The sequence below is a fragment of the Macrobrachium nipponense genome, chromosome 7 (genome assembly GCF_015104395.2).
Source record: "Macrobrachium nipponense isolate FS-2020 chromosome 7, ASM1510439v2, whole genome shotgun sequence".
NCBI lineage: Eukaryota > Metazoa > Arthropoda > Malacostraca > Decapoda > Palaemonidae > Macrobrachium > Macrobrachium nipponense.
The window spans coordinates 18,723,987-18,786,486 of NC_061109.1; the positions used below are offsets into that span (position 1 = coordinate 18,723,987).

Here is a 62,500-nt window from a genome sequence, read left to right on the forward strand (position 1 = left end):
GGTGGACTGCCTTTGGTATGTAGTACAGTGAGAGGTATTAATTTCGTCTACTTTGTTGTGTTATAGGCCTAACAAAGGCACTGAAATTCTGTAGGACGAGTTAGCAATTAGGGGACAGTATTATATATGATATAGAATTGCACATGATTAAAAACGGCTTAGGAAAATAGAAAAATAAAAAGAACGCCCATTTTAAGAGTTTTACTGAGTGTACAAACGGTCTGGTTTCTTTTCTCCCATCGTGTCATCCAGCCCCTCTGTAAGCCGACTCTGTTACGTCTTATGTTATCTGTGGCGCTTTCTCTTATCTTTCACTTTTGTTTCTAGATACTTGTACTGTATCTCATTTATCTTTTGGACCTCTCTCTTTCTTACTGTCCAATAACACTAACTCTTTCAGTTCAGTCTTGACTCTTCAATGAGCTAAAAGTACCCAGGTGCTTGTCTTTAGTATGTAGTATAGCCTAGAAATCAAGTGTTTAATTGAAAGTGCTCCTCGGGAGAGTAAATATCCAAATAAAACTCGAGTATAAGGAGATTCTTTTTTTAAAGAGTAAAGTAAACCTCAATGGAGAGGAAGGGTTTCTCTTCAACTTGAAGAGGCGACTATTACGAAACGATCAATAGCTTTGTTGCCAAGGTTGCTGTGAAGCGATCTCCCAGGTTAGTTACGAAGGAGCGTATATTTGATGCCCTTTCTTTATGGTTTACCTTTGCCTCATCATCAAGTTGAATCATCTCGTGATTTACTCATTGTTTATCCGAGAGACTATTTTCTATTATTATTTTTTAATTCCATTTTGACGTTAAATCAGTATCATGCAATTACCAGTTACATTTTATAACTGGTACGCTTTTGTGTGTGTGTGTTTTTCGACACATTTTTTACAACGTTATCGATATGATTAATTTGCACAGACTAACAAGTTATTTATTTATTCAAGAAGAATGGCAAGCATCACTGACGAGTAAGAGTGGAGGTCCCCATGGAGTTAACTACTAAGTAGTACTCAAACTGACTTACATAATCAGGTATTATGTCAGTGCAATTACAGGGTGTTTCGAAATAAGAGCAGCCCCCCTCAACAGCATAAACTAAAATTGAAATGGACAAAAACAAAAGTAATTCAGAACAGGTATTTATTTAAGTTTCTCTCTGAATATTCAATATTATGTGTGTGGCCTCCATCTGCATTCTTGAGGGGTATGATTTCAGCAAATCGCAAAAAAGCTGAAACTCAAACTCCATTTCCTTGAGCACTTCGGTCACCTCTCTTCGCAGGTCGTCGAGGCTTGGTATACCATCATAGTTCCCTGTGCGCGCATCAACACGATCTTTTAAGATACTACCAATGTTTTCACACACATTAAGGTCAGGGGAGCTACCTGGAAATTCACTTGACGAGAAGAAATCGATACCACCGTATCGAAGCAGCTCCTGTGTCTGAAGAGCCTTGAAACATGGTGCCTTATCATGCAAAAAATGTGACTTCTTCAACAGGTAACACTTTTTCAGGATCTTTGAGGAAAGGAAATACTCCACCAGTAAGCACAGTTTCTCTGAAGCATTCGCCATTCCATGACTGTCCCTTTTCTTTGATGATCCACATTAACCGTTTGGCTGTGAAATCGAGAAATATTCCCAAACATTCAAGAAATTTCACAACTTGGCGATATCATCCAACTTTACAGCCCAAATGATGTCATTTTTCATGATTTTGCTTCCTGATGTGTCACATGGAGAAAGTCAGCTTCATCCCAATCTTTAAGAAATGAACCACAAAACCATGCACGGTCTTCTCTCTGTTGCTGAGTGATGTTGGGTTTGCTGATAACAAGAAATGGCTTGATACCAGATTATTTCAGCTCACGATATACAGCACTATAACTTCTCTTCTTTCCCCTTTTTGTGTCTAGTTCAAGCCCCAATTTACGTATAGACTTTCTTGGTCTACCTACTGCCTCAGCTATAATGTTTTTTGACTCCTGAGAAAGGACTTCAGGCCTTCCAAGATTCCCACTCTTTTCGCGATGACAGTCATATGGATTTCTGTTCCAGTTTCTTTTAACAAAGAATTCATCTCTTTTAATGCATTCAGCTACCCAGGAACGTGAAATGAAGGATGCACCAGCATCCCTGGCCTCTCTGAAGGTTATAGCCCGGATTCGGTCAATCCATCTGATTTCCTCAGAGTCGTGAGCCATGGCTGTATCTAGCTCCATCACTGTCTGAAAATACAAGAAATGTAAAATGGAAAATAGCTTAATAGAAACGTAAGATCATGTACTTAGAGATAGGTTATAGCAGAAAACTTCATAACTTTCCATTTGTTCTGTGGAGGGGGGGCCGGCTCTAATTTCGAAACACCCGGTATATTTATATATATATATTATATATATATATATATATATATAATATATATATATATGTATATATATATATATAATATATATATATATATAGCATACTGCGCATACATATATATAGATATATTAATATATCTACATACGCATACATATAAATAAATATACAAGTGTGTATGTGTATATATGTATGTGCACGTGCACGTTGTATACTCCATACATTCTGTATAAATCATACATAACCACACACACACAAGAAATTCCCTGATATGAATGAAAGAAATAAGGAAGAGGCAAAGGTATCTTCTGCCCAGACTTGAGAGGATCAATTTGTAGGTCAATCAACCGAAGTTTTAGGTCAGATGGGGATCTGTCAACACTTCCTGAGAAGTGAAGCGACGCCTAAAAGAAAGGCTACCATAAAAAATTGGCGGTTGAGGGCCGGTCGTAGTACTACGCTGTAGTAGATGCTGTTTTCTTGTGCGCGTTTTTCGATAGTTTTTTATTTATTCAAGCGTTTTTTGTGCATGTTCATTTGTATGTTGGTTTGTCCGTTGGTTTTGGTTATTTGTCTGATTAATTATGCTTTGATTTTTTCTAATAATTTTTATTATTATTAATGTCTCATAGTTGTCTGACCGTCTGATTTTGAAATAATATGATTTCTTTGGTTCTGACAATGTAAATTCTGTTGACCTATTATTATTATTATTATTATTATTATTATTATTATATTATTATTATTATTATTATTATTATTATTCTGTTAAAGAGAATGGGAGAATTAAGCGAGTTTATTTTATAAAGTTTTTTTTTATTTTATAAAATGAACTCACTTATTTCTGCCATTCTCTTTAGCAGTATTTGCCTAGAAGAGGGTCTTTTACCAAAATATTATTATTATTTTATTATTATTATTATTATTATTATTATTATTATTATTATTGTTATTGTTATTATTGATAATGTGTAAGTGTGCTTATTGCAAAGTTTTTAAAGTCTTCATGAATACCACTGCTCTTTAATCTTGTCTAGTATTCCCTCTTTATACATTTTCAAGAATATGCAAACTTTCCTGTCATGCTATATTAGTTCATCTCAGGCGCCATCTCTCCGCTAACACAACATGTCTCTCAAGATTCAGTTTTCTGAAAATCCTCATTTATCCGAATATTTTTAGTTCATTTGGGAAGGCGGCTACAGGCGTTTTCCTGCTTATTCTCGGCTAGTTTTTAGAGGTGAGGGTGCGAGCCCAGGCTCTTCGCAATCTTGATTAGCGACCTGCTGTAGTCAGCTAATTAGCTACCGGGCACGAAATTCGCGAGCGTGTCATCTTGGTATCGTTTCGTACAGGGCCGGTTGTAAGCCTATTGGATCCATTTGCTCTAGCTGGGCCTCTCGCCAGAGTTACTGTTAGAAGCTTCTTCTGTCTTCCAAGAGGAATAAACCGCTACCGAAAACATGATATGAAGAGTGAGGAAGTATTTTTCCTCGCATTATTATGCATACTGTATTACCAGAAAATGTTCACTTGGAAAATCATGGTTATATTAGAAAACTTTTTTATTGGGAGGGGGGGGGGGGGGGGGGGGGCCTGGTTAAAACAAGCATACTACACGAAATATAAACATACATCTATTTTCAATTTTCTAATGATGTGCCCCGCAATTCCTAGCACAGACCCTGGTTACATACACAAATATATATTGTGATGAAGTGCCAAGTATCTGGGTACTACACTTACCATTCATTAACTGATACCTCACAAAAGCCAGACACCTAAACCCTCATCACAGGCATTAAACGACTGAATACTCTAAAGGCAACAGTGAACCCTTAACAACTTACCAGTATTGCAGAAAATCAGACTAAGTTCAACAAAACAGGTGTGAGGTAATCTTGTAAGTAATTAAATTAATCAAAGGGCATCACTCCATCAACAACTTTAAAAGTCTAAGTATTTCCCTGATTTCAGAAGTCTAAGTACTTTCCTGGTTCTAAGTCACTTTAAGTAAATGAAGGAAAACAGATCAGTTACCACTCTATGTTTCTACCTAACATCAATATAATCAAATGCAAATATACTGGTGTAAGATAAAGAAAACACTTATAAAAATTCTAAATACAAAAATTTATTATTAAAATCAAAATTTTTAAGTGAAATTCACAATATCAGGGAAAATTACTGTTACTTGAAAACAAAGTAAAGTTTAATTAATTCTTGAATCAAATTAAGTAAAATTAAATCAAAATTAATTTATCACAAAATTCGAGAAAATTAATTCAATCAAAATTCAAAAGTGTTAGGCAATAATTGAAAATTTGAAATTAATTCACAAGTACTAAACAATAATAAAACTTGAAAAGAATTCTAAGTAAATACAAATTAATTCACAAGTCTTAAATTTAATTAAATGTGCAATGATTAAGCAATGAAAATAACTAAGTCAATTAAATTGTGAATGCAAATGAAAATACAGAAAAATGTGGACAATATCAAAAGTATCAAAAAGTATTAATCACACAGAATATAAAATAAAAAGGCACACTTCAATAAAAAAATAAACAAACGCACAAAAATGAAACAAAAACAAAACACAAAAATTTGCAATGTGCAAAAACGTAAATAGTTTCTCTCAAACCACTGTAACCATCAGTTATTTAGTTTTTACCAAACCATCATAACCATCTGTTATTAGTTATTAGTTATTAGTTGTTACCTAACCACTGTTCCTATCAGTTATTAGTTGCGACTAATAAAAATATAACACACTTTACCTTTTTGGTATTCCAATTTCGTTCTCTCTTGCTGCAGCTTGCTTCACACTTTCACAGAACCAGGCGCCGTTACAACAACAATGTTTGTTCAGATTCCACAAAAAATCACTAAACAACACTAAATAAACTCTAAGAAATATTAAATATGAAATTTACAAATTACGAGTGACCATTCAAATAATTACGAAATCGTCACGTTACTTTTAAAATCAAAAGTGCTATGCGATGGAGAGAGAGGGAGAGAGAGAGAGAGAGATGTGATCGCTTTGAGAATCTACGCCCGAATGAAAAACTTCTCTCTTGCAGAAGCTGGATTGGGATGACACAAAATGTTTTTGGCAATAATGCTTCCAGAAGCTTCGAAATCTTACGCAACTTTACATACAAAATGTGTAATCTGCATGTGGCTTTGATCAAAGACAAACGCGTACAAGACGATTCTGCTCAACAGACACGTACCCGATCGAAACGTAGGTTGAGCAATAATTAAGACCGACATGTTTTGATAACAACGCGAAGACTTGAGCCCTCTTAATCTCGGGGAGATGAAAAGTTACTGAAACAATTATAGCTTTGAACGGACATAGAAAATCTCTCTCTTTCCACATTCTACGTTATATATATATATTCTTTTCCATTATGTTATGCAAAATCTGAACACACATTTAAAACATCCTATCTCTAAGCTATCTAGGAATCTGAAAAAATGTTCCCAAAATTCTACATAATACTTCAAAGAGGGGAAATATGCATTTTGACAGTAGCAATATATAATAATATAGAAATAGGAGTTCTTTCTGTTATGATAACGGAAAACAGTCATCATTTGCCTTGTAACTTTATCTTCTCTCTATTTATTTCTTCCTTGTAATTAATTAAACAAAGGCGACAATCCATTATCACTACTATAACAGTAATATGAAAGGTGTGGATCTCCTCTGACGTCAGTTTCTAGCAGAGATGCTCATTCAAACGAGGTAACTTGATGTGAGATAATGAACATTGCGATTTCCATTTAGAATTTATCTCTTGTCCCGTCAAGTTGTAACCACTTTCGTTCCTTTTACTGTACCTCCTTTCATATTCTCTCTCTTCCATTTTACCTTCCAACCTCGCCTAACAATTGATTCATAGGTTTCCCTCCTGTTGCACCCTTCAGACCTTTTAGGCGCCACAGTGGCGTGATCAGTATGGTTTTGGCACACCACCTTGGTGGCTGCGAGTTCGATTCTCGGGCATTCCATTGAGGAGTGAGAGATGTGTATTTCTGGTGATAGAAGTTCACTCTCGACGTGGTTCGGAAGTCACGTAAAGCCGTTGGTCCCGTTGTTGAATAACCACTGGTTCCATGCAACGGAAAAACACCATACACACAAACAAACAAACCTTTTACTGTCAATTTCCGTTTCAGCGCTGAAAGGCCTCATAGGTCCCAGTGCTTGGCCTTTGGCCTAAATTCTATATTCAGTTCAATTCTCTTGTCCCGTGTTTTGTATCAGCATCGTAATTTGGTCACAGGTTGTTAGTCTATAGTCTGTTCTTCCCTGCTGCCGCGCACTGCTTTTGAATTCCGACCTGAGTTTTGAGTTTTCATGTATTGATAGTACAGTGATATTTTGTGAGTAATCTCTTTGCTTATTTATGCTGCACATTCAAACTTCTTTGAATAGGCCCCCAGTACCTTCAGTGCATATAACTTCTAGATCTTTGTACTTCATTACCTCTATTTTCTGGATATCTTTATCTTGCTTTGTAGACATTGCAACTCACTCAGTTCACTGCTTCGAGCGCTGAATGGGCGGAAGTGCCCCAGTGTCTGTCTGGACAGCTTAAATTTCACAAGTCAAACCAAAGCCATGGAGCTGGGCACCGTGAGAGGCCACGTTTCTTTCTTTAGATTGCTCCATTTTGCATCATTCTGGATTGCTGTATATTTCCTAATTCTGGATTGCTTCAGATTTCCCAGTTCTGGATTGCTGTATATACCACAGTTCTGGATTGCTGCAGATTTCCCAGTTTTGGATTGCTGTAGATTTCATAATGATATATTGCTACAGATTTCGTAATTCTGGATTACTGCAGATTTCCCAGTCCTGGTTTGCTGCAGTTTTCATAAATCTGGATTGCTGATTTATTAGGCTGTTCAAGATACTTGACACTCACTAGTTTGTTGTTGCCTTCCTTGTGCGGTCAGGTTTCTTGGGTATGGACATATGCTTGCAATCTAATATTCCTCTCTTCATTCTCTTGAGAGAGAGAGAGAGAGAGAGAGAGAGGGGGGGGGGGGACGGTTAGATAGACAGTGACAAAGGAATCCCCGATTGTGCAAGTGCCTGTCAGTCATTATCTCACTTTTTTGTACAGTGACGAGACGTCGAATATTCCAAACAAATTCCTACATCGGAAGGCCACAAGGGTCATTTTTCCTATGGATATTAAAGCCATGAGTAAATAAGGTCTCGAGGTATTTAGAAGGCTTCGTGGGCCACCCACCCCTACCCCACACCATCCCTTCCCTCATCCTCCCCACCCTCCTACTGTGACAATCCCCCTTCCCCTCCACCTTCCTCACTAAGTATGTCGAAGCTGTTTGCATGGGCGCCCCTATCCTCCATCCCTCCCAGGGCTTCTATCCACCGCTGGCCCATTCCAGCCCTCGTTTCCAGCACGTCTTTTCCAGGATCGTTAATGTTAGTTATGTCCATTATTTCCTTCATTTCTGCCGGCATCCCACAAAAGCTCACTCTACCTTTAGTAAACTACGGCAGTTCCTGGGGATTAAAGTTCGAATCCCGTTCAGTAGCCTTTTCAGCGGAGGATTCCTGTACTACGTGGAAGTGACAGAAGAGCCCTTCAGGTGTCGTTGTTTAGTGTCTGTTCAAACATTTGTCCGTGACGTGAGTGGATACTGTCTGCTTCTTTTCTGTGTTTTTCTGCTGACTGAGCAATTCCCTTCTTCAAGGGGGCGACTAGGCACCATCTCCTCCTCTTGCTTTAGAAATGTTGTTTGTGGCATCGTGTTGACGTCTTCTTCCTCGGCGATACTTCCTCCTCCTCCTCCTCCGCCTCCTCCACATGTATAGCTCCCCTCCTCCTCCCTTCCTCCACCTCCCTCTTCTCCTCCTCCACCCTGTGTGTGTCTCACGTCACGTGTGTGTATGTGGGTCTCCCATTCTCCATTCTCTCGTCGGCACAGTCATATACACCTTAGCCTTAACAGAGGCACCAGTGACCCAGTGAGAGTGAGAGAGGAAGAGAATGAGATAAAGGGAAAGAGGAAGAGAGACAAGGAGGAGAGAGGAGAGGAAGAGAGAGAAAGAGAGAGAGAGATAGGGCAATATTTCGCTCGTTTCCCCCGTCAGTGACATTTAGTAGTGTATACGAAGCCAGTCATTTCTCGCTTGTTGTTTGGTTTTACTTTGTATTATATAATAATAAAAAGTTTTGGAAAAATTATCAGAACATTTCGGTGAATTAAAGGAAATATAACATTCGACTTTTACCGCGAATGGTTGAATTTGGAGTCTGAGGTGTGAATATTGTGTGTGCGCATTTGTTTCATAGTGTCAAGAAGAGCGAGTTGAGGGATTTAACAAGTCAATGTAAGTAACTTTTAACTTGTGTGTACACCGGCAGTGACGTATACTTTGTGAAATTGTTGTTATTCGAAGAGTTGTTTGAATTTTCTCCAAAGTTTCTTCTTCTACTTCTTCTTCTTCTTCTTCTTCTTCTTCTTCTTCTTCTTATTATTATTATTATTATTATTATTATCATCATCATTATTATTATTATTATTATTATTATTATTATATTATTATTATTATTATTATTATTATTATTAATCAAGAGTTGAAACCTATTCATATCGAACAAGTCCACCAAAGGGGCCAATGACTTGAAATTGAAGGCTCCAAAGAATACGGTGTTCATTAGGAGGAAGTAAGAGGAGGTAAACGGAAATACAGAAAGGGATCTCACTTATTAAAAAAGAAAGAATAAATAAATGAATAAATAAAAATTTATTAATTATGCATTAAAACCAGATCCTTCACTTTCATGTGGTTTCGCTTAAAGGTGATACTTGATAGTAATGTGAATTATGACGTCGTTGCTCCTTGTCTCAACCATTTATCGCGGTATTGACTATTCTCTATCTGAAACCAGATATGATGTCGTATACCGAGTTTTCTGTTAATTAAATATGTCAGCGTAGCGTCCAACCCGCTATTTCAGCGAGGAAATACCGCCAGCCTAGACCATATCTCTTATTTCGGAAAGTGGGAATGTGGTGAACATGTTTGTTTTTGTTTTTTTTTCTGGTGCAATTTGAAATAACAAATGTCAAGACAGTTGGTGTTTGTCCGAGGTTGTGTTTTCTTGAGTGCTTATTCTTTTAAGTGTATTTCCCGTTACCTTCCGTTACTTCTTTCTGGTGAACACCTCAGTATTCTTTGGAAGCTTAAATTTCAAAGCAGTGGTCCCTGTAGTGGGCTTATTCCATATGAATAGGGTTGATCTTCTAAACAATAATAATCATAATAATTCAACCGATAGCATAATCTAATCTTGTTTACTTCACGTTTCCCCCCTTCTTCTTCTTCTTCTTTCCAGAGTGCTGAAAGAATGGTGACCTCAAGTTCGCCGAAGTTGACGTGCGAGAAAATCTCAGGAATATGTTGCCTCATATCCCTCACGAGGCCAAAATAATGAAGTGACTCAAATGAACGCTCCCTCCAGTCTGTGGAAGAAAATTCATCATGAAGGGCTTTAGATGATTCCAAGTGGATTGAAAAAACAAAATGGACTGAAAGATACTGTGAACTGCATCTAATGTACTTTACCCGGTCACATATTCCCGAACTGTAACCTTGCACCGCACCTGCCCTGAAAAAGCGGGACGCCATATCACTCATAGAATCTTCTTGAAATAATCTCATTATGTCTCCCACACCCAAATTACTTTTTAGGCACTTCTCCGAACTTACCTAACCTAACCTAACCTTGGGCTTGGCTAAAAAAACCAGGGCTAATGCAATAGTAGCATACATTTCGGGAATTTGCATCCGGGTCTGGGTCTATTCATTCTACTGACTTACACCAGTTCCCTCTGTCGGCTATTCTCTAGCACAAACCTCTTAATTGAGTCTTAGTTTCGTTTCGTTTATTGCACACACGATAAGTAGATATCCAAGTACAAAGTTCCTTCTGGGAATAAGGGCTTTTATTAAGATTTACGAGGCTATATCTGTCCCTCTCGCTGGAATGTTCCTTTCCCTTGTCCAGAGATTCATCAGAGGGTAAAGTTTCTGGTCAAAAGTTACTCAAGAAGATTAATACTTCGAGGAGATAGTCCCAGTGTTGTATTGTGAAACGTGAATCCTGTGGTGTACCTTCATAAGGTATAGCAGCTCTATTTTCATTTGTTAAGCCATTAACAGAAATAAACCAGATTTCTTAAACAGCACAGTTAAAAACAGCAAGAAGTATAGAAGCACATCTGTGGAAAATCGAGTCTAAGACATCTCTTGCGATAAGGAAGGGGCGAGGAAGCCGTTATCCACAGTAGCCTGGTTACTGGGCCCAAAGAACCATCACCGCTTGCACACACCATCCCCCTAATCTGATCACGTTCACCATGGACCACTGGAACAGCAACAACGCGACGATGAAGCTGGAATTGAAACGCAGTGACCACAGTGACATCATGGAGGACCCAGAGGAAGCGTCCTACGAAAACGGCAACGGGTTGCCCATGTCTGCCGTCACTCCGGAGACTCAGGCCAGAAGGGACGCCTTCAAGAAGCTCAGGAAGTCAAACACTGCCACTCATTCGCAGGTGAGAACCTCAGTCTTGAAGCTGTCCTCAGGTATCTGTTGGAGATCCTCTCTCTCTCTCTCTCTCTCTCTCTCTCTCTCTCTCTCTCTCTCTCACACACACACACACTCATACTCATATTTTTCCTCGGCTGTCATTTCCCATAGTTGATGAGGTGGCTCCAAAACGTGGAATCCAGGTTTACATATCTGTTAATATGATGATTACATTCACACCGACACGTGATTTAGACGTCCAGCATTACCACAGGGCAAATGAAACACGGCCGGGGTACTGTCCCTTTAGCGCATAGTATATAGTCAGTTTCTACCACTGTGTATCAGATATCTGAAAATGGTTTAAGTAGAAAGTCGAAACTTGTCAGGATTTACACCTGGTGTCTCATGTTCCCTGTGGCAATGTTGGACCTGGTTTTATGCATTTGAAATGCTTGTGTAGCTAAATTTTGAGCCTAGCGCTTCAGGGTCCTTTAACCCGGATCAAACAGATATGAAACTTGAATGAAACTTTGTAAGTTGAAGTTTTATGCATTAATCTAATGCCAGTCCGAAAGCAAAAACGAAAACAAGAGAGTAGAACAAAGCAGCAGAGGTTTCACCCCACAAACTCCTGTACTTGTACCTATCACGTACATTCATATTTAAACCACCCAGCACAACCATCCTTTTTTCGTTTGCCACACACCCCAAACAAATTCACTCGACCAAAAACTTTCTCTTTACTACTGTAACTACCGTTTACAGTTTTTTTTTTTTCTACCGCTATTCTCAGTTGTACTGACATTCCGCAGGCAACTGCACCTGATTTTTGTTACTTGTCCACAAAAGACATATTTCAACCCCATCCATGACCTTAGATTGCTCAGTCGCGCATCTTTGTCCTCCAAATCCTAAACATTCCCACCCTCAAGTACCCGCATACTCTTCCCCTTCTCCATATGACCCTATCATGGAATTATATACATATGCGTACACTCAATTATATATAATACAGATATACAAACACTCACATGTATGTGTGTATATATATAGCCTGTGTGTGTGTCTATGCTTCTTGGTGTAGGTCAAGCAACCGCATCCCACCATTACTGGCTGAAAATCGGAAGTGTGACACCTACTGAAACCAATTCGCCCTCAGAGGAAACAGCCGTCTGATGAAAATATACATAAACACATATGTGTTTGTTTATTCACCTATAAACTCGTAACACAACCTTAAATGCATTGTGCATTTCGCAAGGCTATGAAATGAGTGCATCATAGTCATATTTTCTCTTCCATTCGTTTTTGTATTTTTTTCTTCGGTAATTAACGTTGGGGCAAGAAGGCACCGGGGCAAGACAGCTTTAACTCGAATTTCGATGATAAAAATAACGCGAAATCATTTTTTTCAATTAAGATCTTATTGGAAATACGTTCCCGCCGGAATATTTTTTTTCAAATTTTTTTATTTATTTATTTTTTTTTTTTACAGATTTTGATGACAAACTTGGTTCACTTTCCCAGACGGGTCCATTTCCCCCAAAATTTTGTGTATTCTGTTTTGGCTGTGTGACAACCGAAGGAACCTTTTTTTATTTTCTTGTTTCTTTATTTCTTAGCGCTTTTTTAACGATGGTGTGCGTCTCCTCTCAAACATGGCGGCAATAATTTTATCTGGGTTAATTTTGCCAGCTCTCAATCTGACACGAATGGCATCATCTTGCTCTGTATTTCCTTTCTGAAGAATTTTCTGTTATGGTATTCATACACAAAGAGATAAGTATTACAAGTATAGTACACTTTTGTATAGCTGGATAATGTACCTGATCTATCTGAGGCCTCTGGATAAAGGCTTTCTGTGGATTTCGTTTGGAATCGCAATCCATTTCGATTAAAACCTTTGACTACTGTAATAGGTAATACCAGTGGTAAAATTGACTTCATTACGTGCTGACTCCAGAATGCATAACCTACACTGCGATACAGAATAAGATTTGAACAATAAGCAAATGTTTTTTATAGCTGACAAACGGAAGTGATTTGATCATGCAAAAGGTTTGCTTTAACAAGTGAGAAGCCAAGGAAATTTTAAGTGTTCTCTCGGCGCCTAATTAGTTTTTTGAGTCCCGTATGTACCACCGAACGTGACGAAGTTATTTGACATTGGGCAGTTAATTAGTGCAAAATTAATTTTGCATTAATTTTGTGATTAACATTTTTCTTAAAGCATTACTAGTACTAATCCTTGTTTTTTTTTTTTTATTACAGAATTTCAGAAAAGGTGCTGTAGTTGTCTGTGGAGGTTATTAAGTCTAAATTACATTGTTTTCTTTTATGATTTTCATAATTCAGTTGTTTCTCCTTCACAAAATTTAAGGTTAGGTCAGTTGCGCAGTCTCCCACCCCTCTTGCTCCACCAAAGCTACGCCCACATACTTAAAGTCAGATGTATTCTTCTTTTTTTCCAGAAAAAACTACACCCACATATACTTGTTTTCCTTCCAAAAAAGCTACGCCCACATACTCAAAGCCTAAAGTATTATTTTTTCCCCTTCCAAAAAAGCTACGCCCGCTTACTCAAAGCTCCCCCACTTATTTTCTCCCTCCCTTCCAGAAATCCATGGACTTCGACGACCTCCTCCCCCACGTCGGAGAGTTCGGTCGGTACCAGAAGCTGCTGATCTTCCTGATATGCCTCCCGGCCTGCATTCCCTGCGGCTTCCACGCCTTCAACCAGCTCTTCATGAGCCCCGTTCCCCCGCACTGGTGCAGGGTGCCCGAATTGGAGGACAGCGGACTTACTCTGGAAGAAATCAGGAACCTCTCGATTCCTTTCGTAAGCCTGGGCTGGAAAAGATCATTCCTATTGTTGCGAAGCTTCTGTAGGTGTCAGGGCGATTGTTGGTTGGAATTCAGGAGTTGTATTACACGAGCTGCAAAGAAAGAACCTCGCGGATGTCAATTCAAGAGTTGTTCGCATGAGTTTTAAAGAAAGAACCTCATTATATTTCATGAACTATAAAGATAGGACCTTATGAATGTCTTGTAAATGGGTTTGATCTTGTGGGGTTAGGAATACCTCGTCGAGTCCGTTCCGTTCTCATGTTATCATTTTGACAGAGCAACGAACGTTTGCATCTAGTCTTCTCTCTCTTCTATCCTTCATTCTCACCACCTTAGCTATGACCCACAAGAGTCATATAATAACTAGGTGCATAATACAATGCTTAGGTCAACAGAGGCACTCTAGATTTTTAGGAAACGCCCTCAGCGATCCTTCCTCTCGTCGTTCGAGAGCCGGAGACGGATTCCGCCCAACCGTGATCTAGACGCATGACGAGTTTGGTTGATCTTATGCCAGCACATGGCTCTTGCCCTAAGGCCTGTAAGGGCGGCAAGATACGGAAGGAAGTAGGAAACAAGGCAGGGACTTAAGGGTTCTGCCCAACCAGCAGAGACGGCAAAGTTAAAGATAACTCTTAGCATTTTACCCTAGACCAATGGCCAGCATCAACTTAATATTTTACCTTAGACCAAAAGCCAGGACCTAGAAGTGTTTGTGGAGGTCAGCGCGAGTAGATTCAAGGCTTACAGTGTATAACCTGTAATATTCGAGTTCATTTATTAAATCTTAGCCTAAGGTCAGCGATCAAATTCAGCAAATTCGTCTTGCACGATGATAAAGTAATTTTGCACCAGTTACATTGCATAATCAAAATAGTTATATATTTTACCAGCTTCTTGCTTTTTCCCTCTTTCGTTTATTCTTCGAAAATGAGAATAGGTTACATGAGAAAGTCATACAAGTTATTGAATTTATCAATAACCTCTTCTTTTATTGTCGTTTTCGTATATTTTTGTTTACAACCAATTCTGTACAGACATTCGTCCGCCGTCCTTTCTTTCCAAATATCAACCTTCTCATGTTTAGCTTGATGTCCGTTTTATTTGTCAAGTTCCAACTAACGCATGAGAACTGTGGCATCTTGAGTACCTACTTGATAAACGTATCTGCAGGTGCAGACAGGTGGCAGAGTACCTGGCACCTGTGCAACATAATCAATACTTATGCTGCTGGAAATGCAACCGCACAAGAGCACTTGAAGAGCTGCTTGGTGCCAATCCCTGAGCCACACTAGTGGAATCTAATCGCCTGTCTGTACATTTTTTTTTTTTTTATTGCGCGGTTCTTTGGGTATGGTTACCCAGTACCCTTACGGCACCCAGACGCGGCGGAAATATTGAGAAAATAGTGGATATCATCCCCGAATGAAATGATAGACTTGTCTTTTATATAAGGAATGATTGAAAGATCGGAGAAAACAGGAGACATAGAAATCCATATGTGCAGTAGAAAGAAACAGTCTCCTAACTGTCAATCCGAAAAATACCGTTTTTCCACAGGGTAACTGAAGAGTGGCCAGATGGGTATTACTTATCACTCGAATTCCACCACTGATATAAAATTGTGACTGCTTTTTGATAAGATTTTTTCCGTCATATACATTTTTTTTTTCGAATTGTGCTAAATTTCCCCTTCTTTGGTGTATGGAAAATACGGATAATTGTGACAGAGGTTAACAGTCCATTTCTGAATAGCATTCCCCTCGGGTGATAAGTCTTTATGTTGACTTAAAAGTAGGTTATAAGTTTCTTTCCAGACTTCCTGGAACCTTTCATCGTCCATTATTATGTATTTTAAACCTTGATACTTGAACATTGTATTTATAGTGTTTCCAGATGCTATAAGAATTCAGATCTCTCATCTGAGGAGCTTCCTTTCAGTAATTGCTCTCCTAAGTGATGTTGCTAGCTTATTGTGACTGATAGAATCTCTCTCTCTCTCTCTCTCTCTCTCTCAGGTACCCTCACAGTCTGATATTGTCTGCAGTATCTCCCTCTCTCTCTCTCTCTCTCTCTCTCACACACACACACACACACACGCGCGCGTGCGCGCAGCATTTAAGTAAAGAAAGGCAGAGTTTGGAAAGCGACGACTAGAAGTGATTTTCTGACGTCGAGAGCTTGAAAATGCCCAGGAAACTAATCAGTTGCCGTTAAGGGAGAAAAACTGTCTTTATCGTGAAATGTTCTGACATAATGGTTAGAGAACTCGAGAATTCGCATTTATTTTCTTTTATATTTAAGGTTTTTGCTATTGTTATTTTTGGGGCATTTGTGCGTTGGTGGGTGTCCTTTTCAACAGTGTGGGATGCGACGAAATTATTCCAAGAAAGTTTTGTTCAATTCGTCATGAAAAGCTGTCAGGCATCTGTAGATGCAAATAATGTTTCTCTCTCTCTCTCTCTCTCTCTCTCTCTCTCTCTCTCTCTCTCTCTCTCAAATTCCTTTAGCACATTTGCCCATTAAATCAAAAATTTTTACCAAAACACTAAATGTCACAAACCTAAAAACTCTCTCTCTCTCTCTCTCTCTCTCTCTCTCTCTCTCTCTCTCTCTCAACACAAGAATGCCTTTAGTTATTGTAAGTTTTACGCACGCATCCTCATCCGGCATTGCAGATCGGTGGGGGCTTCAGCCAATGCAGCCAGTATCTAGTCCGGAATTATTCGGGCATCGTGGAACCAGATCCTTCGTGGCCGATCGTCCCCTGCAGGAAGGGGTGGGTCTTTGACACTTCGGAGATATTCTCGTCCATCGTCATAGATGTAAGTGAACCAATGAACAAGGAAGTACATAAATGGAAAAGAAAAACAATTAGGTTATTTGAGCTATATTTTGCTTATTTATAACAATTATTGATGTATTGCCATAATAAGTACTGTTAACATCATATCATTACGATTTTTAAGTATGTCATATGATAAAATTTGCCATCGTGATTTTTAAGTATTTATTGTGAGTCAACTTCATTATTATCATCACCATCATCATCATCATCATCATTATCATCATCATATCATTATCATGTTCATTATGACCATACAGGATTTAGTCATTAATTCATCATTATTTGATACATTTGCAATATATATATATATATATATATATATATATATATTATATAATGTATCTCGTTGCAGCCCATCTTACTATCGGTCAAAATCAGTGTCACCATATAATCACCATCACTTCCTGTGCACTTCACAATAAAAAATAATTGGCATTTCTTCATCATAATCCAGAATCACCATCAATGACAGTATTGTTAATATCACCATCAACAGTGCTACCGTCATTATAATAGCATCTTTACCATTGTCCTCCTTCTCATTATCATCAACACCATCCTCATTATCTCCATCGACCCTTGACAATGAAGAGCTGTTGTTGCTGCTGTAATTAATGTTGTTCTTGTAACACCATCATCAGCTCTTCTGTCATTATACTAGCCCCTTCACCATCGTCCTCCTCATTATCAATAACACCATCCTCGACTCTTGACAATAAAGACGTTGTTTTGTTGTTGTTGCTGCAACCCCCTTTGCAACATCATTATGAAAGCATCTTCACCATGATTTTCCTCGTCCTCATGATGCCCAATGCCATCCTCACCGTTCTCCTTCGACCCTTGACAATAACGACCTGTTGTTGTGAATGTCATTGTTGCTGCAATAAATTTTGTCGTTGCAACGCCCCTTGCAGTACAACCTGGTGTGCGGGAAGGCGATCTACCCGACCATCGGCCTTTCGGCGCTGAACGTGGGCGGCATCATCGGAGTTTACATCTTCGGCTCGATTTCGGACAGGTGAGGGAGGCCGATGAGGGATGCCTATGCAGTTATAGTAATTAGATTCGTCTTGCTCCTCCTCCTCCCCCTTGTCTCGCATCACATTCAGGTAATTAAGTATGAGGGGGTGGAGGTGAAGGAGGAGGAGGAGGAAAGAGGACCCCGTGCAGAGAGAGGAGGAAGTGTTCTTCTTGGTTCTTGGGAGAATCGTTATTGTCTCCGAGGTCGCGTTTCGTAGCGCGAGTTGTGAGGAGCCTAAACTGGTTTTCGTTCGTTTCTTTCTCCAGGTGAACATCCCAGATAAATTAAAATATGAGACAGGGAGTCACTTAAACCTAATTCCTAACTATTTTTATTATTTCTGTTCGTTTCTTTCCCCAGATAAACATCCCAGAGTGAAATATGAGATAAGAGGCAACTTACACGTAAATTCCCAACTATCTTAACCCCCCAGCTTATGACTAGCGCAACAAGGGCATTTTTAAGAGAATTATTTCAAAACATTCAGTAATTTCCAGCTTCTATATTTTATTAATTATTTTCAGTTTACACTCTAACACTCCACAGCAAAATGAAAAAAGACAAAAAAATAATTAAATAAAAACTTTTTCTCAGTTGCCTCCTCAAGAAAGAATAAAATAAAAATATCAGATTAAAAAGTTATTGCTTAGTCGCTTCCACCTGTGTTGTCGTAGACAGAGGTACTTTTCGGGGTTTTTTCATTCTGCATTACAACTTTCAGACCATTCGACTCCCCGAGAAACAGAAGAGAGAGAGAGAGAGAGAGAGAGAGAATTAGTTGTCCCGTCAAGACTGGTACATGCTACCAGTAATCATAAAGCTAATAAAAATGCTGCCTTCCTGTCAGACAGTTTGCACTGGGCGTTCATTACAGCCTTGTCAATATTTAGTAGTGGGAAGCCGAGGAGGAGAAGTTGGGTGGGGGTAAGGGACGGGGCGCGAAGTGGGAGAACAAAGCTAGAGAGGAAATAGAAGGGGAAACGAGTAAAGAACACGCAGAACACAGGAGAAGACCATTGAGAAACAAGAGAAAGTCAGGCATGAACGAAAGATGGAAAGAGGCGCCGAGAGATAAGGAAATGAAACTGACTTGGCGGGGAAGGAAGACTGAAGGCGAAGAAGACTCCATGATGGAGGTGGACGAATAAAGAATAATTGATTTCTCGAAAAACGAGCGGGCGAGACAAGAGGCAGAGAAGGGACAAATGGGTAAATGACTCGGAGTCACGGGGCGGGAAAAGAAAGGACGAAATTAAATTTGCTTTTAAAGGTAAATCGTTTCTCGAGGTGCGTCCACACGGGGCTGCAGAGCACCTGGAAACACCTTTGCCGATATGTTGGATGCACGTCCACAATAATGTATGAATTCTCTCTCTCTCTCTCTCTCTCTCTCTCTCTCTCTCTCTCTCTCTCTCTCTCTCTCTCTCTGAGCCATTGTCCAACTATCAACAGAGAGGATTTTTTTAGCAAGTTTCATTTCAATTCTGTCTTTTTCAACTTTTGCCAAACTGGTCACTTCTGTATCTGCAAATCTGTGTTCCAAACAACTTGGCGACTTGCTGTATACCTTGTCATAGATCAAAGCATCATGGCGACTTGTGTGGATCCGCTGAAGATTTGAGGATCCAAAATCCTGAAGTCTCTAAGGATTTACTTTGAAGATATTAGATAGATAATTATTTCTTCAAGCGATTATAAACAATTTTAGAAGTTCCATAGATAAATCATTCTTTAGGTCCTCTTAATGGTTTGTGTTGGGTTAGGATAGCTTGGAGCCAGGTCTCCCAGACGTTACAAGCTTTGGCCAGAAAGATAACAAAATAACTGTAATACTTTGCTCACTTCCTCCAAGGACATCAGATACTTGTTAATGGAATCTCTCAGTTCAGTCTACATTAATATCCTTGGCAGGAAATCAGTCCAGTCTAAATTAATTTCCTTGCCTGTAAGTCAGTACAGTCTAAAAGAATTTTTGTGTCGAGAAATCAGTCTAGTGTAAATTTTAACCAGCTAGTTAGGAATTCCATTGTCGAGAAATCACTTTAACTTAATCTCTTTGTCAAGAAATCAGTCCAGTCTAATTAATTACCTTGTCAAGAAATCATTCCAGTCTAATTAATTACCTTGTCAAGAAATCATTCCAGTCTAATTAATTACCTTGTCAAGAAATCAGTCCAGTCTTATTAATACCTTGTCAAGAAATCAGTCCAGTCTAATTAATTACCTTGTCAGAAATAATTCAGTCTATTAAATTACCTGTCAAGAAATAGTCCCAGTTCTTATTAATACCTTGTCAAGAAATCATTCCAGTCAATTAATTACCTTGTCAAGAAAAATCAGTCATCTAAATTAATTTACCTTGTTCAAGAAACATCCAGTCTAATATTACCTTGTCAAGAAATACTCCAAGTCTAATTAATTACCTTCAAGAAATCATTCCCCAGTCTAATTAATTTACCTTGTCAAGAAATCAGTCCAGTCTTATTAATACCTTGTCAAGAAATCATTCCAGTCTAATTAATTACCTTGTCAAGAAATCAGTCCAGTCTAATTAATTACCTTGTCAAGAAATCAGTCCAGTCTAATTAATTACCTTGTCAAGAAATCAGTCCAGTCTAATTAATTACCTTGTCAAGAAATAATTCCAGTCTAATTAATTACCTTGTCAAGAAATCAGTCCAGTCTTATTAATACCTTGTCAAGAAATCATTCCAGTCTAATTAATTACCTTGTCAAGAAATCATTCCAGTCTAATTAATTACCTTGTCAAGAAATCAGTCCAGTCTAATTATTACCTTGTCAAGAAATAATTCCAGTCTAATTAATTACCTTGTCAAGAAATCAGTCCAGTCTTATTAATACCTTGTCAAGAAAAATAATCCAGTAATAATACCTTAACCTGTCAAGAAATCAGTCCAGTCTTGATCATACTGTTCCAAGAATCAGTCAAGTCTAATTAATTACCTTTTCAGTCAAAATTAAATCAAGTCCTATTAATTACCTTGTCAAGAAATCAGTCCAGTCTAATTAATTACCTTGTCAAGAAATCAATCCAGTCTAATTAATTACCTTGTCAAGAATCAAGTCAGTCTTAATTAATTAACCTTGCAACGAAATCCAAGTCCAGTTCCTAATTAATTACCTTGTCAAGAAATCAGGCCAGTCTAATTAATACCTTGTCAAGAACTCATTCAAGCCTAATTAATTACCTTGTCAAGAAATCATTCCAGTCTAATTAATTACCTTGTCAAGAAATCAGTCCAGGCTAATTAATACCTTGTCAAGAAATCATTCCAGTCTAATTAATTACCTTGTCAAAAAATCAGTCCAGTCTAATTAATATCTTGTCAAGAAATCGGTCCAATCTAATTAATTACCTTGTCAAGAAATCATTCCAGTCTAATTAATTACCTTGTCAAAAAATCAGTCCAGTCTAATTAATACCTTGTCAAGAAATCAGTCCAGTCTAATTAATAACCTTGTCAAGAAATCAGTCCAGTTTAAATGAACCTCCTTGACAAGATGTTGATTAAATGAATTTCCTTGACAAGAAATCAAGAAACTCCACCACATGTTAAAAGTTTTAGACTTATGCCAACACCGCTTCATCTTTTCCTTCCCCTCTTCTTCGTGTACGGGACAGGTACGGCCGCAGGATCTCGTTCCTGGTGTGCCTGGCTATCGAGCAGCTGTTCGGCCTCGTCACAGCCTTCGCGCCCACCTTCTGGGCGTGGACGACGTGTCGCTTCCTGGTGGGTCTGACTGTGCCCGCCATTTACCAGATTCCTTTCATTATTTGTGAGTATAAAAGCAGAGCTTATTATTATAGTTATTATCACTAATGATTAGTAGTATAGTTTACTACCATTATACGACAGCCAACACTACACATAAATAAATGTGCGTGTTCACACATGCTACGACTTAACAATTACACATGTTTAGTCACAAACACCTGTTAACACTAACAGGTGCGCCTTGTGCGGCCTTTGTTGATATATGTTCCTTCTTTGTCGTCTATTTATTAATTGATTTTCATCGAAGGTCCAAAGATTAATTTTATCATTAATATTATTTCTAAATTTCAAATTAAAATTCATTATTACCGGGTGGTTACAGAAAAAAACAAATTAGCACACACAATTTATATTATACATACATACATCATACATACATACATACATACTATAATACTATATATATATATACTATATATATATATAGTATATATAATATATATATATATATATATATATATATATATATATATATATATATATAATATATACATATATATATAGATATAATATATATATTATATATATATCTAAAATATAATTATATAAATTTTATATATAATTATATATATTTATATATATATATTTGATATATAAATATATATCTATATATATTTATAATATTATTATTTATAATATAAAATATATAAGATTATATATATATGGTTATAATATATATATATATATTATATGATATATATTATACATACTATGTAAAGAGAGGGAGAGAGAGAGAGATTGATATTTCCACTAATGAGGGTACTTTATCTCCAGTCAGCTGAACAATTCCCCTCCAACCCCCCCCCTCTCTCTCTCTCTCTCGTCTCTCTCTCTCTCTCTCTCTCTGTACGTCCGAACCCCACTCTTATCCTGGTCTACGGTGACACTGAACTCCTCCACTCTTCATCTTCGAAGCTTCCAGCAGCATTCTGGTCCTCCCGTATGCATTTGAGAGCACTGAATAGTTAAGTTGATATCGACTCGGCGGCAATTCACGTTAATTGATGCGGTCTATTATCTGATATTGATATTCCCCAGCCGCAAGCATAGTTCGCCTCCAAACTATGTCTAAATTGCTAATTAATGCGAAGTCACCAACTGATGCGACTGTCTCAGACGCCGTGTCTGCCGACTGCTGCCAGCTCCGACTCTAGCTCATTACCTTCCGCTGATTGTAAATATATGTGTATATATATAATATTATATATATATATTAAATATATAGATATTATAAATACTATATATATATATATATATATTGTGTAGATTTTACCTTTTTTCCGCACAGAAGTTGATTTAATTCTCGCCTCTACCTATAATGTTTTCTGTAATCAAATCTAGTTTCGAACGCACCCTTAGAGTTCTTTCATACAGGTAGATACTGTACACACACACACCTGCCGCCAGTTGCCCCCAGATATTGTGAAAATCTTCTTTATGTTATTCTAAAGGGTAGTAAGCGAATTGCCGAAAGAGAGAGAGAGAAAGGGAGAGAGAGAGAGAGAGACCTTACCTTACAGACCTTACAGCTCGTTCGGGTTTCCCCAGGTCCCTCAGTGCGAGAGATTGAGAATAGAAATATGACAAGTATTTGCAACTGAAATTTCAATATATTCTTGCATCACTTTTTCTTCATCTTCTTTCCCTACAGAGAGAGAGAGAGAGAGAGAGAGAGAGAGAGAGAGAGAGAGAGAGAGAGAGATATAAGATCAGAGGAGGAAATTAAAATTAAATTCTTGTATCATCCTTTTCAAAGAGAGATAGAGAGAGAGAGAGAGAGGAGGAGAGAGGAGAGAGGGAGAGAAAGAGAAAAAAAAGAAGAGAAAGGAAAAATAAAATAAGATCAGAGGAAACGGAAATTAAAATTAAATTCTTGTATCATTCTTTTCAAAGAGAGAGAGAGAGAGAGAGAGAGAGAGAGAGAGAGAGAGAGAGAGAGAGAAATAAAACTAATGAAAATTTGAAATCTAAATAACAAAAGATTCTTGGATCACTCACTCATCTTTCTCTCCTTCACCGTTTTCATCATCATCTTCTTCTTCTTCTCCTTGTCTCCCGCAGCGCTGGAACTGGTGGGTCCCAGCTACCGAAGCTTCGTGACAGTAATGACCTGCCTCTTCTACGTGGGCGGGATGCTGCTGCTTGCCGGCGTGGCCTACCTCATCAGGGACTGGGTGCACCTCTGCCTCGTGACCTCCTTGCCTTTCTTCGCCTACGTTATTTACTGGTGGTGAGTATCAGATCTAAGAGGTGTCCTTCTCATCACCTTTTTTTTTTTTATTTAAAAAATTTTTTTTTTTTAGCTATTCAAGGTTGTCAACCATTTTTTTTTTTATCTTTTCCTTTTAACTGATCTAGGTTATTCGAAGTTAACATCTTTTGTTCCTTTTATTTTGGTCATTGGTTTTGTCTTCTTATTAAGTGATCTCTTCATTCTGTATTTCCCATTACCTTGTGTTAATTCTTTCAAATGAACACCATAATATTCTTTGGAAGATTGAATTTTAAATCCGTTTCCCCTTTGTTAGACTTGTTCCATGTGAAGAAGGTTCGTCCTCTGAAAAATAATCTAAAAAAAAGTAATTTTCTTTTGACCAGAGCTTTACTTAGAGAAGGACTGATTCCCCTTCCATTTCCCTTACAGTAAAAGTAATTTTCAAAGACTTGATACCGTCTCCCATTTTCTCGGCTTGGTCCGTAGTCGGGGCTCATTTTTCTAATTAGCTCTGGCAGATATTTTAAATAGGGATGCTGTTCCTGACTCTGACCCTCCCTATTTATCTGGGCTTGGAACCAGCACCGAGTTGGGCTGGCTGGACCTCCAGTGGCTATGTTGTTGTAGACAGTGTCCCTGTGATCTTCGTAGTCAATATGGTACAATGCAATCTGGTGTAATAGTAGTTCGTGAATAAGAAGTGTATGGAGAATGGCAATAAACTGATTTATCTTTGTCTTTGGACTCCTTTTCAATTCTCCACATTTTATTTACTCTTGTCATTTCCAGTATTCTGTCTGTGTATTCTTGACTCAGCATTCTGCACGCTTATGTGACACTTTAATCTGTTTCCTTTTCTTATCCAAGAATTATTTGCTCACTCTGAATTGATTTCAAGTAAATATTCAAGGGAGCGGTTACACACTGCATGCAAAGTAAATGGCAAAGTAAATATTAATAGTTTATAGTCGATAGTCGATGGGACTTGTATTTGGAAATTTATATACACTCTTAGTGAAAAGAAGGGAAAAGTACCCAGACACACACACACGCACACACACACACACACACACACACACACACACACACACACACACACATATATATATATATATATATATATATATATATATATATATATATATCATACATACATTATTTACGATCCCTAATTATGCGAGAATTTGGTCGATCCACGGCTTCGCAGAATTGGAAATTCCCAGATTTCGAAACACATGCCTTATGGGAATAATTCCATTAGGGTCAAGGCAAAAGCGGCAACTTACCCTGTCAAACTTTTTTATACTACCCATTTTCAATACTTTCTATGTACTATACTGTAATTTTTTCTATTGTGAAATTGTTCTTATGGATAAATAAGACATTAAAAGGTTTTAATAACTTGAAAAAGTTTTAAATCACAAACAGGATGGTGAAACAATGCCACCATTGGGAGCAAGTGTACTGTACGATACAGTCATTTCCTTTAAAAAAACCTTTTGTATGTAATATCCTCTACCTGTCCTATGCCAAAAAACCTTCAAACTCCTCTATCTCATCCTCCGTGAAGAGTTCTTCTGCTGAAGGAAGGCTTTGTGAACCATTTGAGGTTTCGGGACTAGCGGATCATGCGTGTCTTCACTCCCGTTAGGAATGCCCGTCTGTTTATTTGTCCGGCAAGTTCACTATGTAATCGTTTTCATATAAATTTATTCTACGATAAAAAAAAAGAACTGATGAAAATTCAAAATTTGATATGAAATTACAATTTCCTAAAAAGAAATGATAAAAGTTCAAAATTCAACATGAAATGACAGTTTCTTGCAAAGTTTAGATCGAACGATTCTCTCTCTCTCTCTCTCTCTCTCTCTCTCTCTCTCTCTCTCTCTCTCTCTCTCTCTCCTCTCTCTCTCTCTCTCTCTCTCTCTCTCTCTCTCTCTCTCTCTCAGACACATTTGCCTCTCTATTAATTACTTTTGCTAGTCATTTTCATCAAAAGCTATTTCAACAACAGAAAAAAGTAAATGATCAAATCTGCATGATGTGGATGATCAGTATACACTTCGCAGATCTGAATAATACATATGGCGATGATCATTCATACACACTGCGCTATGACGTCACAAATGCGTGAGGCAGAGCCTTCAATCTTAGCTAATGGCTGAGCAGGAAATCTTTCTCTCGCATTCCCCCTTGAAGGAATAATAGTTTTTTTGCTTCAAGCGTTTCCCCCACCCCTTCTCTCAGATACCAGCAAACCCCCCAACATCTAAAATACTTGAAAAGACAATAGATTTGATACGTTTCGCGGCGCGTGACTCGCAGACTTTGAATGGTTCCGCAGATACAGAAAATCTACATAGTTTTGAGAACTAGCGACCGCATAAAAGGGAACACGCATAATTCGAACACGCATAAATTCGAACACGCATAATTCGGGACCGGACTGTATATATATATATATATATATATATATATATATATATATATATATATATATATATATATATATATATATATATATATACATTTTGCAACTACACCTGGCTACTCTAACTACAACTTTATTCCGGTTAGTCTTACCTTTGTAACTCCCCACCCATCTCTTCTGATAGCCACAAAGTGAGGCAAGCAGAATGACCTTTAATACCTGATTTCCTGGGAGGGAGATGGACGCTGAGTCTGTCTCAGAGCACCTAGTCTTATTGCAGTGTTTGAAGAGATGGGGATATTGATTGGTTTCACCATTCCAGCTCTGACGCTATTCACTACTGGGAGATGTCTTATATAAAGCCTACTTGGTATCTTGGTACCCTCTGAATTCTTGCCTTAGCATAGGACGGACTATTTGCAAAACACATCATCGTATAATTAAGAATTCCTCTGAAAATAGGATATGGAATATGAAATTAATCTCTTTCTAAGAGATCCCTTCTCTCTTTGGTTGAAAATTTCTCTTAAAAACTCCAGCTGACTGGGTTTTCCCCCTCTGTGTGTCTCTTGTTGAAACAGCGGGTCTTTCGACCTCTTAGCATTTCTGTTCCGTCTGTCATCTTCATGAACAAAGTCCGTGGGGGGCACAACTCTAAAAATTGGAGAAGCCTAAGGTCTTGATAGCATCCTTGGCTTGTCAAGGGGTCGACAGAAGAGCTTTATTTTAAGCATTTATACTTATCCTTTTTTTCCTGTACCATTGAATGCAATGGCAAAATACGAATAAATAATTCACGTTCGTTCCATTGTAAAGGAATGGTGATTATATGCCGTTTAATCCTCATAGCTTAAAAAGACAGAACCATTTTGTGTGCGCGTGTGTACGTGTCTTATATTTTGATTCGAATTTCCTGTTTCACTCGTTTTTCCTTTAATGTTTGTTTCATTAGCTGTTGCTTGGCGCCTATGCCTAACAAGTTGGCTATTTCAAATTATGTCCCTTAGCAAGCTGCAAAATATTATCAACATGATTTCCTTATTTGCTTGAAAATGTAGATTTTGTATCAGAAGATAATGTATTTAGTAGTTAACAACATTCGAGTATAATTTTCCACATGGGCCACGCAATAGAACAAAATTAGTAAATTCATTCGGAAGAGCACATGAAATATGGTTTAGTTCACGATAACATTTCCAACGCTTACCTTTTCGAAAACGTGATAATAAACAAGGTAGACTTTACTATTTCCCTCAGGTCTTTTATTATTTTGCTGCACTAAAATGTTAATGTGTGATTTTTCAATACTCTATGACAGTATTATAAATAATTACATTATCATGGGTGTTTTAATCTGTAATGAAATTGTCGTACTCTCATCAAGAACCGCTTAAAGAAACGAGAAGTGTCCCCAAAGTGTTCGATTTCGCTAAATTTTATTTTTAAAACTGAGAAAAACCAATCTTATAACCACTTCATCAGTATTATCCAAAACGCAATTAATTTTTGCTAAATTGGAAACATTGTAAACAAAAATAAGCCTTTCTGAAAACGGCTTAAAGAAGGTTGTTTGACAGCAAACATTCCACGATCTCTTGAGTAATCAGGAAAGAAGATCTGGCTGTGAAGTGCTTTCCTATTCTCCTCGAGCCGCGTAAGTCTTCCTGGCCACGTAAAAACATTCGAGTTTTTCCGCATTTTCCACCTTTCACTCTTCCTGCCACGTAGGGAGTATAAATGGAGAGGTGTAAGGTCTGTTATTCTTTTTTGTATTAACCATTTCTTAGTCTCTGTTCAACGACAACACGCAATAACATCAGTGATTATTTGTTTATCGTATTTTATGGACTGAGTAAAATAATCTATGTATTAGTTGTCATAATGGAAGACTTAACATCATCTCTGGTCATATATGAAACGTTTCTAATTACTATTTTCATGGCATGTTTTGTGCATCTCATTTGCCACCTTTTGAACGCGCCTGTTTTTTTATTTAGAGTTGCTCCCGTAAGCAATCTTGATCTTCTCTTGATACTCTCCGCTTTGGTTCTTTTTGATCAGATTCTCTTCTATCCTATGCATTCAATAGCTATTGTACGGACATCATCAACTATCCACTCGACTCTTTTACTCTGATGTCCATTTGCTCATGTTCACCCCCTGAATTCTCTCTCTCTCTCTCTCTCTCTCTCTCTCTCTCTCTCTCTCTCTCGCTCTCTCTATCTCTCTCTCTTCTCTCTCTCTCTCTCTCTCTCTCTCTCTCTTTCATATATATATATATATATATATATATATATATATATATATATATATACTTATACAGAGAGAGAGAGAGAGAGAGAGAGTAAATGAAATGTCAGTTTTCCTGTAGATACCTAATTAGAACATAAACTACATAAAGTGTATACATAATTCATACACATCTAAGTACAATCGTCTGTACAGGACAAGCTAGCTGGCACGTAGAACCCCTGCACACTGCAACGAATGACGGATACAAAGAAAAATCAATCAAATTATGAAATAGTTTTAATTCTAGTATCTTCCATAGGGCGTCCGACCCCAAAACAACTTCATGCTATGGGGCTGGATCGGTTGTTTATAAAAGGGAGATTTTGCAATGCAGGTGTTGCATTGGGGATTAGATCTTTCAGGTTTTGTAGAAGTCAGCAATAACTTCTTTTGTTTTATTGGACATGGCAAACATATAAACATACATACACACACACACACAAGCACATTTGATTGGCTTTCCTGTGGCCAGGTAAAGCCCTTCAGGTGTAGGTTTTTATATCAGGGCAGGATTTAGCAAAATGTCAAAGAAACCTTGCACCCAAGGGAAAATCTTGTCATGAAATTCACAGATATTTTGCCAAATGTAATTATAAACACACATGCACACAATTGTGTATGTATATCTATATATTATATATATATTATATATATATACATATATAATATTATATTATATATATATAATGTATATTTATATTATATAATTATATATATTATATATATATTATATATAATTGTATATAATGGAATCAGCATATTTTAATTCTAGGTAACTCAGATTGTCAGTTTAGTCTCAATCTACACCTGAAATTTAGAACAATCTTGTACATATAATTTGGATTATAAATTCAAACAATGTCTAATCATTTTCTCGTAATTTACTAAACTGAAGACAAAAAGAGATGAGGTAGCTACTGGCGCCCTAAGTAAGATTAAGGTTAAGTGATTAAAGATTATTATGGCAGGGCTCTGTGCTTGTGACTGCCCTCGCCACATCATATCCCTTCTTTATAATTTGATTTTGAATTTATACGACTTAATATGATTTGTTTCGTAATTGTTCTTAATTATCTAGTGATTTATGCATTTCCGACCATAATATTTTTTCGTTTTTGGGTTTCCTTATACCCAAGGGGCCCTGTATTCCAATGGGGTCTTTCCCAGTTATTTTTAAATACAGGATAGAGAAAACCCTAAATCTAAAAATACACTGGTCAAAAAATCGTCTGGCGAACAATTAATATATCATGCGTTTATCTCATTGAAAATTCATATCCTTTATTAATTGAGCGAAGCTGCTTGTTTAGTAAATTTTTCTTTTCCGTTTCCTTTCATTTCATGAGCGTTTTTTTACATTTTTTCCTTCAGGTACTTACCTGAATCACCCAGGTGGCTTCTTTCCCAAGGGCGCCTTCAGGAGGCCTCGACGATCCTTCAAAAGATGGCTGAAGTGAACAAGACGGAGCTTCCTCAGTCTTTCCTCCAGCAGCTCAAAGTAAGAAGTTTTACTGAAGAGCAATTAAATTTCTATTACTGGGTTTCTTTCGTACCATTCTTAGTAAAAAAAAAAGTAACGTTTGTCCTTATGACTAAGGTCACTGTTGAATGATAACATATAAATATTATAACAGACAAAAGCCCATTCTATCTTTCAGCCTCGTTCTTCGTCCATAGTAATGGTTGTGAGTCTGGAAATATCGTTTACATTTATCTTTTCGTTTTAGATGAGAAACTAGGAATAACTTCCTGCAAAGACAATATTTCAGGCTGGATGTACTCATTCGCTGAGGCAAAGATACTATGTGCACTCTTAGTATCTTTGACTGTGGCTATACAGTTACTCCTCTAGTCATCTCTTGCAACTGTACGTATCCACCTATGCAAGAAGTGTTGTTTCAAAATGAAAAGGTTCCTTGAATTTTCCAGGACCGGATGTTGGCCCAGCAAGCTCTGAGTGTCTCATCAGCCAACAAGCACACTCAGGCTGGACTTTGCAGTGCTTGCAAGACTCCTAATATGAGACTGAAAGCCATCCTGATCACTCTTGTATGGTAAGAGCTTTGTTGTCTTGGCGTCATGGCATCATGTTTCAAGTTGTGTCTAGTCAGCCTTTTCCTCTATACTATAAATATCCTGTATTATTCTTAATGACACCTTCTCATTCTGTAGTCAGAGGCATTGCCCAATTTCCCCTAAACGAACTGATTTGAAGCTGCAACCTCAAAATTATTCGCATTTTACTAAGCTTAATTCAGGCCTCTGTTTAGTGATCCAAATTATTGCATCTAGAAATGTAGACGATCTGATCTAAAACATGATTGAAGTTCTTAGGGAGGCCTTCATTTATGCATCTCTTATTAAAGGAAACAAACTAAAACACAAGGTGGTGTAAATTGCCATTAGTTCGTTTTCTTGACCAGCCATTTAGAAGTAAACAGTCCTTGACTGGAAGATTGCAGATGTGTCAGAGAATTTGACATAGTTATTTATTTATTTGTTCATTTAAGCAATAATTAATGGCTTATAAAGTATTGAATTATCTATTTTTGAATATCTTTTAAACATTTCCTCTGAATATATCAATTTGAATACACCTACAATAAAATAATGAGATAAAACTGTTTACCATAAAATTTAAAATTCTCATTTTCTCTGATTGCTCATGTACGTTTTCTATTAAGGTTCGCCAACGAGACCGTGTACGTGGGACTTAGCTATTACGGACCAGCAATGGGCGACAATGAGTACCTATCTTTCTTCCTGGCCTGCGCTGTCGAGGTGCCATCCTATCTCCTTTGTTGGATCGTCATGGACAGATGGGGGAGAAGATGGATTTTGGGGATAGGGATGATTGTCGGTGGCATCTTCGCCATATGCACGGTTCTCATGCCTGAAGGTAAGGTGGGCTAGACCTATTCTATGTAGTTTCTGTGACTACAGTTGTTGTTCTGTTTAGTTGAATAGGTTTATATTTTGAAGGTTATAATGTGGATGGTTATTTAAAGATATAAACGACCATTTCTCTCTCAGGTTCATCCATGGCGACCCTGATCTTGTACCTGGTGGCCAAATTTGCCGAGTCAGCGGCTTTCCTGATCATCTACCCTTTTGCTGCTGAGCAGTATCCTACCGAGGTCAGAGGCGTAGGAATCGGGTTCTCTGCCTACGTAGGAGGCCTAGGCTTGGTCATAATTCCCTTCATCAACTACCTGGTATGTCAGTGTGTAATAATGAAGATCATTCATTTAGCATTTATGACAGTACTCATGGAAATTGGTGGACTGGAAAACCGAATTGGTTTTCATCTTATCAAGATGTTAAGTTAGCCACTCGAAGTTGAGATTGTCTATGATCGAGTGTACTTACGTAAGTACGTAACTGTAATCAAGTGCGCAGTTGCATAAGCTCAAATTGCTCTCTTCGAGACGAGTACGGCAACGCTGAGGGGAAACGAATGTCTTTCCCCTTATATTCATTTGAAATGACATATTTCTCCCTTGTAAAAGGTATGCACTTGTCGTAGTTTATAATGTATATGTTGCCATAACATTTGGTAGTGTTTCTTTATACTTTTACTTGGATATAACTGCCAATTGCCAAGAATTGTAATGGTACTGTTACATAAGTTGCACCATGTTGAGTTTGCATGTTGTTGCAATTGTACCATCAACTATAGGCTAGTCTGAGTTAATTATCCTAAAATGTATGGTAGCCTCCGAATGTTAAAGTCAGGACAATTAACAAATCAATACTGTATACATATGCAGTATAGTAAATACAGGAGTCATAAGAATATCATCATTAGAGATATTTATACATGACATATGGTGGCAGCGGTGGGATGTATTTATCTGTTATAGAAAGGTATATCCAACCTCACGTCCTAAAGTTGGTCATGAAACCCTTATTTCTGTACTTATTTTCAGGTATTATAGCCTAACATTTTGTGAGTATTCCTGTCACTCTTGCTTAGGTACTGTTAGCCTATTGTATTGTAGCCTATGTTGATTATTTTACCTGTGTTTCTTGTATAACATAGCCTGCAAAATGGAGGTTGATATAGAGAGAGAAGACTTTTATGATAATTTGTTGTCTGCCATGGATACTTAGGGTTGTCAAATGCAACAGTTGTGTGATCAGCTTATTAACATGAAAAGGGAAATAGCTAATTTATCAAACTCTGCACCTGTCACTTCCACACCATCCAATTCTAACATTTGTCACATTAGACAGAGCAGACATAGCATTAACACCACACAATAACCCAGCTTCACTATTGACACACAATTTATCAAATAATACACAGCCATTAATGCCCAGTAATCCATTTCAGGGAAGTAACACAGTCAATAACCCCTTTGTTCCAGTAGGTAACCTGAATAACCCTATTGATAATCATGCTAAGGGATTTGTATTGAAACCTAAGGATATTTTGATGTTGAAATTGTCAGAATTACAAGGTATTGGAACTGATAATAGACTTGCTAGAATTTTTAGTCAAGTAGAATTCTGTGTTTCTGCAGATACTGATAGAATCTAAGTAGCACTTGCCAGAGTGGACCAAGAAATTGCAACTCTATTAACTGCTGAAATGGTAAAAAGGGGAAATAACATATCTTGGAGTCAGTTTAAGGACATACTGATTCACCACTTTGCTTGTTTAGCCAATATTACATAGGCTTGGCAGGAAATTGAAATTGAACGTTACAGTATAGACGAAGCCCCTAGAGCATTTGTTAACAGAATGAAATGTAAATTGTCTGCTTTTGAAATGAAATTTCCTAAGGATTCCCTTCCCAAAGCTGACAGTCTTGTGAAAAAGAAACTGTATAGGGGACTTAGCAGTACATCCCAAGAAAGACTCAAGGATTTCCTGGATGATAGAATACCCTTAGAAAGGTTCATTGAATTTGTGGAATATGAGTATCATCTAGCTACCGTAAGTGGGGATGTTACCCAACGTAAAGTTTTTCTTGTTAAGAATTGCAATTCCCAACCACACCCTGTAGTAAATAATAATGCAAATACATCCACAGAATTGCAAGATCTGAAGAAGCCAATTAGTGATTTGTCTAGCAAATTAAAGAAGTTTAGTAAGAATAAAGAAAGCAATCAGTACTGTGCTTACTGTAAGGTCAGAGATCACAAACTTTCTGAATGTCCACGTAACCCTCCAAGAGGTGTCTGTTTTGATTGTCACAAACCAAATTGTAAAAGAGGTTCAACAAAATGTCCAGGGCCTGTTGAGAATGAATGACCAAGCCCAAGTGTCAGGTCTCCTTCTATCAATTTGATGATTAACAATGTAATGTGTTGTGCCTTAATTGATACTGGTAGTGAAGTATGCATAGCACAGAAGAAACTCATAGAAACTTTAGGTTTACAGTGTAATCAAATGAGAAATATACCCCAACTTACTGGAATTACTCAACATGTTCTCCCTGTTCTTGGTACAGTGTATTTGGATGTTCACATTGGTTCCAGGGTGGTTACCCATTTGTTTTCTGTTGTGCTTGATGGTTATCTGGACACAGACTTATTGTTAGGAGCCGATTTGATTAGGTCTGCACCAATGACATGGGATGATGCACATAAAATCATTATTTGGGATAGACATATTTACCCAGTAAGATATCTGAAACCTAGACCTTCTAATAAAATGGTCAGGCAGATTAAAGTACTTCAACCTAAAGTTCCTCATGAAGCTCAGGTTAGACTTAAAAGGAAATTTATTCTACCTCAGTATATAGCTGGTATTTATCCCTTACCTGTAGATGAACCTCCTAACACATTGTTAGAATTTGTACCTGAAGTAAAAGAGTGTCAAACTCAGTCTGCACTATGCCTTAAGGTTAATGATGCTCAGGAAGTGTTTTTGCCACTTGTCAATAATACTAAAGCCAGGATGACAATGAAGGTTGGAACTCTATTAGGGTATTATAGGATAATCAATGAAGAAGACATCGATCAGCCAGTTCCAAAATGCAGGAAAACTAGAATTCAGAATGATTTAGTTCCTCCTAGTGTTGATGTTAATATCAAGTCAGGCAATACTAGAGAAGAAAAGCTTAAGTATTTGCTTTCTCAGCAAGATAATTCCCATCTTACTGCTGATCAACACGCAGAATTGAGTGACATGTTGGTTGCTAATAATTCAGTGTTCATCCTTGAAGAAAAAGAATTGGGAAAGTTTAAAGATGTACAAGCTCATATTGCTGTAAGTGATCCACAGCCAATTGGGTCTCCCATATATCGATGCCCTGAAAAAGCCAAAACCCTTATTGCCACCATGTTAGAAGATATGGAAGAGAGAGGAATAATAGAACCCTCCAGTGCTGCATGGCTTAGCCCTATTGTACTTGTTAGGAAACCTAATCATACTCAGAGAATGGGCCTTGATTACCATAAAGTCAACTTACACCTCCAGGTTGATATTCACCCTTTACCTAGATTAGAAGAAATGGTAGAAACAGCTGCAGGAAACCATTATTATGCTTCCTTAGATATGAAAGATGCATATTATCAAGAGGAATTAAATGAAGAGAGTAGAGATTTAACAACTTTTAGTGATGGAGTTTCACTGTATAGGTTCAAACGCCTTCCTTTTGGATTAAGTTGCAGTCCAGCTATATTTTCACGTATCATGTCTAATATCTTGGCTTCTCTTATTAAGAAAGGGTGGGTTAAGAATTACTTAGATGTTATTGTGGTTTGGGCTCCCAGTTTTCCAATCTTGTTGAAAAGATTAGAGCAACTGTTCAAACTTTTCAGTGAAAGAGGAGTGAAGTTAAATCTAAAGAAATGTCAGATAGGCCAAAAGGAAATCAAATTCTTAGGTCACATAATTTCCAAGAATGGTTGTAGACCATGTCCAGACAATATCAGTGCCATCCAAGAAATGAAACCCCTTAATAATGTTAAGGAAACTAGGAGATTTCTAGGAATGTGTGGTTTTTACAGAAAACACATTAAGGATTATGCTATAATTGCTGTTCCCTTAACTAATCTCTTAAAAGATAAAGAACCCTTTTTGTGGACAAAAGATTGTCAGTCCAGCTTTGAACAGATGAAACAAGCATTAATCACTGCTCCAGTGCTAGTAAAGGCTCAGATGACTAAACCCTTTGAATTATTCACTGATGCTAGTTTAGATCATGTAGGTGCTGTTTTGATGCAGAGACAAGATGGTCAGTTAAAACCCATTGGATATTTCTCTAAGAAGCTGAAGCCAGTTGAACAGCGCTACAGTACCACTGACAGATAAGCACTTGCTATTGTCTTAGCTTGTCGTAGATTCCATCATTTTCTTTGGGGTGTTCCATTTACCATTCACACAGATCATCAGCCTCTAGTTTCAGTGTTCAAGAGAAAAACAAAGTCAGCTAGAATGAGCAGATGGGTAATTGATGCAGGATTACCGTTTCAAGGTAGAATATAGGCCAGGTAAAGATAACCAGGTGGCAGATCAACTAAGTAGACCAGTCAGGGCAGTCTTTCATCAGAGTAGGGACAATTATCTTGGTCTGAGCAAAGATGAGTTCAAAGAAAAGCAGTTAGAGGAACCAAGGTGGACGGAACTAATAACTTTCCTAGAAGGTGGTAAATTACCGCGCAAAGGGTTTCCTAGAGCTTTGGCTAATCAGTTCATGTTGTATGAAGGATTGTTGTATCACAGTGCAGATAAAGTTGATAACTCAATTCAATTGAAATTAGTAGTTCCTAAGGACTTAACAAAGGCAGCTTTGAAGTTAGGTCATGAATCAATGTCAGGTCACCTAGGTATACGCAAAACAATTGATGCTATTGAAAACTTGTTCTATTGGCCTTCATTGCGTACAGATGTTACTAAATATGTAAGTGAATGTGTTATGTGTCAAAAACATAAAGCCAGTAGTTCTTTACAACAACAGTTCCAAGAATTGCCTCCTGTAACTAAGCCTTTAGAGCGAATCAGTCTTGATTTAACTGATATGCTATCTGGTGCAAATGGTTATAGATACTCGTATGTTTTGACTGTTATTGATCATTACAGCCGATATGTTAAGTTCTATCCTTTGCGAAGTAAGTCTACAGAGGAAGTAAGCAAAAACTTCTTAGTCTATTTGAATGACTTTGGTGTACCTTTGACAGTCATTCTTGATAATGGTGCTGAATTCACCAGTTTAGACAATTATGCCAGGAACATATGATAAATGCTGGTTATATTACCCCATATCATCCACAAGGAAACAGTGTAAGTGAGAGAATGCATAGAACTATGAAAACAGTACTAAATGTAATGTGCAAAGGACATCCTTATCAGTGGCCCAAATACTTAGGTGAAACACAGCGTGTGCTGTACATACCACTCTTGGTGAACAACCTCACTATATATTTTTCTCTCGTAGATCCCCTAGACAAGTGACTAGTGTGTTGCCCACAATTACGGATGATGTAGAAGATACTGCCATTGCAAAGGCTCATGAAATAATTCAGAAAACTCATAGAGAGATGGCCAGTAAGTACTGTGCAATAGCTAACCAAAAGAGGTAAAAATGAGAAAGCGGATGAAAACTCGCTTGTTTGGGTTAAAAATGAAAATGTGATTCCTAGCACTAGTAAGAAACTAAACCCCAGATGGTGCGGTCCATATGTAGTAACCAAAGTGTTTAGGGATGGTGCTAAATATGAGTTAAGAAACATGTTAGACCAAACCATCATTGAACGTGCTGCTGACAAAGTGAAACCCTTTATAGGACAAGAACAGTGGTTAGTAAACATGCAGGAAATGGATGATACCACTCCTGATGTAGTGAATGAAAGAGTACAAACCAGAGGTGCTAATAATATTGTTCCTCCCTCTAGGTTAATAGAAGAACTGTGAGATCGTTGTCATTTTTGTACTGTATTTTTGTATTTTCTGTGAAGAATGTTTTTTTGTATTTGCATGCTTTGGAAGAGTTCACACATATATAACCATTATGTCCATTTCCAAGTATATATTCTTGCATGTATATGTTATGTTCATAGATTATGGATCTGGTGATGACACTACCTGTTTTGTGAACAGTGAACTTATACTCATTGAGTTTTGTTTGAACTTAGTTGAGTTTTGTATGAAGAGCTACCCGTCCAAAAGCTTTACAAACTCTGGTTGAGTTGCTCAAGTTATGTGACTGATGTGTAAGTTAGTCATTAGGATGCTTTAAGAGGTATATTATCTTCAAAGGAAAGTTTTCCTGCTCATGGTTATTGAGTGAATGAGCCTGAATGTTGGTGTAAACGATTGTTTGTGAGAAAAATAACCATAAGTGATTATACCCCTAATGAGGAGTGACTAGATCTTAACCGAATTTAAGATCACTCTTACATAAGTGTTTAACTTGGTAAAGTTATTAGGATGGTTAGGTAGAAACGCGCCTTAAGGGTGGCGTCCCACAACTTGCTATGTACGTCTGTTATCAGACCTTAATGATGAAAAGTCCAGCTTGTATCTGGTTGAGAGATAAGCAGTTGTGTCTCTGGTTGAGAGATAGAAAGTATTTACTGTGTGCAGGACCTGTATTGTTGTTGTCAGATTTATTATCTACCCAAATATTATAATTAAGGGATTGGTTGTCCTTGATAAATGAAAAGCAATTTCCGTAGGGGTAAAGTGATGTAATGATGGAAATCATTCATTTAGTATTTATGACAGTACTCATGGAAATTGGTGGACTGGAAAACCGAATTGGTTTTCATCTTATCAAGATGTTAAGTTAGCCACTCAAAGTTGAGATTGTCTATGATCGAGTGTACTTACGTAAGTACGTAACTGCAACCAAGTGCGCAGTTGCATAAGCTTAAATTGCTCTGTTCGAGACGAGTACGGCAACGCTGAGGGGAAACGAATGTATCTCCCCTTATATTCATTTGAAATGACGTATTTCTCCCTTGTAAAAAGTATGCACTTGTCGTAGTTTATAATGTATATGTTGCCATAACATTTGGTAGTGTTTCTTTATACTTTTACTTGGATATAACTGCCAATTGCCAAGAATTGTAATGGTACTGTTACATAAGTTGCACCATGTTGAGTTTGCATGTTGTTGCAATTGTACCATCAACTATAGGCTAGTCTGAGTTAATTGTCCTAAAATGTATGGTAGCCTCCGAATGTTAAAGTCAGGACAATTAACAAATCAATATTGTATACATATGCAGTATAGTAAATACAGGAGTCATAAGAATATCATCATTAGAGATATTTATACATGGCAAGTGGTGCGTGAGGACTCAGTGGTTTAGTTTTTGAGAGTTATTTATTTTTATTTTGTGTTGATGATGATATTTCATATTGATTTGTAGTCATCAACAAAGCTTAGGGAAAAAAACTGACTCTTCTGTGGTTATCTTCAGGAAACTAGGTTGAGTCTTGGAACTCTGGCAACCGAGTTTTTTATCATAAACCAGGGCATGAAAAGGGGCAGCCCCTCTATCACTCCATTTACTGATTTTGTTTTTCATAAATGAAACAGCAAAACGAGAGAATAATCCGGTTATGTTGCAAAGTATGACTTCCTTTCCATATTTGTATTTATTGTTATTACGTAAAAGTGTTTGTAGAATACCCAGATCATGTCTACAATTGAAGCTAAAAGTGAACAAGTTCGGTGTTTTACACAAATTTGTTTCCCTGACAGTATATTGCTCTTAGTACCTAAAAGTATGGTTATAAATAGCTAACCCAGCTATAGATTTAGAGATTTTAGGAAGTTTTGTAAACTAAAATCACTATGGTAAATAGTTCATTTTTCTTGGTACATGATCAGTTGTGCACTTTCCACGAACAATAATTCCGTAGGGTGTTAGTGCCGTCAGTTCACCTCATTACTCAAGGTTCTTTGCATCGTACCTTCGGCCCCTAACTGCAACCCCTTTCATTCCTTTGAATGTACCTCCTTTCATATTCTCTTTCTTCTATCTTACATTCCACCCTCTCCTAACAATTGATTTATAGTACAACTGCGAGGTTTTCCTCCTGTTACATCTTTCAAACCTTATTACTGTCAGTATTGTTTCAGCGCTGAATGACTTTATAAGTCCCAGTGCTTGGCCTGTGGCCTAAAATCTTTATACAGTTCAGTTCCGTCCGCGAATAATAAACAATGAAATTTATTTAATTTATTTATTTTACATTTTATTTAGATTCAAATTTTGCAGAAAAGCGGGAGGTCTTAGTGACATTAAACTGGTTACTGTTCAAAATTCTGGAACAGAAATAACAACCACACGTAGTACCAAGTAGGCTCGTAGGCAAAGAACTTCGAACATAACATTCCTCTCATTCCCACAGGGCACAGAGGTCCTCGTCCTGCCCCTTCTGATCATGGGTGTCGTGTCTGCCTTGGGGGGCATCCTGGCCTTCCGCCTGCCGGAGACGCTGCAGCAGAAGCTGCCCAACACTATGGAGGAGGGGGAGGAGTTCGGGAAGGACTTCGGGTGGAAGGACTGTATGGTGTGCGTTCCCAAGAAGTAAGTCCTGGTCTCTCTCTCTCTCTCTCTCTCTCTCTCTCTCTCTCTCTCTCTCTCTCTCTCTCTCTCTCTCATAGTCTCACTGTATATCATGAACTAGAAGCTCCTTGCCTGCCCTTACATTTTTTATCCATACCACTAAGAATAATCTCTCTCTCTCTCTCTCTCTCTCTCTCTCTCTCTCCTCTCTTTCTGTATATCATGACCTAGATCCTACTTACCTGCTTACATTTTTTTTGTCCATACCACTGAGACTAATTATACATTTCTTTACATAATTGCTCGTATTTGAATTCCTTTGGAAAGTCACGAATATCGTGTCATTGAATTTTCAAACAGGAATATTTTATAACCTTGTCATATCACAAAGGAGAGAAAGATAGAGGAATTATTAAGTGGATATCATTATCTCTGACCTAAAATAGTTCAATGAGCGGTCAATTCGGAGAGTGAGTTCTTCACACTTATTGTGACCTCACGAGCCACACTTTAAGTAAGAAACACTTGATGTTTTTCATGAGTTCGTGGCCAGGTTACTGATTTTCTTACGTGGAACGTTTAACTTCGTCATTTGGTCATTTGTCATTACCAGGATTGCTGTTGAGGAATACACTGCGTTCAGTTCAGTTCCTGTCCTTGGTAGTGTTGATGACAGTAACAGATTTGAAAAGACTGGAAACATTTATTATCATTTTTCCCCTGTTATTTTTAAGGTTACTCCACAACTTTGTTGCTGGGGGTCTTTTCAATACAACAAAGCTAAGATGAATTTGGTTTCTTGCCATCATTCAGCTTCCACACTGATCTGGTATAGTTTAATATTTTTCCTCTTATTTTAACATTATTTTATTCAAGGAAAACTTGACTGCTGAATTCAGGTAGACTGACTAAAAATCTTTGGACAATGTTCCGTCTCGCATATGGAACTGTTTAGTACCACAGTCTATACAATGCAAAATAAACATAACTATTATTTGGTACGCAAGCAGAAATTTCAGCAATGAAAGCAAATTTAACTTTTTTACTATATATCTATACTTATCTATTCTTATAAGCATTGTTATAGACATAATTGTAATGAATGTTTTAGAGAGCGTCTATATTCATTTTCTTCCCCGACAGACAAGACGAAGAGACCTACACCGACCTAGAGGAGGAGGAGATCATCAGCATCCATAGCATCGGCAGAAAGATGTCTGGTCCGAGGGCCGGGCCGGACGAGGCGACGCCCCTGCAGAGGATGGACAGCACGACTGCCCGAAGGGCGCTCATGAGGCAGAGCAGCATCATGGAAACGCCCATCATCACCGATTCCTCGGGAGCCATGAAGCTCACTTTCTGGGTGTGAAGAAGAAGACGAAGAAGGAAAGAAGAAGAAAAAGAAGGGGAAAGAGGAACATGTTACACAAATTTACACTAAAGATGGTGATGATAAAATTGAGATGATAATGATGAGTGATAGACGTGATTTGCGATGCTGAGCGTGACACATTCCACGTTGAGGGCGTTGTTGAGAGTCTAGTGAGACAGGGGGATTTTTTTCGCGAATAATAATTCATGTGAAATAAACAAGATAATGACTTCTCTCCCTTGTAAAATATATCACTGTCACGGAAAAAATAAGTAGCAAGATGCACAGACCGATGATATGAAGGTGATGAAAGGACTTTTCAGGCAAACATATGTACAAAATGCTGTAGAGTAGGTCTGCAGAACTTAGGCTGAGATGTTCCTCTGCCTCGAAGCGAGAAAGAGCCGCTGCTGCGAGATGAGTAAGTATTGCCATATTTGGGGCTCAGTGAAACCCGGAGTAAATGGATGGAGTCTGACCGAAAGCATTGCCAGGAGCCCCTTATTACCCGGCCCATTTAAGTTGATTTGACAGGGAAATGATGAAAATGGCCACTAAAAGGATGTTATGAGTCTCCCTCTAAATTTCGCGGGACTGTGGTTGCCACTCGGTGGGTGGGTGGTGTTGTTTATGGGGGTTGGTGGGTGACGTTGGTTGGAGGAGGTAGAAACAATCTTGTGAGGGTTACTCTGATCTGAAAGTTCTCGTTATGTCGAGTTGCTGTGCTCTAGAAAACGTGGTACGTTGAGAGGAGCAGAAAAACAAAATATGTAATGGAAAAACTGTTTAAGAATTTAATTAGACAAATATTTATTCGCAGTGAGCAGGAAATCATTGACATAAGGCAAAACAGGTGTGATGAAGGATTTCCCCCCTTTTTTAGAAAGAAAATTTAACTATAATTATATGTAACATTAAGCTTTATAACAAGTTTGATTATGGCAAATGATTTATAAAGTAAACCTAGTTCGAATATTCCTAGTATTTCAGCTTTTGTATTTCAGTTCTCTTAGGACACTCCCAAAATGATGTAACTACTATATATATTTACCGTAATGTGGAGTAATAAACGTCAGTTGTTCTCTGGCTACAATTTCCGTAGCATCCAAAATTGGTTTAGTGTTGACAAGAAACTCAAGGACAGAAAACATTTGGTCAATATTGGTTCAAGAGTTCCGGTAATTTTTTGTAGCCTGTAGGCCTAGTTGTTATCTGTAAGAAGAATAGCCAAATGAATGGAATGAATCTGTTCTTTACAAGTAGTTTTTTAAAGTTAAAAATGGCCTGTATAATTCACACACATAGAGAAAGAGAGTAGTGAAATTTATTCAGAAAGTTATTCACAAAATAATATGGAACTTCCGTATCGATGAACGTTATGTCCAGGTGACATATCTCTCATGAAACACCACCAATTTGTAGCCATTAGCGATGAATGAAAAAATGAATCGCCAAGAACCTTTGAAAACCGTGGTTGCTGTCTTGGGTTGTTCAGATAATCTTTCATTTTATTTTATTTATACTCATAGTTAAATTTGAATTATCAGAATTAATTCTATGTAGAATCATTGCAAAGGACATTAATATTCATTAGTGTATTGCAAAGCATGACATTATATATCGTGTATGAGGAGGTCTAAGTCGAAGCCACTTTACCATGATCGCATCGTAGGTGAATCTTTTGTCAACAACTGTAGTGACTTCTGAAAATAAAATCTGATATTTTTTACCGTGAAAACCTTAATAAATGTATATGTAAACGAAGTTATGAGCAGATTAAATCGCAAAAAAAAAAAAAAAAAAAAAAATTCTTATCGGGGCGACAAGTTTTCCGTTTGGGTAATATGAATAAATTCATTTATGAGTATGAAGTCACAACAGAATCCGACAATAGTATTGGACAGTGAATGTCAACATGTGTTCATGTAACCAAATTAACGTGAGGCAAAATTTTACATTTTCATTGTGATTTAAGCGAATGTAATTTACGTAGGACTTATATTTGGATATGAGGACGCCATATATTTCATAGTGACTTGATAGCAACTAGCCTAATACTGATCTGGTCTTTTGGAGTTTGAAAAGGTAATTTGTCAGTTTTTTTTTTTATTTTCCCCCCAAAAAATTTACTTTTGCTTAAATTTGCTGTTCATAATTATAATATATGCATTCAAGAAACCATTCAAGTTTATAATGATATGGTAAACGGGCATCATGGGCTTCGTGTCCCGTGGAAATTTTATGGATTACCTACGTACTTTATTATTAAGGCTTGGGCCAACTGTAAACCTTCGTACCACAAGAATGGTAGCTATGCCCCTTAACTTAAAATCTATTTCCTAAGCATTTAAAAGTATACGTTAATCAGTACTTTCACAATTTCAGATTGATACAGATGACCTAAGTGGCAGAGTGAATGTGGGATAGGCCTATTACTTATTTCTTGATATGAGTTGCCCAGTGATTCTGATTAAGATGTATCATGGATGAATAGGCCTATTAGGTATAATTTAGCCAAAATATCAGAGGACTCCCATAATGTTATCTTATTTTAGTATTTCCTTATTTTGGTCAAGTTAACATACGTAAGGGATAGGGAGATAGTGGGAAACCAGATCCTCGGCGACGCAAAGTAACCTACTAGGCCATCTGTTATTACAGCACTCAATTTTCAATTATCTCATTGTTTTTTCTTCATTATTGGGATTAATAGCACAGGTAAACACCTGATTACATTTCTATTCAGTATAGTGACTACCTAGTAGCATTGATAAACAACTACCTAGTGACTGGTTTTTATTCATTGTTGTGACTAGTAGCTTTGATAAACAATTAGTGCCTAATAACTGCTTTTTATTCATTATTGTGACGACCTAATAGCTCACAGGTAAACAACTAATGACCATATACCAAATGTAATTAGTCCCTCTTGAGAGACACGGGTTGCTTAGGTTAAGGTAAGATAGGTCAGTGTGGTGAACACTGGTGAAGTCGTCCCACCTCATAGGTGAGGTTAGATTAAGTTAGGTTTGTGGGATACATTATACTGTAGGTAATCATTATGGGTTCCTTGTATTCAGTGTTTCGTAACAGAGTTATATTTTATGTTTATGATAAATTTGATAACTAAAGTGGATACTATTAGGCTTATATATACATGTTCTCATATAAGTTTCTTCATTTACACAGTTGATATCTCGGCCTCATTTTAATCCTTGGCTGAATATAGCTAGGCTTTGGGTCATGAGGATTTTATTAGCTGTACAGCATGGGCTACAAATATGTAGTTATTTATGTCCATATACTTTTTTTAAGCCCACATATTTGCTTGTTCTGGGTGTGTGTGTGTGACACCATATATATATATTATATATATATATATATATATATATATATATATATATATATATATATATATATAAATATGTGTGTGTGTGTGTGTGAGCATTTCCTGAAATGAAAAAATTATAGTATATTATAAATTTAATGAACATGTATTTGAATATAAAGAGACTTTTGATGTCTTAGAGATATCGTAATTTGAAATAGTTCATGAATGAGATTACATCACAAATATTTTAAAATATTATTAGTATTCCATTATGGGAGACTGTGTTCTAAGAGACACTGTTTTTAAGACGAAATTTTTTCGTAGGAAAAAATATGTTGTAATTGAGACTTTCATAATATTTGCTTTGAAGTTAATGTTATGGAGAAAGTCATGTGCATTGGAGGAGAAAGTTTATAGAGAAATTATGCCGTAAGCGACTGACGTAGCCTCGTAGCCTTGGTCAGCCTACTTTCATTAGTCTGAGGGTAGGCTTCGTTTGCTAATACTCTCAAATACGATAACTGATTATTAGAAAATATTAAATCTAGACATGAGCACGGGTACGTACGGGCCAGCATATGTTGTTATTATTGTTGTTGAATAACATCACCTGCATATAGTCCCAACCGAAATCTGACAATTCTGTTCGGTCACTTCTCCTGCCAGTCAGGTTTCCTGCCATTAGTTGAGTTTTGTGGATGGTCAGTGAAATATAGATTCGAATTTAACTGGAATTGAGTAAGTAAATGGTGAATTGTAAATGAGGACGTCCCATGTGGTTTCGCTCTTCGAAGCAATTGTATATACGTGTATAGAGAATAGATGATTAGGCCTATATACTGTATAAAGCATAATGAGCAACGTATCTTGTAACGTGAATGAATAACGCATGTAAAGAAAGCAGCCACATTGTTCAATGTGCACCTTTAGAAATAGATTTAATCTCTCCTAGAGTTATCAAATCACTTTCCTTTGCTAGACAAATTCTGAAATTTCCATATTATATTTTGTCTTTGTTCTCTGAAATCGAGAACGTGTATAAGTATTCTTTTACGAAATCATGTTGTCTTTCTATCGGTTTTCGTAGACTGATAAGTGTACATTTGTAGAAAACGATAAAAGAAGATTCGAATTTGTAAATGCTGGTCATTTTTTTGTTTTTGTTTTTGTTTTCTTGGCGAAATAAAATTGATAAGCCGGATTTGTGTTTCATGAGTGCAAATAAACAAAAACCATTTACTACATATACTGTATATTCAACTCAGAACAGAAGCAGTATAAAATAACATATATATCTACATGCCAGTAGGCAGTCTCAAGGTCTATACGTAGGGAAGGAAGGCCATTGGTAAGACAAGGAACCTGATGCAGGAAACAATGGGTAGAACTACGCATTGCGCGATGTTGTCACAATACATTGTTATTGCAGAAGGTAATTGAGTGAGTTTTGATTAGGCATCCCAAGATTTGACTGCCTAACACAACAGTTCTTGAGAGTATGAGCCCCATTGGTCGAGCGATATCATTCAGGCTTTGATTAAAGCTTCGTACCCTATACTAGCAGGTTGTGGAATTCTCGGTCATTTAGTCTGCAGCATAACAAGGGTTCTAAAAGTGGCTGGTATAATGGATTATCGTAATCCATCTACTTCAGTTACACTTAGGAAAATGTGACCATAAAAGTTAATTTAGGAATTGGCTTTCACCGCCTTCTTATATTGATAGTTTAATTCCCAATTTGAATATTTGATCTGCTTTCCCCACTATTGGATTTTATGCTTATTGTAGTACATTAAACCTGAAGGTAGAAGAACTGAATTGAAGTGCAGGACTGTACAAAGTGATGGGGGTCCATTTGACTGAGCAAGTCAAAGGGGGTACATTTGTGACTTTGCAAGTTGACAATGTAAACTGAAGAGGGTCTGTTTGTGAGTTTTATGACTATGTAAAGTGATGGGGGTAGATTTGTGATTGTATGCAGATGGGGGTGTCCAGTTATCACCATGTAAACTGATAGAAGTAGGATTATGACTATATAACTATGTAAGCTGATAAAAGTAGCTTTGTGGCATAGGTAATTAGCTGGTGGGGGGTATGTTTGTGACTACTGTATGTATACTGGTAGAGGTAGGTTTGTGACTTTTGAGGGTCTGTTTGTTGCTGCGTATGCTGATGGTTTCACGTTTGTACATTTGATGTCATTTTAACATAAACAAATGCTGTGAGTCTGTTATATATCCATTGGAGGAAATTGACCGTTTTGCGTTTTTTTTTTCTTTTTTCTTTTTTCCAGTAAGAAACATGACAATCTTTAACACGAATAGTTGTGAATGGTAATGTTTCTTTATTTATTTCATCTTGCGAATTGAAAACTTCTAGAAATCACTCGAAATACAAATTCTTTGTGATGATATTCTTGGCTCTTATGTCTTCAACGACTGTCTGTGAACTGTCACGGTGACTGTTAATCTCCGGTCTCAATCTCTGTCATCTTTATTATGCTCAGTGTCTTGCATGACCACCTCGAAAACTAAGAGAGAGAGAGAGAGAGAGAGAGAGAGAGAGAGAGAGAGAGAGAGAGAGAGAGAGTCCCTCTGTGAGTGCAATGCGCCAGTCGTAATTTCTTGCCTCTAAAAGATTAGACTGACTGCCCCCCCTTATAGTTTCCAGATGCTTTTAGTGTCTTTTTTTTTCTTCTTCTTCTTTTTTATAGTGGGGAGTTTCTGCATAACTGAGTAGCTGAGTTTTTATTGATTACAAACTAAAATGCATTTCGGTGATGTTGCTTTAGAAATATCCCACCCAGGTTGGTTACCTAATCCCTGAATTGGTTACTTGGTGTCACTATTACGCACAGAAAATTTATGATGTCTATCGGCTGCAGAGTAAAGATTATTAAGAGCGAGAATCTCCCTGTAATGAAACAAATGTAATTTACTCACATTTTACTGAAATATGAATATCATTGGGGTCTGTTAGAGATGTAAGGGAATGAAAAAATAGTCAATTATCCTCTTCCATAAAAGGAGAAAGCTTCCAACATAAGGAACATCTGGGCTTATCAGAGTCATTGGTCGGGCCCTGTACAGAACACGTCCAGTAAGTAATTGGTAATAAGGGGGAGACAGAGACGTGAAATGGCTGAAAAGGAGAAACATAATAGTCGGAATAAACCCTATCGTTTTTTATTATTAAAGGCAGTCGGTAATAGCACCATGGGGGACATTTTGTTAAGGCGAAGGTTATAAAGGTACTTACGTAGAGTCCTGTTCTGTCAGAATAATGACGGATAACGGTGATCTACTGTTGCGGGCATATAATAAAAATAAATAAAGCGGGTGGCTGTCTCGTGGTCTTGCTATATTTCCAATTACCACAAAAAAGTAATATTGTTCACGGCTGCTTTTTTTGGAATAAATTTGAGAAATAATGCAAAAATTGAGAGATTTAGATAGGGTAAGGACAAAGCAGGTTAACTTAGTGAAACAATGGGGGAAATATAGGACCTTTTTACTTAAAGGCTTTCGTATTTAGTCATTTTTTATTTGTAGCGTGAACAATGATCTGCAAACCCGTTATGGGGTGATCTTTAAATGATTTCATTACAACCAAATTTGTGAAAGTTTATTACGTTTTCCCCGATTATCCTACGAACGGTCAAACGATTTATGATTAAAAAAAAGAAGAGAAAAAAAAACCACTCACAATAACTTATTCTCTTTCTCCATCTTACTTTCCTCTCTTAACACTTGATTCATAGCGCAACTGCTTTGAGATTTTCCTCCTGTTACACGTTTCAAGCCTTTTACTGTCAATTTCCAGTTCAGGGCTGAATGACCTCATACGTCCCGGTGCTTGGCCTTTGACCTAAATTCTGTATTCAACTCAACTCAATTCATCACCAGTAAAAGTCATTCGGAGTGCATTTCGCTTAAAAGAATTCATATGTCACGGGGAAAGACTGGTGTAGGGTGTTGGAGAGATCATTGTCATTCGTGTCTTCCCGAAGGACTCCAACCTTTCCATTGGTCTCTCCTGATACACAGCCAGGTTTTACGAATCGCTTGGTAAACTAAGATGCTTAGCGTCTGATCAGTGGGCTAAGACTCCCGGGTGCAAGAAGGGTTTCGTAGTCTTTACGAGTGTGGACTCATTTGTAGTCAAAGCTCTCCGTGAGGGCCGCAGATCTCCAGTCACTCCTGGTATTCCTTTGCTGTCATCTCCACTGCTTGTTTTAGACTCATACAAGCTGAATTATATTAAGTTACAAGCACTGGATACTCACCTATGTATACTGCATACTTAGGAATGAGGTGGAAAAAGAAAAGATGGTGCTTGTTTAGGGTCTGTTGTTCAGAAGGAAATCCGGGTATATGAGCTTAACGTAGTCCCGGTTTCCTCTTGTGTCTGGGTTAAACTAATTGGATTTTTGCCTTCCATAAATTATGTAGTGCCAGTTTGCATTATGCTCTAGGACTCATTGTTAGACTAAAAATAAATGTAACTCACTTTGATCTAACTCGCTGATCAGACGGAAGCCTTGGGGGCTTCTTTGGTATTTTTACGCAATTGGTTCGTGCACCTGAGTACTTTGGCAGTTATTCCTCACCTAGGGTATGGTTGAGGGTGCTTCCAGGCCATTAGAGAATGACATAAGTATGATTCTAGGACACTTTCAAGAGATCACAATTGACATCATTTCTCATGGTATTCAATGAACATCAAATATCTTGCTCAGTAGTTCTGCCATTGACAGTGATGCATAAATGCCTGCGTCATGCTTGTGCTTTACAGAAGAAGCTGCTTGTCTCTGAAAATTGTCCGTGCAAGGAATGTACCTGAGATGTTGCATAGCATTATAAGCGATCTGGCTACTTGTGACTCTCCTCCGAAAGTTCTCCAGAACAGGACCCCATGACTTGGTTGTGTAGGGATTTTAGTTAATGGCTTCCACTATCTGCGTACCGGAAAACCGCATCTTTCAGCTTATCAAGTTAGGTTAAGGTTTAGATAATGTTATGATGGTTTAAAATTAGTGAACATTCCCAGATACAGTTTTTTTACGGGGCCGCTCTATGGGCAAGAGCCCGTGCTGGCATCAATCTAGCTCACTCACAAGCAACAACTGACTCAGCAAGGCACGCCATGCTAAGGTAGGTTAGGTAGCTGAAGGTAGGTTGAGGGGGAGGGGGGAATTGGGGGAGAATTTTCCCTAAATGTGAGCAGGACACGCCAGCCATCCTAGGTTAGGCTAAGGAGTAGAATTCATTATGCCAGACATTGCATCCTAGCTTGGGTTAGGTAGGTTCAGGGTCCTATGAGTAGTGAAACCTATGGTGAAGGTAAGACCCATTGTCATAGGGAAGGTTAGGTTAGGTTAAATAAGGCTAGGATTTATGCTGATTTATGCAAAGTAAAGATCTTTTTATATCCATTTACTCTGTTAGCTTTCTCGGCTTATTAGTCAATTGATACTTTCACCAGAGAGCTAAGGTTTGATGCAAGTTTTAAAGGCCTTTTTTTCTGCGATTCATAGTAGGGCCCTGTAGCCTGTGCTCAACCAGTTGTTTTCAGCTGTTTGGGACCCCGTTGTCTGTTACAGAATCTGTTGTAAGTAGGACACTGAGTAAAGAATCTGTTTTAAATAGGACTCTCGGTACAGAATCTATCATAAGTACTTCTCTCAGTAGAGAATTTGTCATAAGTAGGACTCTCGGTCAAGAATTTGTCATAAGTAGGACTCTCGGTCAAGAATTTGTCGTAAGTAGGACTCTCAGTCAAGAATTTATCATAAGTAGGGCTCTCAGTAAAGAATCTGTCAATTAGGACTCTCAGTAAAGAATCCATCATAAGTAGGACTCTCAGTTAAGAATTTTTCATAAGTAGGACTCTCAGTAAAGAATTAGTTATAAGTAGGATTCTCAGTCAAGAATCTGTCATAAGTTGGACTCTCAAAAAAGAATCTGTCATAAGTAAGACTCTCAAAAAAGAATGTCATAAGTAGGACTCTCAGTCAATAATCTGTCGTAAGTAGAACTCATAGTAAAGAATCTGTCATAAGGATGACTATCAGTAAAGGATCCATCTTAAGTAGGATTCTCAGTACAGAATCTGTCATAAGTAGGACTCTTAGTAAAGAATCTGTCATAATAGATTCTCAAAGAAGAATATTTCACATGTAGGACTCTCAGTCAAGAATCTGTCATAAGTAGGACTCAGTAAAGAATACGTCATGAATAACTCTCTTGTAGATTCTGTTTTATGGGTGCGTCGAAATTACGTGCTGTAGATTTATCTAGAGAACTTGAGTGTTATCAATAATGCGATTATGCATTTTCAGTATCATCCTACTTTAGCTGCCACGGGAATTAAATTAACCATTTTTCTTGGTTCTTATTGAGTCCCGTTTCAGGTTATACCCAGCTATTCCTGTTTGCCATTGTTATTATTATGATTTATTTCATACGCATTAGCTCGCAGAACTTTTAGGCTTCAAGAACACCTTCTAAGAAAAAGATCATCTAAACCGTCAGGTGTTTTTAACCCAAAGATACCTAGACGATTGTAGGAGCTGTCCGCATCAGTCTCTATAATGAGATCCCATTCATCAGGGGGCGAATAGAAGCGTGTTCCTGTCCAAAAGGAAGGTTATGTTAGCCCAGAAACACAGGGGAAAGTATCAAGTTCCTCCTTACAAAAGTGAATAGTATGAGAGAGACATGAAACAGATTTTGTAAAATTAAAACGCCTCTGTCCCCTGCCTTCATTTATACACTTATAACAGACTTTTTATTAATTTATTTGTTTATTTGTTTGAGTACTAATGTACGTCTTCTTTGGCGTAAAGGGAGTGACTTCAGACGCAGTTTCATTTCCGAGAATTGGTGTAGTTTCGTTGTCCTTTTATATATATAATATATATATATTAATATATATATAATATAATGTATGATATAATAAATATATTAATATATATAATATATAGATATATATATGTATGTATATATATATATATATATATATATATATATATATATATATATATATAAATTATATTAACTACGTGTTTTTAATATTTATGGCTTTGTAAAGTCCAACTTGGAAATCCTTCCTCTTAGATTATAATTGCGTCAAATAATGTACAGTAGTATATTTTTATTTATTTATTATGCTAATGCATATATTTATCTATAGTTATCAGTGGCTTACCTATTTGTCATTTTCGCTTCCTCGGGGAGTAAGCCTACAAACGACTTTGTTTTTGTTGTTGTTGTTGAGGGCTAGGAAAGGTCTATGGAGGAGAATAAAAAAAGCCTGAAAATGGTGTTTCGTGTTGAGTTAAAGATACAGGAATTTTAGGATTGGATTCTTATGATTTATTTATTAGAATGGAAATGTAAAAAATAGATCATGTGGATGTCAAACACTACAGAAAAATTATATCTAATAAAATATATCATATTTATTTTAATTTTCATTGGTGAAACGAGGCTCTATTTGACCGTATATTTTAACACGTTTTAATTTACGTTAAAAGTTAGGAATATGATGTTTTCAACTTATGCCTGATGGGAAGATCTCGTGCGCATCCAGAGTAAGTTGGAGGTCGGATTATGCCTTGTTTCTATTCGCTGGAATCTTGACTAGTAATTAAACGACCCTGTTACCATGGCATATTTGACTGTGATCTCATTGCTGATTGATAATGATAAAATTTATCCACGAAACAAGGAGGAAGGTAGAGAGCTCAGCCTCCCGGTCTAAGATTACAAATGGAGACTTGTGTGACCTCAGTTTTTGTGTTTCCCCAATTCCTTTCATTCTCTCATTTTTTTCCTTTTTCCTCGCCTTTACTGCAAGGTTCCCGAATAGTGGGGGGTGGTAGAGCCGTCAGTGCAACTCACGTGGTCCACTGTAGGCGTAACTTGCTTATTTGAAGCATCCCTTCGGCCTCTAGTTGCAACCTCTTTCATTACAGTGCTGTCAGTGCACCTCATGCGGTGCACTGTAGGCATTACTTAATGTTCTTTGCAGCGTGCCTTCGGCCCCTAGCGGCAACCCATTTCATTCCTTTGACTGTACCTCCTTTCATATTCTCTTTCTCCTTCTTACTTTCCACCCTCTACTAATACTTGATTCATAGTGCAACTGCTTTGAGGTTTTTCTCCTGTTACACCTTTCAAACCCTTTCCTGTCAATTTCCATTTCAGCGCTGAATGACCTCATAAGTCCCAGTGCTTGGCCTTTTGCCTAAATTCTATATTCAATCAATCAGTCATTCCTTTCACTGTACCTCCGTTCATATTCCATTTCTTCCTTTTTGACTTCCCACCATCTCCGTCAATTGTTTCACAGAGCAACTGCTTTGAGGTCTTCCACCTGCGGCGCCTTTCAAACCTTCCTACTTTCAGTGCCCCTTTCAGCGCTGAGTGACCTCACAGGTCCCAGCGCATGGCCCTTTGGCGTCAATGCTGTATTCCAGGTCCTTTACTGTACGTGATATCTTAACTGGTAATGTAACGATGACCGTAAAAAAGAAAAAACAAAAATAAGAAAAAAAAATAACTTAGTACCCCTAGTTCAAACATTTGCTCACTCCGTTAGCCTGGGCTTTTCCTGTCAAAGTTAGGTTGAAAAATGAAGTATGGATTCACCCCCGTACACACACACACTCACACACACGTACACATACATACACACACACATACACACACACACGAGTCATGTTTGCAGGCTTGCTTTTTTTCTCCTCTTCTTGCAAGATAGATTTTGTTTTTATTCACTGGAGGTCCTGCTATCTGTTTGAAAGTGCGTGTTTTTATGTACATGTGTGTGTGTTTGTATGAGAGAGAGAGAGAGAGAGTATGTTGTGGTAAATATATTTCTTTATTCACTCTAGGTACTACTATCAATTTGAAAGTGTGTGTGTAAGAGAGAGAGAGAGGGAGGGAATGGTGTGATGAATAGAATTTTTAGTTTGAAAGTGCGTATATATGTGTTTGTGTGTGTGTGTGTGTGAGAGAGAGAGAGAGAGAGAGAGAGAGAGAGAGAGAGAGAGAGAGAATGTTGTGGTAAATAGATATGTTAGAGCCAATCAAGAATGACTTGTAAACTTGATCTTACAATTTTTTTTTTCTAACCACGAACAGTTGGCATCGATTCAAGGTCATTTTGGGGATATCTTTCATGACCAACACTTTGGGTGAATTTCCATTTGTTAATTTTTTTTTAAAGGAATGGACAATTATGAGCAATATTTTTAATGTGGGATTTCCATGATGGTCGTGTCTTATTTTTGGCGATTTTGGGAACCTTAATTTGACCAATTACTGATTACCCTGCTAATGATGGAAATGCCAATAATATGGCCCCCCCTCCGCCCCAACCAACCCCCTCTCTCTCTCTCTCTCTGTCTCTCTCTCATAAGTGCCTGATATCATATTGACAGGCAGACATAATTATTCTGTAGATGAAATATAATGTACATGCGTAGATGATATTTAATACATATGTGTATATATACTCACGTGTAAAGTATGTGTATGCTATGCTGTTGTATTTGTATGAAACGTCAGTTTGTGTACGTATAGTACATGTTTACAGGAATCCTTATCCATCGGTGTATGTATTATCCTCATCCATTTGTCCTTGCCACCATTTTTACATCTCTACATTAACACCGCCTTGCAAAACACGTACAGTACGCGTATGTATGCATTCCATCTAATTTCATTGTCCTATCCCTCACGACCCTTCATTTTCTCTCACTTTATTTGCCATGCTCTCTCTCTCTCTCTCTCTCACACACATACACAGGTGTACCCTCTCACTCCTATTGCCAAGATTTTATTGATTTAGCAGCCTCTATTTTGCCTATTTCCCCATTTTGGGATTCCTCCTCTGGTGGTTGTTTTTTGGGGTCGGAGTGCGTGACCTCATTTACTTTTGGGGGGCTCCGGCGGAGGGAAGGATTTGAGAAAACTGGTCCCAAATTTATTGCTTCTTTGATGGTACTTTCACAAACCCAGATTTTCTCGCAGCTCGTTCTGCTTCGACTTCCGCCGCTAGATGGCAGGCTGGTTTGTGTTCTCTCTCGACTTTTTAGTGGAGCTCCCGAGGACGTTCACGGCGTATTTTAACCCCACCGGGTTTTCATTACGGGCAGATCTTCGGCCAGGCGGCCGCAGGGGTTGAAAATGGACCTGTTTTGTGTAGAATCCGATCATCTGAGACATTAGACAACCCCGAATGCGACCGTGGTTGCGCATCGGTCCGCTAGATGGCGTTGAGGAGAGGCGTGCGCGCGCACATTGAACTGGGGACCGACAAGGGGTCGGTGGGCGGCTTGAGGCTTAGTCGATAGAGAGCCACCGATAGGAAAAGGCACGCGCGGTCTCTTAACACCGGGGCTGCAGTGCGTGTGTGTGCGTGTGTGCCCGAACGCTGTTTTGCCCTCGCTAGGAACGATATCTGTAGTGAAGCCTCTCTATACTTCCCGGTCCCCCCCTTTGTCCAAGATCTTCTCTCCAGCCCTCCTCTCCAACCTTGTTGCATCCGCCATACACACACACACATATATATATATATATTTCGTAAACTGGCCCCCCACCCCCCCTTTCTTATTCTGGCTTGAACGTTTTCCACTTTTTTTTCCGTTGTGGGGAAATCGGTGTTTGTGCAGTGAATGCTTCTTCTCCGGAGGAGGGACGCTCCGTGCTCCCTGCTGCTACCGCTACTGCTCCTGTTCCTGGCGGCGGCGGCGGCGGTGGTGGTGGTGGTGGGCTGTGGTGGTTTGCAAGTGCCTGCAGTGGTGGTGGTTAGAAGCCCCCTCCCCCTCTCCTCCTCCTCCTCCTCCTACTCGTACTCCTACCCCTACTCCTACCCCTACCACCCTTTATCTTAATTACCTCTTCCTTCTCGACAAAATTAGCCTTTGCTTTTTTCATTTTTTCCTTCCTCCTCCTCCTCTCTCTCTCTCTCTCTCTCTCTCTCTCTCTCTCTCTCTGACCATACCCATTCTCATCCCAACAACAGGGATAGGGCATTCACCCTTTCCTCCCCCCACCAGCCACCCCCTCTTTTCTTTTCCAATCCTTCAAACCAGGGCAAAATAATCCCCTGTTTCCCCTCACTCTCCTCCTCCTCCTCCTCCTCCTCCTCCTCCTTCCCCTCCTCTTCTTTTTCCTCCTCCTCTTCCCCCCTTCTCTCCTATCGTCGTCTTCTCTCTATCTTGCTGTGAAGTCTCCATTATTCATCTCTCTTTAAGCGATTCTCTCTAATTTGGATGTTGTATGTGTACATATATACTATATAAATATAAATATACATATTACATATATAATACGATTAACGAAACAGAAGGAAAACTAAAATTTGAACATTATTTCAATAGAAGTTATGAATTTTTGATATTGGTGCGGTTTTTAATCGGCTCTCCCAAATTCATCATCAGGCCAAGGAAAGGATACAAATAAAAAAAGAATTAAAGAAAATAACAAGAGAGAGAAAGAGGAAAGAGAAAAAGCTAAGAGGAAGAAGAAGCAGAAGAAGAATTGTAGATGAGCGCAGTTCGAAATATGAATGGATCAGTAGCCGTAATAATATAGATACTAATAATTATAGGAAAGATAATAATAATAGGAATAATTGATAGTGTGAAGAGATAATCGAAGAGATATATTGCTTATCGAAAGCCGCCCCCCCTCCTACCCGCCCCCGACCCCCCTCGAAAAGAAAAAGAATAATACGACGCGCACACACACGATGACTGAGTGCGACTTCCGAAGGTGATGATAACTCCTCCTGGCGGCGGTAGTGAAGATGTCCCTGAAAGTTTGGCTCTGCCCCACTTCGTCGTCGTCGTCGTCGTCGTCGGCAGCTACGGCGCCCCCCGCGTTCGTCGTCGTCACCACCACTCCATCAGTAACGTCGTCGTCGTCATCATCATCATCAACGACACCGAATTCTCCTCCTTCGTCGTCGCCTTCGTCAGTAGCAGTCGCCTGCTCTCTAGCCGAAGGAGATCAGGAACAGCCTCCTCCTCCTCCTCCTCCTCCTACTGCTGCTGGTCTAGCGTCGTCGTCGTCCTCTCACTCCTCTTGCTCTCCCTTGGCCTTCTTGCCCCCGGCAGGAGCAGCAGCGTCCTTACCGGGAGCCGTTGTGTCGACAGCCGTTGCAGCAGCAACGTCTTCCTCGTCAGGAGAAGAAAGAGGAGAAGACGAAGAAGAAAAAGGAGCCGCGGGAGAAGAGGATCGGTTGGCGAAGAGGCAGAAAATGGAAGGACGCCGATCTACTAGTAGGTTGATGGCACAGCACCAGCTTTCAACCACCATCAGCAGCGGATGGGCAGCTGTAGCAACAGCAGCAGCAGTAGCAGCCGGCGGCCATATGCCGTGGCCGGTTACCACGGCAGCAGCCATGGCCGGTTGCACCACCGCCAAGAGGACCCTGGGGGGCTCGTCCTCTGTCCTCCTCACCACCCTCCTGCTGGTGGTCGTATCGGCGGCCTTCGTCCCGACACCGGCGACGGCTACGGCTCAAGGGTTCTCGGGATCTCAGAGAGGTAGGTAGGTGGTTGCTGAGGGGTGCTCAGGCATGCTGAGAGAGAGAGAGAGAGAGGAAAGGAAAAGGAAAGGTCCTCCTCGTTCCCCTTTCTTTCCCCCGTGTGCACAAGGCTTCTCCTCTCTTGGGTATATATTTAATCTGAACTCGTTTTGCACTTGACCTCTTGTGCTCTGTTCGTATGTGAAGAAGACCTTTTCTGATACCTGTTGGGACATTATTGGCATCAAGACTTATTGCTGTTTGCTGTGCTTGCTGGAGAAAGTTACCTGGAGTTTGCCAAGGGTCTTTTGTGAGGGGTAAATATTGATGCATGGAGCTCTCTCTCTCTCTCTCTCTCTGGAGTAAGAGTAATTATATATATATATATAATATATATATATTACATATATATATATATATATATATATATATATATATATATTATTATGTATATCATATAATATATATCCACTAAACATCATCAGTTTTGAGCTCCGAAGATTTGAATTGACCTATAAAGTACAGATAAGTTATTCTATTATTTTTTTTTTAAATTGAATTACTCTGACCTCATTTTCATCTGTGAACTGTTTTCTTTTTGCTTTCTGTCACTGTTGCCCCAATTTATTGGAATTTCGTATAGTGTTGTATAGTAAATCACAAGTACTTGCATTCAGCAGACTCTCTCTCTCTCTCTCTCTCTCTCTCTCTCTCTCTCTCTCTATATATATATATATATATATATATATATATATATATATATATGTATATATATATATGTATATATATATATATATATATATATATATATATATATATATATATATATATATATATATATATATACTGTATGTGTGTGTGTTTGTGTGAGGTCGAGAGTGAGAGTGAAGAATTTGTAAGTCTATGAAGAAATCTGCTTGTTTAACTCTATTGTGGACGTAACCATAGAAGTTAGATTTTAAGCAAAATATATGATTACATGATAGCTACTTTTATGTACTCATGTGCACAAGTACGGTACCATTTGTTTTAGATGGTGTTTGTTTTCTGTTCATCTTTTACGTACATTTTATTGCGTGAGTAGACCAATACAAGAGACATACACCACGACCTTTCATGACCTCTAATTTCTGACAATGTACGAGAATTCAACATTTTCAAGAACTGCTATTATTATTATTATTATTATTATTATTATTATTATTATTATTATTATTATTATTATTATTATTATTATTGAGACACCCAGTGATTTCTATTGTCATCTGAAATTAGGTGATGTTGGCCATTCTTATTTTTGTGACAATATTTATTTAGTTTTGGCCTATTTATTTTCATATTTTGTTTTCGTGTAGAAAGGGGAGACCACTTTTGTTATTCATCTTCAGGTTACCTTCCCTTTGATTATTATGATTGTCATAGAATGTTAAATTGCTAATGTAAGGTATGTCTTCGTCATGGACTTTTGAAGTTCCTGTACTGTGATACTCTATTTTATCTTGTAAAAGGATAATTCTCTCTCTCTCTCTCTCTCTCTCTCTCTCTCTCTCTCTCTCTCTCTCTCTCTCTCATTCCTTTCAATCGTTCTTGGAGAGACTGAAAAACAAATGAACATCAGACTTTGCAACCAAAGGCTGGTTTCGAAAGCCCCTCAATCAGGAACTGAAACAACTGGCTTAAACACGAAAGCTGTTCAAGTGGGGAACTGGCACTGAGGAACCAGATGAGTAGGCTTAATCCCAAGGGCAATTCCAGTACTGGGGGAGGGAGCGGGTGGGGAAGGGAAGTTGGTCCAAAAATGTCCAAAATACAGAGAGAGCGAAGAAATCTCTCCGCTACTCGTCCCATGAAACATGAAGAAAACGCGGGATTAGTAGGCATGCTCATCGATTATTAGCGCTCTCTCTCTCTCTCTCTCTCTCTCTCTCTCTCTCTCTCTCTCTCTCTCTCTCCGAAGCTTGTGGTGATGATGCTGCTTCTGCTGTGAATGCTGATACTCTTCCCTGCTGCTGTGAATGCTGCAGCCTTTAACGACCACACGAAGTGATATTTTTTTTCTCTCTCGGAAGCCTGCTGTTTATTATTATTATTGTTCATCTGTGCTTTCGTGGTTGGTGATTTGGCGTTGCTGTTAAGTTGTCGTTATCGCTTCAGTTAAAGTTTTTGTCGTTTTTGCAGTCGTTTTCCGTCTTACAGAACTGTTATTATTATTATTATTATTATTATTATTATTATTATTATTATTATTATTATTATTGTCTTTGTTGTCGCATAACGAAGCCTATTCTTAAACTACTCGTCACCCAAAAGATTCAAAGAAGTATTTCAAGTTGATACTCAGAGGACGAGAGGACATCTTCCTCATTATATGATGCAGTGGCGAGAGAGAGAGAGAGAGAGAGAGAGAGAGAGAGAGAGAGAGAGAGAGCCTTCTGTCTCCTCTTGGTCACCCGGAATCGAGTGACCTCGTCGGACTCCGGTTCGGGGCCACTGGCCCAGATTTGGGATCCATTCATTTGCACCGATTCATTCGTGTGGAATATTTCTCTCTCTCTCTCTCTTCTCTCTCTCTGGACAACGCTGTGTTGTTTTGTTGGTGGATTACTATGTGATTGAGATGGGATTATACACGTATTTCAGTGTATATATGTATGTATATATATGTATATATGTGTGTGTTTGTGTATATATATATATATATATATATATATTATCTATATGGGGTATAGGGTTTTAATACAGTCATTTAAATTCAAACAACATTTAAAGCGTCATTTTTATATAGATTTGAACCATGTTTGTTGACTGAAATCTGACCTACATTTTTGTATGCATGTAATAATATATAATTTATATATATATATAGTATATGTATATATATATATATATATATATTTATTATATATATACATATATATATATATATATATATATATATATATATATATATATATAATATATATCAAATCTAATATAAAAATGACGCTTTAAATGTTGTTTGAATTTAAATAACTGTATTAAAACACCATTATAAATAATATATATATATATATATATATATATATATATATATATATATATATATATATATACGCAGAAATACGTGTATAATCCCATCTCAATCGCATAGTAATCCACCAACGAACAACACAGCTCATTGAAAAAATTACATACATATGTCCATATGTGTCATTACCTCTAAAGAAATCATATACTCCGTATTCTATGAACATTATATTCTTACCGTAGTTAATTATGTCTCATAAATACGAGGCATAATTTCATACACAGAAGCATTTTTAAACCCCTTTTTCCGATAGTGAGGGATGTCTCCTGCTACTTTCAAAACTGTTTTGAAATGAATATCCGGTTAATATTGCTGCACCTGAACATGAGCAGCTCATGAAAATGAAAATAATAATTGATTTATTTGCTAAATGATTAAAAAGTGGTGAGATCAGCCTACACGAAACACCGCCATGCAATAGATTGCAGGTTCAGGCTTACTTTGGCTGTGGCATTCCTGACCAAAGAGGGTTTTTGAGTTCATTGATGGAAATTACTAAGAAATGCATTTCAATTGAAGTAGATGGGATTGTTTTATTTCTTATTATGTTAATTAAATGGATTGTATGTTAGGCTTATATATGCATATATTATATAATCTATAATATATGTATGTCTATATATATTGTTCATATTATAATATATATATATATTATATACGTATGTATGTAGTATGTGTGAATGTAGTACTTATATATGTATGTGTAACCCCAAATCCATAAGCTTCAAATGATGACCAATGACACAGTTATGAACTTCAGCTAAGCTCGCACCTGAAGGAACTTAAGACAGTGGAAGCGCAAAGAAGTGGAACTTAATCAGGTAGATTGATTGATTGGTTTTACGTTATCTGGCGTTGCATTGGATCGACTGTTTATTGTGTGTGATTTATGATTGTAAATTTTTGGCTTTGAGCAATTTGTTTATATGTTATATATATACATGTATGGCTTTGAGCAATTTCTTTATATGTTATATATATATACATGTATATATATATATATATATATATATATATATATATATATATATATATATATATATATGATGTTGACGACGAAATTGATTTGTTTGTATTTCGTCCTTTGTTTAGTAATAGTGTATGTTTTTGTTATTTTACCATCACCATAGATTTATTAAAAGTATATATATATTTTTTTGAGTGAATCGTTTCAGCGACGTAAATCTTCGGACGAAAGTTTAAAACCCCAACTTTCAACTGAGGTGATTTGTATTGGTGTAAGCTGGTCGCTGGTATGTTGGTTATTGTCGTGGCATGCCCCTCAGATGTCATGATTTCGCGCCTCCCCCAGAGCCGTGAAAAATCACTGACTCTGCATCATGATCAGTTACTGCCACGGCGGGAGGTTGAAACCAAGATATTCTTTGGGAGCTTCAATTTCAAGTCAATGGCCCCTTTGTGGACTTGTTCCATCTGAATTGGTTTCATCTTTTGAATAATAATAATAATAATGATAATAATAATAATAATAATAATAATAATAATATTGCTGGCTTTATCCTTCTGTATCTTCGGTTAATATTGAGATTTGTGACATTTGTCAAGAGTCAGTTGCTGTGACATTTGCTAGACATTTGTTGTGAAATCAGGGGAGACATTTGCTGTGACATCTGCCAAGAGTCATTGGTTGTGACATTTGCCAAAGCAAGATTTTACCTTTGCTGATGACAAGTCTCGCCTCTCCAACGCCAGACATTTGCCTATGACAATCTGTGACATAGGAGACATTTGCTGTGACACTTACCAACAGACATATGCTGTGACATTTGCCAAGAGACATTTGCTGTGACATCTGTCAGGAGACATTTGCTGTGGCATTTGCCAAGAGACGTTTGCTCCAGAGAGAATGGAATATATAATATATAAAGGACTTGATTTGCAATTATTATATATATATATATATATATATATATATATATATATATATATATATATATATAGTCAGTATAGGACCCCCTTTAAACGGGATGGTATTTATATTCGGGGAGAGTTACAAGCTTTCCAGGACAGCTGTCCTCATCGTGTGGTAGTCGTAGAATGAGGTTCCATTATTGATTGCGTTGATGCGCCGATCAATTATGTAAGTGATAAAGTTTAATAATATATATATATATATATATATATAATATATATGTACACATCTCTCTCTCTCTCTCTCTCTCTCTTCTCTCTCTCTCTCTCTCAGACCGTGGTCATAATGGACGGATCTTTGGAGTAACTGTATATAGACATGCTTTAGTGAATTTAAGCCTTGGAGAAGAAGGAGAAGAAGGCAGTTGACTGA

The 62,500-nt window shown here is 37.8% G+C and overlaps 2 protein-coding genes across 30 annotated transcripts in view; both read left to right on the top strand.

Moving 5' to 3' along the window:
- The first annotated feature begins 8,236 nt into the window (after positions 1-8,236).
- LOC135217427 (carcinine transporter-like) lies at positions 8,237-43,062 on the top strand. 2 transcript variants are annotated; one of them, XM_064253290.1, is made up of 14 exons: positions 8,237-8,744; positions 9,754-10,978; positions 13,574-13,795; positions 16,482-16,628; positions 17,566-17,669; positions 21,316-21,470; positions 23,531-23,699; positions 29,779-29,905; positions 30,337-30,461; positions 31,092-31,306; positions 31,441-31,622; positions 39,725-39,903; positions 40,696-40,711; positions 41,026-41,219. In XM_064253290.1, the coding sequence occupies exons 2-14, from the start codon at positions 10,778-10,780 to the stop codon at positions 41,080-41,082; spliced, it is 1,899 nt and encodes a 632-aa protein (XP_064109360.1). In that variant the 5' UTR covers positions 8,237-8,744; positions 9,754-10,777; the 3' UTR covers positions 41,083-41,219. The 2 variants fall into 2 exon arrangements, with proteins under 2 accessions (XP_064109360.1, XP_064109359.1); XM_064253289.1 differs by lacking the exon at positions 40,696-40,711 and having other exon boundaries at positions 8,245-8,744; positions 41,026-43,062.
- An 11,848-nt stretch (positions 43,063-54,910) lies between these two features.
- The window catches only part of LOC135217022 (disintegrin and metalloproteinase domain-containing protein 23-like), a 613,617-nt gene continuing 606,027 nt past the window's right edge, over positions 54,911-62,500 (top strand). For 14 of the 28 annotated variants that reach the window (XM_064252598.1, XM_064252603.1, XM_064252604.1 and 11 more), the window contains exon 1: positions 54,912-57,147. In XM_064252598.1, coding sequence (XP_064108668.1) covers positions 56,406-57,147 — 742 coding nt within the window. In that variant the 5' untranslated portion in view covers positions 54,912-56,405. Of the gene's footprint in view, positions 57,148-62,500 lie in introns of all 28 variants that reach the window. The other 14 variants (XM_064252608.1, XM_064252615.1, XM_064252618.1 and 11 more) reach the window with 8 other exon arrangements.

Coding starts and splice junctions, on each gene's coding strand:
- LOC135217427 (XM_064253289.1), top strand. CDS start 10,778: ATGGACCACTGGAACAGCAACAACGCGACGATGAAGCTGGAATTGAAA. Junction 10,979..13,573: donor ACACTGCCACTCATTCGCAG/GTGAGAACCTCA, acceptor CCTCCCTTCCAG/AAATCCATGGACTTCGACGA. Junction 39,904..41,025: donor ATGGTGTGCGTTCCCAAGAA/GTAAGTCCTGGT, acceptor CTTCCCCGACAG/ACAAGACGAAGAGACCTACA.